The following is a 67,795-nucleotide window of genomic DNA, read 5'->3' on the forward strand; positions in this document are numbered from 1 at the left end:
AGCTTTGTCCTTTAGTGATGCTATGTACTAAAATTTGCTTCAGCTCTGCCCGTGAACTTTGTTTTACAAAGACATATCCAGCTGTAGTTAATAGAACGAAAATAATTTCTCATATACTTTCCCACACATTATAATTAACTGGGGGTGTCAACCTGTACGTTGGCCTTTAAGCAGATGTTAAGAATATAATATAATAATCGAATGTGACAGATATAAAGAGATATTCATTGTATTTTCAAGTACATGTTGGTCGTCCATGAAAACTCCCACGTTTGCCATTTAAGAGTGTCTGCTTTCAAATTCAAGAAAGTGCCTTCTGGTCCCGTATAGTGCAACTAGAACAATATTTATCGACCCTTTATCCATCAGTGTCAATGCAATCTTAATTCATATATGAATAACGGAAATAAAGAGTAAGCCATCTCTATACAATAACGGCAAATGACAAATGCTCCAAGTCCAGAAAAAGAAATGGGAAAACCACACATTTGGGGCAAGAATAGCCGACAGCTATATTTCTAATGAAAATCGACTTTTCTGAAGCACTCCTCGTGCATACCACCGTTACCCTGAGCAGCAACTGTGTCTGCTGGATTTGCTCTTCGAAAAACCACTGCTTGCTATCCCGGAGAGCTAGGGTAGCTGTTTGGGACCAAGTTCTTTGTCTTTATTGAGTATTAATATTGAGTATTAACACAGTTTAAACCCATATTAAATGTAGGTAGAGTTACACAGGGATTCTCAAAGTGGGGGTCACAGGACACTGGTTTGAGGTTCAAACATTATTTCCGGAATGTGAAGAAAATCAAAAAAATTGAAATAGCACATTTTAACCATTATTTGTTCAAGGTTCAAAACATCGTCATAAAAATAGCACAATTCCGATACATAATATTTCAGCTGGCATTTTCTTTGTCCCTACGCACCCTGTGAGGTGATAACGACAGCTGGTGACAGAATCTGTCAATCAAGTCAGATTGAAACACTGAGCGCCACAGGAAACATCGCGACAGCGTCCTTGTAGGTAGGTTAATTATTGCATGTTTGTCTTGCATATTTGACAAACGCAACAGACTTAATAGGACATTGCAAGGTGAAAGCACAGACATCTTGCTGCATGACAAAATCAATGCACATGGAACACATGGAAAATGGAACGTTGGTTGGTGTGCGAGATGGATAAATTCATGGAGGAAAATTAGGAAAACTTAAGACCGTGAAGAAGTCTATCACTAGCCACTTCCAAGCCCTGTGTTGGTGTGTTTGCATGTGTCTATGTGTTTGTGTAAGTCAATATTGGCCTATAGATACTAGTGGTGTGTACCTATATATGTAGTGTGTGCGTGTGTGTGTGTGTGTGTGTGTGTGTGCGTTTGTGTAAAAATGTGGATTAATGCGATATCACACAAACGGAAGGAACATACACACTCACACCCATCCCTAAGATGTGCAGTTTAGCACAAGAGTGCACACTAGACCATCCCTATAGCATACTACTACATGAAGATGTTTTGCAAGATAACTGCTGGGAAGAGGAAAGATTAAGTCTATGCACTTCTATAGCTCTAGGATAAAAAGACATTTGAACTTGCGTAGTAGCTTTACTGCGACTCAATAAGATTACCTGTATTAAAAAACCCGTAAGCAAATCTCAAAGCGACACAATGCAAATAAGGCCCCAGCAACACTGACATACAATAGGACAAACTCTTACAGGGACGAGACACAACCTCATTTGAAATTGAAAGCAAAAAAAACATTACAGTTACTTCCACTATTTAGCCCATGGGGGCAGAAAGCGCTACGTTATCAAACCGTTTGCAATATAAATGCACACAGTGGCAACGGCCCTGAGGCCCGCGTGTCGGCGTCGATGCGCTTGCAATTCATGTAAGCAAGGGCCCTTTGAAGAAGGGCTGTACACCAGGGGTAAAGGAGCACGCGGTTACCGCGTATTGCATGTGAGCGCGTCGTCCATTCAATGCTCACCTGCAGTAACACACAGTCAAACCCTGGGTCTCCCGACTGACTTCCCAAAGCACACCACGTACCCCTGGGATGGATCATGCCTAAAGCCAATGGGCCAGGGGATAACAAATTAGTTCCTGTTTGATTCCACCCCCTGCTTCTCAGCAACCACCGCCCCCCCCCCGCCAACCAAAAATATAAAACACATATTTGACACTTTCTTGAAAAATACATGTGTTGGCTGGTTGTTAATAAATGCTGGCGGTCTGTTCTGAGGTCGTCGCTGAAAGATGAACTGGGTAAATGGGTTACAAGACCACTGAGAGCCATAAAACAGGATTACCTACTAGCCTATGCACTGCTTTTGGGCGCCCAGCATTATGTCGCTGCCGTGGCCACATCTAAGTAAATGCCAAGCAGGCACGTATCTCTCTCAGCTGCAATGAGCTACTTGTTTCATGACAGCCAAGCATGGGTCATTGGGTCACCATGAAGATGGAGAAAAAAAGGCGTGTTTGTGTGTGTGTGTGTGTGCGCGTGTGTGTGTGTGTGTGTGTGTGTGTGTGTGTGTGTGTGTGTGTGTGTGTGTGTGTGTGTGTGTGTGTGTGTGTGTGTGTGTGTGTGTGTGTGTGTGTGTGTGTGTGTGTGTGTGTGTGTGTGTGTGTGTTTGAGAGTGTGTGCTTGGACGCCTGTGTGTGTCTCACAAGAGTGTAATTTAAAGAGCCAAAGAAAAACCCAAAGCAAGCACAATTTATGTAAGAGTGCTGCGGCTGACACACGCACACACACACGCACACACACACACACACACACACACACACACACACACAGATGTACATCCTGGAAGTCAAGTGAAGGAGTCAGAGTAGCCTTGACGTGCTCTTCCGTGGACTGCCTGAAACGACTATTTGTAATTATTATTTCCATTGTTGCCCCCACTCCCGTGATGAAAACCAATCACTGTGAAGGGTTACAATTATAACCCGTAGCAGAACCACAGTAAAGGGGATGCAGGGCTTTTGTCTGCAGCATCACCAGCCAAACAAACATTAATGTCAAATAATCCAACATGAAATCTAATGTATGCATTTATTCATTCATATTCCCAGTGTGAAGACATTCTAGAGATTTGTCATTGGATGTTTGTTTGTGTGCATGCGTGCGTGCGTGCGTGCGTGCGTGCGTGCGTGCGTGCGTGTGTGCGTGTGTGCGTGCGTGCGTGTGTGTGTGTGCGTGCGTGTGCGTGTGTGTGTGTGTGCTGTGTCTGTGTGTTGGGTTAGAGGGAATGAATGAGTTATATTCTTCCTGTGACATGTTGAGTTGAACGTTAAGCACTATTCCTCAACTGAAAGTATCTGACACTTCTCCACTGGCTTTACCATTACACTCCTTCTCTTATGGAGCATGAATTGACAGCACTACTCTGACAAAACTATTTCATGTCATGCAATTATCGCCAATGTTCGATTCTCAATCGTCAATTTTTCCCAAATAAAGCCTGTGAATTGAAATTAATAGTATGAATGGTATGAGATCTCTGGGGTCGGCAGTGCTAAGAAATCCAGAAAATGTGAAATGTCCAAAATTCGAAATGCAAAGTGATAGCTTAGAAGGGAGCGGCGAGTATAGCCGTGTGTCGTATTTGTACATAAATTCACAACATTGTTCAGCATAGCAAAGAAGCCTGTCTTCAACGGCTGATAATTATGTGTGGCAGCAAATAAAGCCTGCTTCTTTTCCCAGGCACTGGTGCCTTGTTAAGTGGCAAACAGACAAAACAGCGTTTAGAAAATGAAAGGTACGGGGGAAACATCCAGCGCACAGCGAGCTTCTCTGCCATTAGAAGCGAACGGTGTCTCAATGCCGCACGTTTGTCCCGTCTGGTTGAGTCGGTGAGTAGGACGACGCACCCTGAACCTGCACTACCGCCACCACAAACAACCCTTTTCTTTTTCATTTACCCTCCTCTGTTCTCTCTCTCTCTCTCTCTCTCTCTCTCTCTCTCTCTCTCTCTCTTCCTCCCCTGTCTCCCCTATCTGTCAATCCCTAAAGTCCACCCCCCTTCTTTTGTTCCTCTAAACTCCACTCTACCTTCATCGCCCCCAGTGCGACAATTCATCTATTTCGCTTTACCCCTTGCACCATAGAAGGTATTCCAATGTTTTGTTAGCTCTCTAATCATCAACATGCTTTTCATCTCTCGCCCCCACCTCTCTCTCTCCCTCTCTCTCTCGCTCCCTCTCTCTCAGTCCCGCTCTCACTGTCCTCTGACTCAGAGATAGCCCTAACAACGGTGGGTTAGTGACACCGTTTGTTTTCGTTCCGGGGGCAATCCAACCACATGCCCACCCGGATTCCTCCGGCAGCCACCTCTGAAACCCTCTGCGCACAAAAGCGAAGACACAACAAGAGAAACATATTTAAGTTCTGCGATGGCGAACTGATACATCTATTAGTGCATTATACAACCCAAAAGAACAAGCTGCCATCGCCACTTTGTGCGGCAACACAAAGGGAACAATGCATGGGATCACACTGTGTGAATCCAATTAAAATCCAGCCCAGTCATATAGCTACCCGTCCCTTCCGAGTCATGTTGTGAATATGCTGCTTTCACACCATTCATGTCAGTGCACCTGTGTCCACTACAATGAATACCAACGACCCCCGCCCCCCCGAACCCCTCCCCCAACGCCACACTCCATTCCCCACCTTTAGATCACCCTCAAGATTTCCCAACGTCAGAGCTCACCCTCTGTTTCTAGAGGCGTCAGGGAGGGGGGCGGGGTGGAGCTATGGCCATGCATAGCCAGTGTAGTGCAGCAGTGTGGGGGGAGGGGGGGGGGGAAGGACCGGTTATCTAGCCATCTGCAATCTAACGTCAGGATATAAAAGAGGTGAATTAGCAATAAAAACATTAGGGCCCCTTGCTTGACGACCCACCCCTGGCCACCGGCGAGGCCATGTTGGCACCACGACGACGCCGGAGCCCGGTACGAGTGGCTCAATAGACCGAAATCGACTTCCCGCGTTAATTCGGAGAGGAGATAAAAACAATCCTGATGCATAACTATCATTATCTGGCCAAGCCTGAACCGTCAGACCCGTTGGAGAGGAATAGGGCTGGAGTGCTAAATCATTTTTTAATGTTTTGGTAATCTATCCTTGGAGGACTCTTGAATCTGGTGCTCTGCTCCTCGATGACCCAATCCCTGGTGGCGCCTGAAAAGCGTTCCCCCCCCCCCCCCCCCCCCCCCCCCCCCGTGTCCAATAACCAGCCAGCTGTCATGTATGGTACCAGCACCCAGGCTGAGCCCACTTTACTTGTGTGGGGGGGGCCGTTATAATTTTTCTTCAAGTTGTCCGAGCCAAAGCAGTTCCAATGTAGAAGCCTGTTTATCAACCCTGTGTGCCAGGCATCACCACCAGCACCCGCTCCCTGTCTGTTTGGCTGCTCCCGGGAAAGGTGGGGCGACGAGGGGGGGGGGGGTAAAGCCTTGCAGAGGGAACATCCCAGCCAATCACACGCGGCCTCCGCTCCACAGCCACAGCCAGCACATTTCACACACCGACTGTTCTGTCAGGGCCCGGCGTCAGCCAATGAGAGGAGGGCTCCCTGATGGCTCCAGGATTGGGCTGTTTTTGCAAGTTTTTGTTTTTTGGTTCCCTTACTTGACTTATTGACACATTTTATCAAAATTGGAACACGATTACAATATTTTGTCTAGACACATTTGTGTCTGTTGGCAGTGCAAATGTAATGTGCCTCTCGACGTGAATACATGTGATTATGATTATGTGAGTGGGTGTGTATGTTTATGTGCGTGTGTGTGTTTGTGCGTGCGTGCATGCATGCGTGCGTGCGTGCGTGTAATATGTCTCTGCACGGGCACTCATGTTCACGTCTTTGCATTTTACGAGTAAAATAGACACCAGTGGCATGAGTGGCTGCACGTCTTCTTCCCAGCAAAGCTCTTCTATTGAGGGCCCTAGCATTGCCATTACAGCACCCAGCCTGGGGTGAGGGGGGGATGGGGTGCATCAGGACACTGCGATTCAATACCCGAAAATAAATGACAGTGTTCCAGGCCCTCATCCCTTAGACCCGAAAGCCCCAACCTCTCTAATTACAGTCGCCCAGCGGCCCCCCAGTGGGGGTCCGTCTCCGCTGGGGCCCGGCCTGGGCCAGCGGGTAGTCGGGTACACACCGTACTGACACAGATCAAGCACGGCTCAACCTACAGCGGGCCCAATAAGGCCCACCAGGCCATGACACACACACACACGCGCACACGCACATACACACACACACACACACACACACACACACACACACACACACACACACACACACAAGTGTGCACACACAAGTGTGCACGCACACACACACAGAAACACACAAACACACACACACACACACACACACACAAGCGCACACACACACACACGCACACACACACAGACAGGGACAGACCCAAGATGGTCCCATCCTGCATGGGGGTTACCATCTGCAGAGAGGCACTCCGCCGGTACACAGAAAGAAGGGAAGAGGGAAGACCCAGGGCTCCATACAGGAACATTAGGCTCTGTGTATTCTCACCCAGATGTAGTAGTATGCTATTAATTATAGTGTTGCATTATTATAGAAAAAAAGGAACCAATTTGATTAGTATGCAGCCGCCTACCAGCACAATAACACAACACATAATCAAAGATGTTAAAAAATAAAATAAAGGAACTTCGTTTATTGTTAATGTAATTACTGTATCATCAGAAGGAGAAATGCTCTGCCAGAGTTAAAAGGCCCTCAGTGAGTGAGCGAGAAAATAAAAGATAAGACCTCCAAGTTAATCCTGACTGTAGCCTCCATGCCTACTCCTGCTGCTCTGGAGTATTACCCTTGGCCACAGCACAAGGATATGTATACAGGAAGCGGATGAGGACATGGATTATCACACTACATACACACACTGACATTAAAAAACAGAAGTGGAATATATTAATGATGGGGGGGGCTCGTTCTGAATGATTAAATGGCCTCTCTTTACGAAGGTTGCAGGGCCGCTGTGTGTAGGGCCTCACTCATTTGCCCGGGGCAGAGGAAGAGGAGAAGCCAGAATACACACGCGCACACACATGGCCGGGGGAAGATAAGGAACCGTGTGTGCACAAGCTGGCTGGCGGGGGCTTATTTGATGGCTGCAACATTACGCTCAAATAGCACGTTCAAACACGCGCCCTGACCTCGCCTCTGTGGGACGGAGAGCCGCCATGCTCGGGGAAAACATTGGATGGGTCTCTCGTCTCTCACCCCCTCGAAGAGCGGGTCGTTTTGAAGCGACTGAAGCGAGGGGGAGGATGCTGAGGAGGGGTGCAGAAGGGAGACACGATGGCACGGGTGGGCTTTAATACGCACTGAACGCGGGCCATCAGCTCTACGCCGCGACACTTAAGGAGATATGACCGGAGCCTTGTTCTTAGTCACCTTTTTTTCCCGAGGCCCTCCGCTGATGTTGAAACAACAAGGGTAGGCGGGCAGGCCCCGGCGTGGCCCCGAACCTCTCTTCTCCTCCTCAGCGCGTCAGCACAGCGCCCTGCCGACGGGCCCCCATAGCACCCTGGGCCATCACACATGATAATGACAACCCCATCACCCTCATGTGTCAACTCAATTGCTAGCCCGAATCCCCCTCCCCCCTCTACTCCCATATAGGCTCCCTCTCTCTTTGATTCAATCAATGCATGGCCTCCCATCTGCTTTCTATTGCTGTCCTCCTCACGAATGGAAACGAGAGGGTTTTTCAATGAGGAGGGACGGCCTCTTAACGGCTACTCCGTGGATTGAGCAGGGTGTTGGTCCTCACCGTTGTACGGGTTGGATGTGTGTCGTTTTTTTGTCATGATTTAGGCACTCTGATGTGTGAAACATGTATGGCATAGCGTGCAAGCAAATGCATGACATGATGCGTTCCACAGACGCCGCAACTTGGGATGGATTCAAATGCTACAATAGCAACTCAACACCTTGATTGTCATTGTGCTTTTTAAATAATACTTACGGCCACATGTCTAAACTCATTCAATTCCAACCCGTTTAAATCGCCTATTCAAAACGTTGTCATCAGCTAATTCTGACACCTTCTAAACACACACGCACACACACACACACACACACACACACACACACACACACACACACACACACACACACACACACACACACACAGCGAGGAACCCATCATTATTGGCCTCAGCTCATTATTTTCCAGCATGGCTTGTCTGGCTGGCTGTGTGGCTGCCTGGGACATTTAATAAACATCTGTCACGAGGCATCCTTTAAGGAGCAAAGACAGACTCAGGCAGCTACTGATCTAGTCACCGCACACAGTAGAGACATCCAGCAAGCCACTGCACCTGTAAGCGCCCCGAGACGAGGTTTAGGCCAATTCAATGTTACGCTGCTATTTTTATAACGTTTATAAATCATTTACCACCATCCCCGCGTCGCGAAGGGGGTTAGTGCATCGGACTAACTGTAAAATGCCTTTCGGTTTCATTTACCTACTCATGAATCATTCATTAGTTTGGGACATAGATTAGGCTATTCTCCTCCTCCCCTCCCCTCCTTCCCTTATTCGTTTTGGGGCCGCACATTTTAGGATGCATTACGTTGATTCAAAATGACGTCCATAGGCCACTGTTTGTCTACAAAACACTCAAATAGGCTGGTAGTAGGCGACGGTCGCTTCAACTCGTAGCGATTTGAACGACCACACGTGGCAAAAAAAAACAGTTTCGGATACATTTATGGTCCCAATGCGAGCAGGTCCGACCCTCGCCTTAGAATAAGTGGGGGTATTTTTCGCAGAGAATATGGTAATCGATGGAGAGGAGACGGATGAATGTAGGCTACGGCAGCTGTCCCGTAGAAATACACCGCTACCAAAAACCCAGAGCATACACTGTGTATTCGGATTACATAAAGCTGACGGTCAATTAAACAGTCAAAGTGCGGGTTATTAGCATGGCATACCGTGGTCGGCTTTCGACTACATAACACAAGACGATATCGCTCCGTATTCAAACAGAGAGATGGTTACGCTAAAAAGCAGCGTAATATGAACGTGCCACTGCCTACCTCCTGAGCGAATGCACCCAGACTGCGTTTTTTTCCCCGTCGCAATGGGCTTCCTTCTTCTCCGTTTCTTTGGACCGTATCAGAGATGCGTCTTCTTCCCCCCGAAATGCAAGCACTTCCCCTGCATGTCTTCGCCCCCCCACCCCCCAAAAAAAAGCACCAGCAGCAGCCGCCGCCAGCCAGGGCCTCCGGTAATAATAGCAGGTGGACGCGCCTCTCAGTGATGGAGACAGCGCGAGGCTCCTCTCCACTGCCGCTCCATTTTTACTTACGGAAGAATTGGTATTCCAGGAAACGCACTGGGGCACTCAGCGTGTCATCATATCCCCCGTTTTCAGCTTTCAAATCCCTCATTTGCGGTTGTCACTTCAGCCGCGTGAGCTACAGCTTTTTTCTTTTACGAGCTGCTTGATGATTGCATTGTCGTAGCTATCTGCCGTATTTTTTTCTTTTTTCTTTTTTTGCAGCTGGACCTCTCCCCCTCCTTGCCGCGCGCAGTCTCGTAGGCGCGCACTTGTCTGCCGCCGCCCCCCCCCCCCCCCCCACCCCCTCACCCTCCCATCCCCTCCCCTCCCCAACCCTTCGATTCTTCTCGTCCCGACCTATGAGCGCGCGCACAGGCAGCCGACGCAAGGACACGCATTGCTTGATGGACGCGCTGAGCAAATCAGGTACCCCACTCCAAATAGGACTGTGCAGGCCAACTGCAATGACATCAATAATGAAAAGGCTACTCATGTATGCCTGTGATGGATTACTGGCCTATCTACACTACTTGTCAAAATATAATCCTTTTTTTGCGAGCTCACAGACAGATATTTCTTCATGTCCCGTCAGTTTCTTTTTTATTTTTATCTCAACTCTACCTTTCTTGTCAAATTAGATAATAAATACAAATAATGGCGTCATCAATCAAATTGTAGATGTAAGCATGCACACACACAGATGTGTGATCACACACACACACACACACACACACACACACACACACACACACACAACGCACACAGATATGCGAATGCAGTAACTTACTTACATTACATTGGAAGAGTGGCAATTATTTAACCAGGACTGCAAGCAGTCACAAAAGGAAATCACAGCCCACGCACCGCTGACCCCAGCGACTACATACACGGGGGCATGAAATTACTCCTAGAGGCAACTATGCCTCCGACCAGGGTAGGTCTTTGTTGTTCAGCGCTGGGTCTGTTTTTAGTCCCAAAACAAACAAACACTGTACACACACATACACAGAAAAGAAACAGACATAATACACATACACATACTCACAAAGATGCACAAACACACACACTCACAGTCACAAAGACAAACACACCGTACACACACACACACACACACACACACACACACACACACACACACACACACACACACACACACACACACACACAGAAACTTGTTTGAAAGTAGATATAGTTTATGTGGAATTTTGGGCCCCCTGCAGGATAAATTGTCCATATGCTTATCTGAGCAATTACTGCAATTGACACTGTCACGTCATCGAATGGGCTATCGTTTCAAAACTTCACACACGTTAAGGGAAGTTCACGTTTTCAGGTCCTGGCACCTTCTGGAGCGGACTCGTAATTGATAGGAAAATGATTGCTAATTACCATATGTGGATTGAGCCATAACTCGTTTATCTTTTATGCAATCAAACATCGATTTTAAATTCAAGAACAGGCACGTATATAGAACATGTGTACCAAATCATGTGTCCATTGATTAAGTGGTTTTTTTGTACAAACATTTTTAGGTTTTCATTCAACTTTCCCTGCAGAAATCCATGGTTGCGGTCCTGATCGTTTGACTGTGACCGAGAATTATAGCGCCCCCAATGGGCAAATTGGTCCCAAACTCGGGACCAATTTGTGACCTGCTTACTGGGAATACAAATGTCCGTGACAAATTTAAAAACGTTTGCGGAATCAGGGGCTGAGCTATAGGCGTTAACAATCCGGAATAATAACAACACCGAAACCCTACAATAACAATTGGTATCCAACGACACTCTGTGAATACCTCATTAGAGTTGTTTTAATTTAGTCTTTGAGGGTCAAACACTTGGGTTATTGATCTCCATAGTAACTGCTATAGCCAAGCAAGCGTCAATTCGTACAGGGACTTCAGGTAAAGACCATGTCGATCCCATCTTGTTGTGACATTTATTGAAGGGAACTAGAGAAACTACATTATGCACGTCAAATCTTCCTTTATTCTTACCTTTATAGTGAAGTAGCTCAGAATATATTCATGTTAAGTACTTGATAATGGCTTCAACAATGCCTTAATACAGCCAATGAGCCAAGTAGTAGCGTGTCTACATTTACAAGTCTCTCTGTGTGTGTGTGTGTGTGTGTGTGTGTGTGTGTGTGTGTGTGTGTGTGTGTGTGTGTGTGTGTGTGTGTGTGTGTGTGTGTGTGTGGCGGGGGGGGGGGTGTTTTCTACAGGGTACTGATTCGTAGTCGTAGCATCCAACTATTATTAAGGTGGTCACTGAGGTATGCTATTATTGCATGCACATTTTCTATAAATAGCACTGTGTAGGACATATACAGTAGCTATTAACTACGTAGCCTAAATGTTGACCTCCTTTAGATTATGAAATATTCCAACACTATTGTCAATATAATGTAATACTATGACTATGACTATAGTTTACCTTTGCATAATTCAATGGCTGCTTGAATGAACACAACTGTAGATTGTAACACTAGCTGAGAAGAGCATTAAAAGTGCTTTGGACGTGTAGAGAGCTTCCCTATTAGTGACTCTAAACCTGCTCTCCTGTGGGTACCCGTCAAAGGTTTGCATGATCTCTACTGTACACATCTTGAAATCTAAATACCACCAGAGCTGCATAAGGTGGCTTGAAAGGGCTGCGTGTGTGTGCGTGCATGTGCACAGATGTGAATATTCATTATTTCCCTTTGACCAGCAGCATTTATTTAGTACACAGGGATTACGCATATACATTTCCGCACCCACACAAAACGGTGGAAATAACTACATCTTCTCTAAGGCATCGATGCATATTTATCATGCTGTAGATACCCCCCACCACCTCCGTCCTGCATCATACCAGTCCCATTCTAATGGGCTTGCAGGGAGTGGGCTGGCAGTCTGCTGCCGAGGGAGTGCCCGGGGTCTTTGGGTATGCTGCCTGTTGTCTTGATGAAAATAATGCTACACGGAGGTCGTCAGCAGGCCGCCGGACGCGCATCTGAGAGTTGGCACGCATAGTGCGTGGCTGAACTCTTTTATCACCTGTCCTCACACTTTTAAATGCTACAGTGGGACCACCGCGCGCGTGCGTGTGTGTGTGAGAAAGCACGTCAGGCTTGTTCAGAGACGCCGGCTGTCCACCTGGGCCTATAAAATCCATTACCGCAATACCATACCACATAGCATGATGTATGATGATTTAGGCAACTATAAGGCATGGACGGGCCGTGGCACATCAACGCATCGCCTAGGAGGGCAGATACGGACTGACTGACAACAGACTGTTGAGTGAACCTCCCCCCTGCTTTAAATACGGGAGATCTGAAGGCTTGTGGTTTGCATTAGGGGCCGGAGTCCTGCTGCAGTCCGTATCGAGGATGTTATTAAAGGGTTTTGTGTGCCGGGCTGCCTTTGCGGCTGTATTATGCTAAACCGGAAGAAAGCTCCCTCATTACATCCTGAAGGAATACAAACAGACCCCACGACAACACTAATAACTCACGCGCATGCACGCGTACGTCAACACACACAAAGAGGCGCACGGGCGGGCAATACAACAATTTTGTTCAGCTGATTTTGTGATCCATTATTGGTTTGCACACACACACACACACACACACACACACAAAGAAGAACAGCGACAGAGACTGAGAGAAACATATATATCCTGTTCAACTTTTACATCAATTGCTGAATAAACTCAAACATAAACCAATTTCCTTACCTGCACAGGTAGTTTCCTATGTTCAAATTAACCAAACGGCAATGTGAACATCATATTGAACTGCAACATAAAATAAAACACAACATATGAAAACAATAATTTAAAAAAGCTCAGTGAATTATACCCTGTGCATAATTAGCAAGATAAGCCGTTAGGGGGAAAGTAGTTGGACATTGTAGCGTCTCACTAATGAATTGACTGGTAATCTCTTCCTAGGTTAGATTAGACCGACGTCATTAACATCAAGTCATCACCCGGGACATGGTGCATGAAAGGACACCCGGTCCAGCCGCTAATCATCCCGTCAGTTTTCTATCAGCCAGAGACCCAACCAAATCCACTTTCATCCGTCACTCCCTCTGGAAGGTGCTGCTGGGGGCGGCTTGACGAAGCCAGCACTGCCTTTGGTCTCATCTGTCCATGTCTTTTGGTTGATGTTGTCCATCTAGGGCTTAATGGCCTGCTGTACACATCGATAACTTGGTATTTCTTTACAATTATAAAAAACACAAACACAACAAAATAATTTAAAACACTTTTTTTATTTAGACACCAGCTCTGATGAATTGCATAATAAAGAGGGAAAATAAAAACTACCGGTTTTGTATTATTGGTTATAATTTTGTTAAATATGACTGATTGTATCGGATGGGAATTCCAAAGCTGTACAACACCAAATGTTTGTTCACACCTGATAAATAAAGCCTCATTAACCAAGGCAATACAATTATTATTAAAATGTACATCTACCTCGGCCCTTACGTGAACACAAGGGTGAACGTTTGTACATTCCAGGAAGTTGTCTTAGAAAAAAAATCGTGACGTCACAACTCTCAGACATCATGACTCGCTGATCCTTACCGTCCCCGTGATATTATACAACACTTTCAATTGGTGCTGTGTTATTGTTGTCTCTAAAAATGGAGCATGCTACTCTCAAAATACTGCGCTGCCATTGCTTGTCTCCAGGCGTCACTTGTATGTGACTGCAGCACATACACTGCCAGCTCCCTTTGGAGACGTTTCACACCTTGATAAATTCCACTTGTTACACATCGTCATAAACCTAAGAACGGCTTCAAATGGATCTGTGGATTTACTGCCAAGAATACCTTTTTTTCTGAAAAACATCTGCCTGTAAACAACAGTGTGTACATTTACTAAGTGTGGAACTGAACAAAATAGTACACCGGCTGGCTGGCTAGCTTGGTGTATTAGTCCACCCCTACCACCCACGCCCCTCAATTTCAGTACATACACATTCTTAAAAAAACAAACAAAAAAAAAACAATCACTTGAAAAAAATATACAAAAAAAAAAGAAAAAGATTTGAGTCAACATGAGCAGTGTGTGTGAAAATAAAGGCATTTATCTCAATAATTACATGTGCTCTCATCTGTTATGATGAGTGGTGTCATCGAACCTGATGGTGACAAAGAATCAAACAAAAAAACCTACCATGTTGACCAACAGATGTCGAGCACCCGTATACGTATTCATATACATAATCTCCTATAGTTGGCTTCCGCTGAGGCAACTGTCACGCCAGCCGCGGCTCTTGGACCTGCGCCCGGGATGGGCCCTGCTTCCCAGGCTTCCTCTCCACGGTGGTGACGGAAGGGTTAAAGAGGAGGGCCAGGGGCCGAGGGATGGATGCAGGGAGGGAGGGAGGGAGGGGTGAGGAGGGAGGGGTAAGGAGCCCCTCCCCCCTTCAGCTGCCGGTAGGAAGGGGTTCTACATTTGCAGGCCATCTGAAGGAAGAGGAGGAGCAGGAGGGTGAGGAGGAGGAGGAGGAGGAGGCGGAGGCAGCAGTGGTGGTGGAAGGGAAAGAGCTGGAGTTCGCTCCATGGGAGCGTTTCAATTCAGGGGAAGCTGAAGTTCCACAAGCCCATTCCAAGACAACGTCTCGCTACTTCCTTGACCAAAAAAGAGTGTTTGTTATTCTAGAATCTCGGGGTTAACCAACAGCAGGGCTTAAATAATAACAGCGGTGAAAAAATCACCAAGATGGCGGCTTGGAACACATTGAAACCCTCCCACGGCTGCTCTCAGCAGGTGCAGTTCCCGCAGCCCTTCACGCTGTTGACGATCTCCTCCTGCAGCTTCTTTCGCTCCTCCTCCTTGGGGTTGATCCGCTCGGCGGGCAGCTCCTCGCCGGCCCCGGCCCCGTTGCTGCTGAGCATCTTGCTGTTCTGCGTGTTCCACAGGTCGGCGTACAGGCCACCCGGCATGGCCACCAGCGCCTGGTGGCTCCCCCGCTCCGCCACCTTACCCTGGAGGAGCAGGTTGAGGAACAATGAGGCAAATGGAGAGGAGCACGACGACGACGGCTAGCATAGGAAGGGTGGAGGTTCGTCCAGAGTGCATTTGAGAATCAAGCTCTCTCTTTCCCTCTTTCTTTCTCTCTTCCGATCTCTCTGTGTGTCATGTAAACAAACAAAACTATGGAAAGATTGATGGTCGTCTGGAGTGCATTTGAGTCTCTCTCTCTCTCTCTCTCTCTCTCTCTCTCTCTCTCTCTCTCTCTCTCTCTCTCTCTCTCTCTCTCTCTCTCTCTCTCTCTCTCTCTCTCTCTCTCTCTCTCTCTCTCTCTCTCTCTCTCTCTCTCTCTCTCTCTCTCTCTCTCTCGTAAACAAACAAAGAGAAAACACCTTAAGGCGTTAATCTAGGTTAGGAGCGAACGGGGCAGTGATGATGAATATTAGAATGCATAGCATGTGGCTGATGGCGACCGCGGAGCATCGCCGCGCTCTGCCTCCCAGAGAGCTCCCCCATCAGCTAGCCCTGCCGCCTCCCCAACAACTGTTCACTTCCCACCGCAAAACAACACACACACAAACACACACACACAGACACACAAACACAGACAGGCCTCCCTCCCACACAGTCAACATGAATAAATCTCCCCACCCCCCTCCGCCCACCCACCCACCCAGGAGCACATGCAGAGGTGTTGGCATGGGCTTGGGCCGGGCGAGTGAGTGAGTGAGCGTGCGTGCTTGTGCGAGGCAGAGAGAGAGGGAGAGAGGGAGAGAGGGAGAGAGAGAGAGGAGCACGTGACCGGCTTCTACTAGTTATTTTAATGAGCAGCACCCCCAGGCAGTCCTCGGCTGATGACACCAGCGAATGCCATGGCGACATCACAAGCAAACATGCCTTCTCGCCGCAACCCCTCTGATCCCCGCCATCTGACGCCGCAGCCACGGGCACGGAGCAAAAGAAGAAGAAGGAAAAAAAAAAAAAAAAAAAAAAAAAAAAAAGAGAAAACAAACAGAAAACACCGCCTCTCGTTCCACGGGAGGAAACCAGCACCTCTCACTTCCCTCCCGTCGCCTCCCGGCGGCCGGCGTGGAGGGCGGACGTCGGTGCGCCTGTATGGCGCCACGACGGCGTTGTCTCTAAATATCCTAGGCTGTCAATGTTGAGGTTCGTCCTCATTACGCACGGCGCTGTTACCCTACCATGTGTGTACAAAGAAAGAAAAGAAAAAACAAAAACGAGCTCAAAACGGTCCACTTGTGCCCTCGCCCTACCTGGCTGTGTTTAGCATCAGAAATCCCCCGGTTAGCCACGGCAGGAAAAACAAGGGTAAAAAAGCAAGCTTGAATGGAGACGTCCATTGAGAGACAAATTTAGCCCAGGACAAGGCCTCCCTCATGTCTGGGAAGCTGGCCCATACATGATTAGTCATGGCGACAAACAAGACTCGGGCCATCTGACAAAAACAACTCGCAAGAGTGCACTAATGAGCACTTATTGAGAAAAAAATAAAAGCGCCATACATTTGTTTCAATGCGCGCGCGTTGCTGCCCCCCTGTTGTCGGCGGTCGAGCTTTAATGAGAAGAGCTTGACGGACCACCTCACACGGACGGACGGGGGGAGGGGGGGAAGGTAGATGAAGGCGATGCGAGCGCTGGGAAAAAAAAACAGCGCTGCCTGTGAGGTCACACCGCCACCGCCGTGCACTGGGGGTCAGCCGGCGTCCGGGTCTCCACGGCGATACAATTTAATTGGGCCTGGTAATTAACACGGCACACTGTTAACACCCTGCGTGGCGGACGATCTCGTAGTTGGCTGCAGGAACCCATTTGAATGAGGGCTTTTTTTTCTGGAAAGGACCAAAATGAACCACGTTTCAACTGAGGGCCGCGGGTCAGATATAGCATGCTCGCTTTCTTACCTGACTGAGTACGATAATCTCATCAGCATCCACGATGGTGGAAAGCCTGTGGGCTATGAACATGGAGGTCCTGTCCTTCACCATCTCCTTCATTGAATTGAGAATGTTCTGCAACAACACACACACACACACACACACACACACACACACACACACACACACACACACACACACACAAGTAAACAAAGAACATTATTATTATCAGCATAGTCAAATATTCCATAGCGTCAAGGAAATATGAATAGCATTAACAAAATTGTTTTACAATTAAGGTTTCTAAAAGTAAATGCGGGTATGACATGAATGACAGTATATATATGAAACCTAATTCCAGACGGCATCAAGTTTCAGCCAATGCTAAGTCAACACAACGTGGCTCAGCAATATCTCACAAGTTTGTTTACCTGCCTTTGCATTGGGAACATTTGAAATGATGCGCATGACATTGCAGAGAAAGCCAACACCGAGGACAGCGCTGGGTATTCATAAATAACCATATATAAATATCCAAATGATATTTGATAGAAAAAAAATGATAGAAATGATAGAAATGATCAACTCATGTCTGCTACTGCCCTTTCTGGACCTACAAAAGGTGGAACTGGCTTTCCTTTTTCCTTGTTCATTGCCAATACTCCTAGAGAGACTTTCAATGTGAAAGGCGAAGTCGACCCAGCAATGGGGTAGGCAGCAGGGACAATGGAGAGACAGTGATCGCGTATGTGTGTGTGGGTGGGTGGGTGAGTGCAGGTTGTGTCCATGCGGAGATGTGACACAAAAACACAGACAATCAACCGACCTCTCTCAGCTCATATCCGACTCCTCCCACCGCTCCTAGCTCGACAAAAGGAGCGCGGCGGTCTGAGCGGAATGATTGCATAGCTACCTGGATAACCTAGTGACAGCTATTGAAGGGCACTCGCGCATGCTAAGTGTGAACATGAGCCCAGTTGATTGAGCTCGCGTGAGCTCGCGTGAGCTCGCGTGGTCGCACGGTGGCCTTGGGCATGCCGTGAGTAGGGGGGGCCTTGTCTACATGGGGGGGGGGGGGGGGATCCGTGTCAGATCGGCTCACCTCTTCTGTGATGGAATCCAAAGAGGACGTGGCCTCGTCGTACAACAGGATGGGAGGCTGCTTGAGGATGGCCCGGGCGATGGCAACCCGCTGCTTCTCCCCTCCTGGAGAAAACAAACGGACGGTCCCACAGAGGATAAACAACATCAACCACAACGTCATCAACACAGAAGCATCCGAGAGACGTGTGTTTGCGTTGCTGTGCGGTTTTCGTGCGTTTGTGTGAATGCATCCCATGGCCCAGTTTAACATTAACCAAGGCAGCCGCACACAAAAAAACATCCTCCCTGCCAGGGGCCTTGGACCGGAAGCACTCACTCAATTGTGAAGGGGAAATTGTAGTGCGGGCACATATGAATTCTGGCTGAGCTCAGACGGGCCTTTATGGCAGGCGGTCCTTTCAAAGCAACTGGTGTTCAGCAGTTATAAATACCACCAGCAGCAGCAGAGAAGGGAGCAGAGGTGAAAGCCTTGGACCACTTGCACCCCCTCCCTCCACCAAACGTTGCCCGATGCACACTCTGGCAGCATTCACACACACAGGCAGCGAAATTAATGAGTCTCTCTCTCTCTCTCTCTCTCTCTCTCTCTCTCTCTCTCTCTCTCTCTCTCTCTCTCTCTCTCTCTCTCTCTCTCTCTCTCTCTCTCTCTCTCTTCTCTCTCTCTCTCTCTCTCTCTCTCTCTCTCTCTCTCTCTCTCTCTCTCTCTCTCTCTCTCATATCATGCTGGCAGTAATTGCGCAGAGTTGAATGTTGACTTGAATGACATTTAGCATTCGGACTAAATAAGTTATGCAAGGGTTGCTATGAGCCAAATTATTAAATGGTCGTGTCTTATCAGTTCAGATTCATTAGGGGTTCATTTTCCCATCAGGCGTCACGGTGGCAGCCCACGCGTCCGAGCGAAGCTGGAGGAAAAACCCAAGGAGGGCCGCTGCCAAATCAGCTTCTGACTATCTTATTCCATTTAAGGAACATCTGTTAACCAGGCACAATAATAATTTGGTCCACTTAAATGAAAAAAAGAATTTAAAAAAATATAAAACTTTTGAAGCCGCCGCAGCCAATAGTCTAATCTAAAATGAATTAATTTTTTTTACTAATGGACACTACACATTCATAAATGTGCATTAAAATTATAGTCCTAAATATGGCGTTTTTGATTAGATGAGTCGTAGTTTTACTGAACCATTAGGGGAACATTAGCGTTGTGTCACAGACTAGGAACGTGATCTAGCTTGAGAAGAGATCTTTCCTTCTATTGAAATGTCCCCACTCTTGCCTTACATACATTTGCACACATTTCTTTGGTGCGCTGCTCCTGCTTGCGTTGTTAAATAGCCACTTTCACAATAACAAGACAATTTCCTTTTTTCGTCACATCAATTTACAGTCACATTTGTTAAAAGCGACTTGGGGGCCATGGAGGAAGCAGTGAAAATACAACTGCGTGTGTGACTGCATGCGTGTGTGACTGCATGTGTGCGTGTCTCCGAGAGCATCAAGTGTGTGGGAGCTTGTGTGTGCATGTGCGTGTGTGTGTGATGCACACTCACACGCTGGGCTCAGTTTAATAAACCCTGTCATATCCCTCCCCTCCCCACCTCCCCCTCCCTCCCTCTCCCCTCCCTCCCCCCGAGGGATCTTCACGAATACGTAGGGAGAGAAGCTTTGAGCGACCGCCATGGCGATGCAGCGTTGTCGTCAGTCGTACCCGATAGCTTGAGTCCCCTCTCGCCGACCTGCGTGTCGTAGCCGTGGGGCATCTTGAGGATGGCGTCGTGCAGGCCCGCCAGCCGCGCCACCTGGTACACGTCCTCCCGTGACGCGTTGATGTTGCCGTACAGCAGGTTGTAGTAGATGGTGTTGTGGAACAGCACGGCGTCCTGACGGCACACCAATCAAAAGAAATGAGGAATACAAATAATGTCAGACAATCGCTTCACTGTGGCGGCCGGCAGCCACGGAGCCGAAACAAACCACACAGTGGGACGGAGATTGGGGAAAACAAAGTGCCACGAGTGGTTCACCAACCATCTGTTGGGATCACGTCGTGGGCTGAGTGCGATGAACGCTTTGCCGAGTGTTGTGACTTCGGCTTTACACTGTTCTATGCTGCCTCCTAGTCGCTTATATTTTTTGGTGCCCAGCCCTTATGGGTTAACAAGACACCAGATGTACATTTGCAGTGTCAGACCTTTCATTACATTCAATGTCATTACAATTCAATAAAAAATATATTTTACAGCTCGGCCTTCAACTGAATATTCTGCCGTCCCTCAAAAGCTTGTCAAATCAAATCTGCTACAAAAAAAGATTCCCATCCCAAAGCATAACTCAAGTAGTAATCATCATAATCTCAGCCAAATTGAATCAATATAAATAAAGTTGATGCATGTAAAAGTTACTTTCCTCCTTCTATTTTATTGTAATACAACTACAGTGACATATACATTTCATATTGCGGGTGGAGACACAGCTGCCAGCAGCAAACTTCTATATTAACATATACACATCCCAACCCAAACACATAAATTAAATCTCTAGCCCCGGTTGATGCAGTAAGCCTCCTCGACATACCTGTGGCACGACCCCCAGAACCCTCCGCAGGCTGTCCAGGCTGACGTCGCGGATGTTCTGGCCCCCGATGTAGATGTTCCCCTGCTGGGGCTCGTAGAAGCGGAACAGCAGTCGCATGATGGTGCTCTTCCTGCAAGAAGAGAGACAAAACGTTGGCCTTGGTGATCGACCTGTGTAAGGGAGTGGTCTAGGATACCGGTAAGAGAGTGGACTATTGATGATAATAATAATAATAATACATTTGATTTCAGGGCGCCTTTCAAAACTCTCAAGGTCGCCTTACAGATAAGACGAGCAAATACAATTTAAAAACAGGCAAATACAGTTAAAACAAACATATTTAAAAAATAAACAATGCAACGTATTCATTAAATTTGCTGGGGAGTGGAGTTAAGTTGGACGCACCAATCGGAACAGGTGAGTTTTGATGGAGGTTTTAAAAGGTGGGGAGAGACTCTATAGTTCGGATAGATAGTGGGAGAGAGTTCCAGAGGCGTGGGGACTAGTGAGACACGAAACAACCACCACCACCACCACCACCACCACCACCACCACCACCACAACACTTGTGGGAGAACCGGCTCTCCAGGGTATCCACATCACCTACCCTGACCCGCTGCCACCGACGATGGCCACCTTCTTCCCCGCGGGCACGTCGAAGGACACGCCCGTCAGCACCTTCTGGCCGTCCATGTATTCGAAGTACACGTCCTCGAAGCGGATGGTGGCGTCCTGCGGTTCGACCGCCAGCACCGGGGCCAGATCACGCTCCTTCACAGGGGGGGAAGAGGGGTGGGTTAGGTTGGGGGAGGGGGTCACACACAGAGAAGAGGTCAGTTCACTGTTGCGATGGGATCCCTTTCACCTCTGCTGTGCATTAGCCCCTCCCCTCTGAACCGACCAGAGTGTGATGCAATGTATGTGCAAACGAAACACACACCGCATAAGATTTAAATACGCTCCCCCCCCCCCCCCCCCCAACCATTCCGCCACTCTACTCAACACCCTCCATGACAATTGTGAACAGACCATTTAAAGGGACCACGGTCCTGATTGGGAGTCATCGCTCCTTTGTTGTCGTACCTAAAAAGGATTGCTGTTTTTTTTCAGATCGCCGACGAGAGAGACGCTGACCTTGCCTGAGAGTCGCCCTGCGTCTATACTAATAGCACCATAATCACCCACTATGCCTCCCCTCCCCCACAGGCAATGAATATAGATGATAACACTTGGTTCATTTGTATAAACAGATGTTAATACCACACAACAAAATGGAAAAGAGGAGGGATGGGGGGAGGGGGGCTGGGGGGGAGAGTTGGGAAGTGCGGGAGGAAGGTGTGTGACGGTGGCAAAATCAAATAACATTTTCACAGAGCGGTTTTAATGGAGGAGGGGTGGGGTGGGTGGGTTGCATCTGCATAAAAAGGGCGAGTTGGTGGGGGGAGGGAAAGAAAGGATAAGAAGACACGAGAGAGAGAGAGAGAGAGCGAGAGAGACCGTTAAACTGTGTTCAAGCAGTAATGGGTTGCCAGGCAGTGCCATCCCACAGGGAGAGACAATGGAGAGGAGCATTAGTGATGAGTGAAAATAACTGGGCAGATTCATTTTCCTACTGTAATTACAGGCTAGGGATAGGAGTGGCATCCATATTGTTAAGCGGGCAGGCCGACATTTGCTCTTAAGTGCGCTTGTGTGACGCAAAATGCACTGTTTTGCATTGTAAAAAATGGCCTACATTTTCAGTAGTTTAGGTTTGCAGGCAAAAACATGTGTAGTATTGAAGAGATACAAATACAAGTAGATCTGTCTCTTATCTTCCCTAAAAACAAACAGAAAACTATGAGCTTGTTTATACGGGGACAACTATTCATCAGTCCCATCCCAAAGCCCTCCTTATTTCCTTTTCAAAGCAATCCAGATTGAATACTGGGGGGGCATGCTGTCGGATCCCTAAGGTAACAGCACACCGCATCGCCCCAAAAGCCTGAGCAAAACACTTTTTTTGTGGATCGCTTTCTAGCAGTGCCAAATACACCCTGAAAAAAAAAACTAAATATTGTGCCTAATTATCTACATTTACAAAAGAGACTAATAACAGGCACTGATAAAATGCAGATCCAAAATGATATTTGTACAATCAAAATTATATTAAAAAGGGAGTGCACAGCTGTAGCCAGCACACAGGGAGGACGAGATGTCCTCACTAATTTCCTTTTGCTACCATCACATAAAGGGCATCTTGCATTCCCAAATGATGAACGCAGTTTGAATATCCCTGCATTACTAACATTTCAAACTCCAACACCAAACACAGTTTCCAATAACCTACAAGCCTTCATAATCTTGATCGTGACAATGTGTTGGACGCCAGGGCTCAAGTGATATTAATTGCCAGGTGGACTAGGGAATCTCACACCCAAGACACGGCACCCGCTTCTCCCTTCCCCTCAGTCAAACCTGTACATTTTCCTCACACTCCTTAAGTGGCAGCAGTCATCTCCACAGCGCTCGCTGTCCTCATTAAGAGACCATTTAGTCACAGGCTTCATTAACACGAATGAACGAGGCGAGACGGAAAAAAGAACGTTAAGGACTCTCTGAGCGAGGGGCAAGAGCATCAGATATGCCGCTTTCAAGTTTTCTACACTCAATAGTTCTTGCGGTCCATAAACCCGAATCCTGGCCAATGAGTGAATGTATAAAAGCTTCTGGGTAAATGTTTGAAAAGCATGGCAGGTGTTTATAAAAGGGGGGCCAGGTTCAAGCTTCGGCGAGGATATTACCTTGATCTTGGGGTCGACGCTGAGCAGGGTGAACAGCGTGTGCATGTCTATGAGTGCCTGTCTGGTCTCTCGGTACACGGTGCCCAGGAAATTGAGGGGAAGCGAGAGCTGGAACAGCAGGCCGTTGACCATGACCAGGTCTCCCACCGTCATCGTACCTGACACAAAAACACCACGGATGAATCGGTGAGACCTGGGTTACAAAGAGGCAGGGAGCTCGGTTCGTGGAACTGTTCGCACGTTGGAGTTGGAGCAAATCAATAGTGACGTGCATGAGACAGGCTGAATCTAATCGGGGTACACCTCCGTTTAATGTTTTCTGCAAAGGACTCATTTACATGTCGTCCATGTTAGTTCGTTATTTCGGCAAAACAAAATACATTTACCCAAAACGCAGTACTTTGCCTTCTTTCTTCCAACCATATTTTAGCTGTAACACCATGCAAATATATTCAGGGTTTGTTTTTAAAAGCTCTCATCAATTACCATGCTACCGTGCTCCCATTTCCAAAACCTCACCTGCCATGATGCCCTTGCTTGCTAGCACCATGATGCCAGTCAGGCCCACGCTGAAGATGGCGCTCTGGCCAAAGTTGAGCAGTGCCAGCGTGCTGGTGGTCTTCAGCGACGACGACTCGTAGGTCTTCAGGTAGTTGTCGTATCGTTCTGCCTCGTACTTTTCATTGTTGAAGTACTGGGAGACGGAGGTCGAAAGATAGAGAAGAGACGGGTTTGATTGGGTAGAAGGGTAGGTAGGGAGAGATGGGGAGAGAGGGAGAGACAGATGTCAGGAGTGTGGCGAAGGTGAAATGATGGCGGGATCAAAGCTCTGCATCAAGGCAGTCTCCTTAACACAACCTGCCTCAGAGCTATATTACCGTTCTGAAACTTAACAATCCTATGAAGCTCTTGTTTAGTACTGATCTATAAAAGAAGATCCCTTGATAGCTCTGCCAGACTAAACTTTGTAAAGGAAACATTAGATTGATCTGTAATTATCGTACAGCTGGACTAGCAGTATATAACTATATACAGAAGAAAAATATTAGTGTGTGCGAGCACAAGAAAGCGTGTGTTTAATGATAACCGAATCCCTGCAAAGCCGCTTATATCCGTGTTCTTCATCTGCAGGGCTTGCATCCCTAAGTGAATGAGCATGGGCTTGCTTAAATAAATCCAAAATAGGCTTTCAATGTGGAAACGAGGCAGAAATATGTATTTATTCATAAGCAAATGTGTTAGTTTGAGTAACTTGGTACTAAAAACCAGTTAAAATGCCTCGACAGACTGAAAGAAAGTGCCCTTGCTGAAATCTCTTGGCAATAAGTGGGCGGGAACAGGGAAATTAAGTAAAAACATTGCAGCCTTGCATTTCATATAAAACAACGGGCCCTGTGACAAACAAAATACGCAAAAAAAACCTCCCAAGTTTAAGGCTAAATCCACAAAAAACGTAGCGCGACGAAGATGGCACTTAACCTTTGCCTGCTCGTTATCCAATAGCTTTTTGTTTAGCGTGTGTGATGTTGTTTCTCTTCCTCCAACTAAGTGGGCACTCGATCCTGCTGGCCAATGAGGGCAGCCGTTGAGGTTTCTGTTGTCATCTATGCACGGAAACATATGGAAGAAGTAGAGGTGTGTGTGTGTGTGTGTGTGTGTGTGTGGCTCCATCGTGCTCAGAATGTCAGCCAGGGCCTTTTGTGGAAGTGGAACGGATTTCGGAGTGGGCGGGGACCTAATTACATATGCACACTCAGTGCTCACAGTGATGCTAAATCCAGCCGCATTGACACAGATGACAAAGAATACCACAAAAACAAAACATTAAGGGAAGAGCAGGACACAAAAAAAAGCGGAATGCGGCAGAGGAAATAACGTGGCTACCAAAATATATCCAGGAACCACTAAAGGGATGAAAAGCTCAGGCAGGGATGGGGATAGGGAAGGGTTCTGTGCACAACCGGGCTGCATGGAACATGGCTTGACAAAAAAAGACAAGGAGGATCCCACTCAGAAGGTGTGTGTGTCACCATCTCGCACAGCACGTCCCATGGAACGACTCCGGATCAGCAGGTACCTCCAGTCAAAATTTAAAAATCTCCACACGGTCAAATTTGACACAGAGTGTCGAACTAGAAGCACAATCAAGAAATTGAATAAATGCTGATGACAATAACACCCGATAATAAGGCCAAAGACCAGGTAGAAAACGGCCTTCATTTGAATAATAAACACAGCAGAAGTAGGGATTTTCTCAAGGAGTGAGACGGTGGGAGAAGAAAAACAAAGAAGGGGCTTTTTTTAATCAAATTAATTAAAAGACAAATTTTGCCAGTGGGTAATCACAGCACTATCGGAGAGCGAATCTGCGTGTAAATATTTGTTCACATCATTGTGCCGTGGCTTATATGTTGAGAGGACAAAAAAACACTAGGGTGAGACAAAAAAAGAAGGGGTGACGAAACAGGGGTGAGAAAGAAGAGGGGCTTATAGGAGGGGGGATGGTAGTTTAAGGCAGGGTGATAATGAAAAGACTTTGCCATTGCGTTTCATTGCATAATGTGACTGCACATGTGACTGCAAAGGTTCCTTTGCAATGCCTTATACATCCACTAGATGCCAAACGCATATGTCATGTTTCTTATCAATTTGAAACAACAGATTACATATGCGTTCTTTCAGGTTGCCCATTGACCCAGTGGTGTGATAGAGTTAAACCCATAAGAGTCCGATTCTACGGTCACCCCATGATATGAACGCATCCTATCAAAAAGGGCTACATGAGCCAACCTTGACGCATACGATTGCTTCGGCATAAAATCAACCACAATACCTACTTTAAAATAACCACAGCTCCCCGAATGTGTCTCAAAACATCCGAACAATAGGATTCCCTGCGAGTGCCACCCAGCACTTGGCAGGGAAATGTAACAGAAGCAAAAATACACCCAGATGCATCCAAATTGGCCTCAATGGTAATGGTGCATAGATGTGCTGGCTGTGCGCATTTCTTCCTTAAACGTCAGTGATGGAGGGGTGTGCTCGCTCGGGGGGGGGGGGGAGCTGTTCTCACCTTGACAGTCTCGTAGTTGAGCAGAGAGTCGATGGCGGCGTTGCCTGCCTCGTTGTCTGCCTTGTTCATCTCTATCCGGAAGCGGGTCCTGGGAACAGAGACGGTGGGGGCTGTTAACAACACACCCCATCCATAGCATCCACAACCGAGACCCCAGAGGAGGTCCCTTGATGTGCAATTAAGACAGAGCAACGATGCAGTGGCGGGGGAAGAATGGGTGGGGGGTAAACAATGGGTCGAGAACGCCGTGATGGCCGGCGCAAATCTAACAAGCAGGGAAAAAGCATGTGGTGCGACAGCAGAACAATTGCCGGTGAGTCAGCGAGGAGAAAGGACGCTGTTTTACCTCCATTGAGTGACCAGAATGGTGAAGGCCGCGTACGTCGATAAGGTGCCCACCGCCACGGCCGCAAAGTGCCCGCCGCACTTGTAATACTGTGTGGGGGGGAGAGAGAGAGAGAGAGAGAGAGAGAGAGAGAGAGAGAGAGAGAGAGAGAGAGAGAGAGAGAGAGAGAGAGAGAGAGAGAGAGAGAGAGAGAGAGAGAGAGAGAGAGAGAGAGAGAGAGAGAGAGAGAGAGAGAGAGATGACACACAGCGTCTGAGGGAAAATTTGAATACGGCTCACTAATATCTGCCGACGTACTCTTTTTGGCCATTCTACTATGAAATTGATTGTTACAAATGGAGGGGAAAATACAAAAACTAATCGTGCTAATGCTTTAGCCATTAGGGCAATGGAGTCTGCCCTCATTACAGACGAGCTGACATTAGGGGCCCCGAGTGGGATAATAGCACGGAGCCATAAAGGGGCCATTCTTTGGTGCCCGCCAAGGATGGGGGGGGGGGACATTCACCACAGGAAGACATTAGGGACACGGAAAAGACCCTACAAAGCTGTGGGATTCATCACTGGATCTAATGGGCTCCGTGTCCCTACGAAAGAAGGTACTCTGGGATTTGAATTTGCTCAAGAACAAAAACGCTGCCTTGGTTCCATGACTCATTTCCAGGCCATCAGCTGTTGAGGGAGGGGGGGGAGGGGGAATAATAATGTTAAGGTGATAAAACGTCATGGGCCGTCACGGGAGATAAACTACAGCGTAATGTCCTCTTATTTCACTGTCCTACGAGAATGACCGCCAGCCACTAATTGCCGCCGTCCGTGTTTCATACTAGGTACAGCGACAACACGCGGTTGGCTTCCTCCATAGAACTGAACCCCACCAGGAGGCCATAGCCCTGTAACGCCACGGCCTCCTGACCCATCGACCGCCGTGCAGCCGCGCCCTCTCACCAGGATGGTGCTGACCAGGCCCATCTCGAAGATGGTGGGGCCCAGGTTGAACACCAGGGCGCTGAGCACGAAGGAGATGCCCCGTGTGCCGCGGTCGATGGCCTTGGAGAGCGCGCCCGTCTGGCGGCTGAGGTGGAAGCCCAGGTCTAGGTTGTGCAGGTGCAGGAAGACATTCTTGGCGATGCGGCGGATGGAGCTCTGGGCCACCTTGCCGAACACGGCGTTCCGCAGCTCGTTGAAGAGGGAGGCACAGGCCCGCGAGGCGCCGTCTGCGAGGGACAAGAGAGAGAGAGAGAGAGAGAGAGAGAGAGAAAGAAATTGAGGGGAGATGGTCGGAGACACGAGTGGGTTTGGAGAGGAGGACGTGTGCTCCTCGAATAGCCAGAATCCGACGTCGATTCTGGCCGGAAATTCTGACCAGGGCAACAGAGATTTATAAAGGACGCGGTGGTGGGGCAGTGACCACCAGGGTCGTACCTAAGATGGTACATTATCAGGCAGGCCAGGGGATGGATAGGGAGCAATAGATTGAATGCTTGCACAAAAGAAGAAGGCAGGACCGTCTTAGCCGGTGTGCAAACCTTTCTATGCAGCAGCAGCCCCAGCCCCCCACCCCCCTTTAGGCTCTCTAATTACAGAGCAGGATGCCGACTGAAGTCTCACTACTGGTGGGAGGCAGGGCAGCGCTCTGCAGACAGGGGGAGGGTGGGGGGGAGGGTGGGAGGAAGGAAGGGTGTGCCTGCGTGTGTGTGTTTGGTGAGGAGGGGGATGCATGTGTGAGCAGAATACCAGAAGAGGGGGAGGAGGTTTTTAATAAGTGTACCGGGGAAAAGAAATTATTTGTCCGTGAACAAGCTCGAATTTCTCCACCGCCTGGGCTGATGCAGCGCTGTCGATAGTGGGGAGGGGTTTGCCGAAAACATTTTTTTAGATTTTGCGTTGGTCGTTTGTTTTCTTTGTAGAGCATTTTTGTGGAGCGTGAGGTTCCAATTAAAAATAATAGCAAGCTCCTGCATTAGCCCATGCTAAATTAAGCATCCAATAATACAACGCAACCCACTATTCCATTCTGCCAGATCCTCCCGTAACATCATACACGTGGATCGCATGTATGACTTGCGCGTTGCTCGATTTAACAGACTGTGAACACTCTAGAACTGCCTGCAGAAACCAAAGGCGGGGGCAATAAAGGCTTGGCTCTGCTCGGTCTTCATGGGCTGTAATGTGGCGTTAAACGGGAATACTCGTTTAATGAACGCGTCTCCGTGTGACAAGGTGGAATGAACAGTGAACACAGAGCAACCTTTTCAGCCGAATTTCACTGGCTCGCTGCAGCAAGCATCTCAAATTGGGAACAGGGAATCTAATTTCCATTGTCCACGAGAAAAAGCCTTTCATTCTTGCTCTTATTCTAATGCTCCCCAGTCTGCAGTTGTGTTCCTGTGCCCCAATTATTCCACAGACAGCATTAGTGTGCAGCACCTAAGTGGGCTTATTAAAATAAGTGGCTACAGGGGTAAGTGCAGAGTACATCCAATCTGATCTCACACCAGGCCAGAGTGACTTGTGCCGAGTGCTCGGTTGACGCTATTCATTTGATTTTTCCTTTTTCCCCCCACATCACAGCCTCAGCAGGATTCCTCTAATCAGGAAAGGGACTCTCGGATTCGCCTTGCGAACGACCCTTGACCCGCGTTGTTTAACAACGTCCACTTGGACGAGGGAGTGAGAGAAACCGTGAAGTGCCAAACAGAAATAATTATAAATCCTTGTTAAAAGCCTCTTGCTGTTGATGACCAATTACACTTTCTGATGCTATTTACAAAACAACTGTGTCCAGGGTTTTTACAAAGGCCAACAAGACTTCCTGCTATTCTGGACACTTTCTGTTCCGTCATTCGTGGGAGCACACAGCTGAGGTTAAAAACACGCACACACACACACACACACACACACACACACACACACACACACACACACACACACTAAAGTTATCGGGAGACGCGAGGGAACCATGTGGATTAACTGGAAGAGAACTCCACCAGACGAGGACGACCATAAAGTAAATAATAGGACGGAAAAGTGCAGGTTGCGCAGCTCCATCGATATGAATGTGTTGGGAAAGGTCAGCCCGGAGATAATAGGCGGTCCCATAGTCCCCTCTGATGAGCCCGGCACCTGGCAGCAGCTGAAGAAAAGAAAAAAGCATAAAAACAAGTCTGGGACTCACAGCCAATCAGCACCGCCGTTGCCATGGTAGCCACAGTGCTTGGCGCGTCACTCAGGTTCAGCATGTGTCCCGACATCTGGTTGAGTTCGTCCACCGCATACTTAAACATGAACGGCACCGTCACATTAGTCATCTGCAGGAGAGGAGAGGGAGGGAAGAAGAGCAGAATTCAGGGGAGAAAAAGAGAGAGAGAGCTGACAACAAGAGAGGGGGAAGCCTTTTCATAGCCCAGAGCATTTAGGCATACCGTGTCTGTGTGTGTGAGATCCTGTTTTGCTCTTAAGACTGGGTATAATTTGACAATCTATGTCAGGCCCATTATTCATGCAAACAAAACGCAATAAATAAAAAGAAAAGAAGAATCTTTCGCAGTCGGCTGCCAATGACTTCAAGGGTCCTCTGGCCAATGAAAATCAATTGGAATATACATATACGATTGAACACGCAAAATGTACACACATGCATGTACATCTGTGTGTGGTGTGCGTGTGTGTGTGTGTGTGCGTGTGTGCCTCAGTTGGCTGCGCTGGCGCTCTGGTGGTGGCTGATGCATGCCACTAATGGAATTGAGATGGTTATTAGGTCTAATTAAAAGCACAGGGACAGCTGTGTGACTCAGGCTGGGTGAACCGCAGCACATTAGGCCAGCGAAAAAACACGGCAGGGATCTGCACTTATATTTGGAGCACATTTGATGCGAAACCTTTCAATCCCATAACACCATGGGGTGTGCAATATATATATATATATATATATATATATATATATATATATATATATATATATATATATATATATATATATATATATTATATGTGCATATGTATGTTTTCTCTACATTCATTAAGCAGCAGAGTAGTGCCGCCACTGGTTACTAGCTCCACCGCAATAAGCCGTGCAATTTAATTTATTATTTTGAGCACCCCAAATGCTTTTATTATGAACATCGTTAACATGTATATTTTAGGTGGCCCCTACTGCATTCCTCTCACTTGTTGTGTTCATTGAATGGATATGTTAGAATAATACTGACAGTCCAATAGAAGTATAATAATTAAAAAATTATAATAATTTTAATTAACCAAGAAAACTCCTTCAAGAGGTCGACTGATAGTGGATCTTTAGTGGCCGACATAGTAATGTGTTTTGAGAGGGAAAGCAGATGGCTGATTAATCGGTCGATATCCACCCCCTCCCACCCCAAAGAAACAGTATAACCCACACGATAGAATGACTACAAATGCACTGGAGACTGTATATGCGCCAACAGTTCTCTCACATGCTAATTCCTGTTATGTTAAGATTGCTATACCATTGTATGAGAGCATTTCTGTTGGAACACACACACACACAAAGAAAAACCACAGGGGAAACACTGTATATTATACGAGATTCCTCATGTTCCATCCATCTTCCCAGTTGTGTGATACCTTTTCCTTACACAAGGAAAACACAAAAAATAAAGAAAAATAAACTTCACAAAAGAAAGTGACACAAAATGGCCACTTGTCTATATAGTATGGCTTTGCAGCCCTGGGGGGGGGGGGGGGGGGGGGGGAAGTGACACAGAGTCCCACCTAATAGCGCACCATTTACACCACAGACTCCAGGGTTAGCTCTGTATACCCTTCAGCATTATGCCTGGACAATAGAAGTACTCTGAGTCCCTTGGGGAGCACCACAATGTCAGCCACTTTGCTGCCAAGACAACAGCACATGACACATAAATAGCCCGAGCACCATTATCACGGACCCAAACACGGCCTCAATGCCGCTGATGCGAACCCTGCGCCGCGGAAGATGACGTGGTTGTTAGCTCATCCATTTACATCCAACGGCAGCGCGCCGGTGCGACGCCGTGTCAATCTGCACCTGGAGACATGACATCTCATGTAGGGATCCAGTCAATTTCTCACGTAGGGCCTTTGGGGGCCATAGGGAATTAGCCTCTGTTTACAATGTGAAACTCAGCCATCACTCAGACCAGCGGGAAGACCAGAGAGCCCCCTTCATTCCCCAGGGCAAAAGGGGCCGTGTTCCAGACCAACTCAAAACACGGGGATCATTATTATCAGTGGTGTGAAATGAAAATGTCACTGGTAATGTGAAGTGCAGAGGGGTGATGCATTGTAACAGCGTAATTATTCAGCTGGTTTAACAATCGTCTCGACACAGCTGGTGGTTTAGGTGGATACTGACAAACTGGCAGAAATCTAGGCTAGCTCCAACCAAGCAGGAAACGAGAAGAAGAAGATTGGTTTTCGTCTGTGTGTGTGTTCTTTCCCCCTTTTGTACACACTAGAGGGAGCCATGCTGTGTGGCAGCAGGATATACTTATTTGGGAGCCGAGATTCCCTGATTGGTTTTCCAGGGTGTAAATTAGGGACCACCAACAAAGAGAGGAAATGGGGCACGATGCATACTGATTGATGTTTGCAATCAATTATTTTTTTTCCTAAAGAATAGGTCATTAAGAAGTTATACTGTTTTGATTATTGAAGAACAGAGGAAAATGACACTGTATAATTGTGTTGAAAGGCTAATAGATACACAACGCCATGTGTATAGACCTAGTTGTTGCGCGCACACACACACACACCTTGATCTGTATATCATCACATGGATAGTAATCTGAATTTTAACATTTGAGATGATTTTAACACTGCATAATGATAGGCATTCGGATAAGTTTGCAAAGAAGCCTCTGCAAAAACAGGTGGAAGTTTAAGAGGGAAACACCACGACGATGATAAGGATCCTTATATCCAGAGCAAAATGTTGTCGATTATATAAAAAGGTCAAAGGAAGGTCCTGCATGCATATCAACTAATCAATTAGTATTTTGGCACATCATGAAGGCATTTAAGTACTTAATTAATTCAGTACCTGTAACTATCTCCCCATTTTCAATGATTTATCACCTAGGCATTTTCTCAAAAGTATGTTGCCGATTTTTAGTATGGTTTTGAGAGAAGCATCTTTCTAGCATTCACACAATGCTCTCAGGATCAGTGACTACCAGGATTTAAATGTTAACTGGCCATTCTTCATTCAACCTTCAACAACTGAAGAATATTATTAGCATAGATGCAGGTCTTGTGTAACACGACAAGTAAATAACAAGTAAATAAATGGCTAACAATGTAGGCCAAGTTAATTAAATAGGAAGCTATCATCATCATTCGATTATATATTGAAAGGTAGATATAAAAGATATAATGAGAATGAATCAGCTTTGCTTGCAGTGTTAAACGATATCACCAGACAAGGAAATCAATGGGTGGTTAACAGCCATTAAAATCCAAGTATTGCTTTCACTCTTACCTTTGCTCCAGCAAGGAGCCCAAGAGAGAGGACCACTCTGGCCCGGAGGTCTGGTCGGTCCTTGGGCCACACGTAGGACAGCATTGCAGATAGGATCTGGGTAGAGTTGACCTCCTTCAGCTGTTGAGAAGAAACATGAAAAGACGAAACTTCCGTGAGAAAACAACACAAACTTGCGTAACACACAAACCATACATAATCCAACAACGTTCAAGTTGGATAGGTAAAAATACCAAAACCAACTTGACTTTCAAACCAATGGGGCTTTGCCAATATCGGCAGCTACGTTTACACTTTGCATTGCCGTGGAGATTGACGGTAGGCCAGGCCGGGCAGGCCTGCTGGACACACACACGAAACATCAAATGTCAATCAGGCTCCCATGGGGGCCCCCAGGAGCAGCGGCAGAAGCCCAGTATCCAGGTGGACCCGGGGCCCCAGCCTGACACCGTGCGTCCCAGGGGACCCGGGGACTGTCATCACGGCTGGGGTTGGGAGCCCGCCCGTGCCAACGTGGCTGTTTGCTCACGCTCCACCACACAGCTGCCACTGGGACCGTCCATAGGCCAGGGAACATGTGGTAATTCCTCTAATCCAGTCAATATGGCGGCGCTATGGTTTTGACGCTATCACCGCGGCAACCCCCCCCCCCCCCCCATAAGCAAATGAAAGGGAAATTTGTGCCCAACACCTGCCTTTAATAAGAATGAATCTGGCAGCAACTGTCACAGGTGAAAAGGTTGGGAATTAACTTGAAACAGTTGGATGCACTTCTGAAGGTCAGTCGAGCGCAACATCTAATTCAAAACCTGAGTCTAAAAGATGTTTTTCAATTGGTAGCCACGATGAATAGACTGAGCAGCGCACATTTTAACATTTTCACAACCACATAAGAAGAACTCAAATCCCTAAAGCAAAGAAAGAGTATGAGTAAAATAGTCTGCCTGACAAAATCGTATATTTCCCTTTGCTATCATGTACAGGACGATGGAAAGTTAAGCCCAAATAACATCAAATATAGTTAACTGAATCACACAAAATCAAGTGTGAATGATTGATAATGAAAATCACAATAATGATAATAACATCAGCAATGGCAGTTCCAATAACCAAAAAAACAACAAGCAATAAGCTGAATACATTGCCAACTCACCACATTTTTGGGATCCGCATTTAGACGGCCACCTGCACTTCCATGCCAACATGTTCTCGTGTGGTTGACCTGCAAATGCTGTGGAAAAAAGAATAACATTATGAAATGCCTTAGCCTATAATACACTACCAGAAAACGTGTGTGTGAGCTGTTAATACAATATTAATTTGAGTAACCTAATCCACCAATGAGGGCAATACACAATTATATGCCATATTTAAAATGATTATACACTGTGAAATGACAATAGGCTAGCCAGTGCTTTTGGCTAGTATACAGATCTGCATTTTCACCTTGACTTGAATGTTAACTGTAGGTTGAAGTGGTGTTCAGAGAGTTCCTGTTTCAACTTAAAATGATTGCTAGTAAGGTCTGTTGTTTCCCTTCTTTTTATTCAATATGTTATGTAACGGTGCTAGTGGAGGTACTTGACGCATTGTGGTGGAGCCCACAGTCTACTCACGCATCATGTGCATGAATCCAACAGAGGCAGGCTGACAACAACAACAACAAAGAAACGATTGCCCGCCCCTCACTTTATTTGAATCCATTATGAAAATAAAACAGGAGAGATGGGTGAGGGTGGCAGGTTTCTACATTGTATATTCACAGCTCTGTGGATGACCTCATGCGCTTCATGAGGTCACATTTAAAAAAGACCAGCCAGCGAGTTTACTTTTAACATCTCCTGAAGAACAACAGTAGCCTTCATCACTGTATTATTATTTTAAAAAGGAGAGCTGTGATCCTGTTAGATAAACATGTTGACAAGCCTCCATGAAAACCCATAGCATGCCATACTCACTTTGGCTGCTTCCAATATCTGCCGACTGTTTTCGCTCCTGCCGACGTGCCATGATGCTGTTCTGAGATTTGAAGGTGAATTTAACTGAAAAGATTAAGTGAAGAAACGATTAGTACACAGTCATTTTAATTGTATTGCAATATATTTTCCGGAGGTAGGCGATACAAAAATGCGTAAGTCCAAATAAAATAAAAGTCGTAAATATGATCACCCTGTGCTCAGAATATGTATCGGTAGTGTGGTTATCATTGGTATACAACGGCTACATTTGTTAGGGCAGACTGGATATATAATTACTGAATTGTAAGATAATCACTTCTGTAGATCAACAAACACATACCTTGGTTATGGGAGGAGGTCAGTAATAACACAAAATCTCTCACTGAGAATGAATAAAGACGGACACATTCCAGCTGTGATGGTCTAGTTTATTCATCTTGTCAATAGAGAAAGAGGGTTGCCTAAACTAGAACACGGCGCCTACTGCCTACATAGATGGTGGCTACAGTACAACTTTAAATGAAGGCAGATAAGAAAAGGCCAGGAGGGACATTGGAGGATCATGGTTTTTTGAAGAGATTTGTGAAGACTAGGGCATTTCATATGTGTGTTCATTCTGTTCGTATAGGAGAGCTTTTGGGAACCTTGCTATATGCAGCTACTTATTAACTAACATCTTTGTACGTTTTACTGTAAGTGGAATGGCTGTTGCGGCTGCAGCATGGCTGATTGCCCAATCCAAATGTTTCACTTTGTGTGAAAATAAAGTGAATCCTGAATCTTGAGTCCTATTTCACGTTCAAGACACCAGAAAGGTGTAATAAAAAAAAAAAACAGACGCATCATGATGAGTCAAAACAAAACTAAATGCGACGACAATTATGACGTGCAGGGGGTGGGAGGACCCTTGTTAACCCAATGATAATAAGGGGACAGTGGCCTTATCTAATGTGACCATAGGACATGCGATAACGTTTTTTAAGTATTGAGGCCCTTTAACCCAAGGCTAAAACATTAGCATTGGTGTAATAGGTGGATAGATACATCTTCAACAAAGTTGGCCATAACACTCAACGAATGGCATCTTCCAAATAAAGATCCTTCCCTTCCTATATTAACAAAGTTTACTTTAGGAGTTCACTATAAAAGATATCGGCTACAGGGCGGCCTAACAAGTGTTTTATGTAGTCAACGTTATCCAAGGTTACATGATAGCCACTGATCTTGGAACATGAAAAACCACATATCCCATGACGTACTAGCTTATATTCCTGAAAGAAAGTGAATTTAGTTAGGACGTATGCATTGTGACAGACCGACATAAGTTAGATATGTGTCCTTGCGGTGACTGTCTCTAAAAGTAGTGTCCTTTTCCCAAAGCCACAGGCGTCACCTTACCAGATATGTTCTCTGATGTTTAGGATCCAATCTGCTGGGTTTCTCACTTTTGTTCCACGCGTGATACGAACTCGTTTGGCGAAACAGAACAGCTAATCTCCGTCTTTGGTAATAAAATCCACATTTCAGCGAGACCAACATCGGCGCCATGTTGCCTGGTTATGACGCAATACACTCGTCACCAAATCACCTCCGTCACTTCCGCTTTCAAGGTAATTTTTTTTCACTGTCCATGCGAGCGCTAGCACCGGAGCTACTGGATGTATCGCTGTCATCAAGCCTTTACTGTTATGGTATCGAGCCATCTCGATTGAACCGTAGTTCGAGTTGTGAATGAGGAGGCTGTTATTAATTATAGGACGCAGTTGTACCGTCCGCACAGCCTGACAAGACGCCCAAGCAACCGAGTGGAATCAAGCTAAGTAAGGACACGTTGTGTGTGGCTGTCTCCATAAGGCAGCAGGTCAGTGGATCTAACGGCAGTGAAATAAAATTAGCCTCAGACCGACACGTTGTTCCCAAATCTTGGGGAAAGGGCTTTATCTTTCCCCTCTCCCTCCCACCCCCCCCCCCCCCCCACCCCACCCCCCCCCCCACACACACATCGTTTTCAGGATGCCATGCCACAATCAGCAGATGAACAATGTCAACAGTGGCCAAGAGCACCCCATGAAGCAAGTGCGGTTTGCGAACAATAGTGACAGCAGTGTTCCTGACTTGGTGTCCAACTCTGGATCAGAGAATGTCAGTATACAGGCAGAGAGTCAGGAGTCCTTAGGACCCCAGCTTAAACTGCTTCCCTTGAACGACCAGATCCGTGAACTACAAACTATAATTAGAGACAAGTGAGTCAATTTCGTTTGTTCTGTGTAACATATTATTATCATATAATTATGTGTAAAGATGATGCACTTTGTGGTGCTCATTGAAATCGCAGACTTTTCCATAATGAATCTCGGACGATAACTCAAACCTGACCTCATAAAGACTTTATGGACCATTTCAGATCAACCAGCAGAGGGGACTTTGTGTTTTGTGCTGATCGACTGGTAAGTTGTCGAGTTGGTTGTTGTTGTGTTGTTTCAGTTATTTTAAACCACACTTTAATTCAACATCTCTTCCCTGACAGATCAGACTAGTGGTTGAGGAGGGACTTAATCAGCTTCCCTACTCAGAGTGTACTGTCATTACTCCAACAGGTGAGTGTCTTTCCTAGCCTTGAAATAGGGTGTTGCACGTCGAAGTAATGTTAGGATCCTGTGCAACAGCAACCTTACAGAGTTACATGTTTGCAATATGGTCTATGTACTCAAGGCTAGTGTATTCCCTGCCATGTAACATGTGACCATGACCAAAGCTATATACAGACTGTATTTATGCTCCCTAAATGTACAACTTACCTTCTCATGCCAGGCTTAGGTTGAAAAACAAATCCCAATCAAAAGCCATTTCTGATATGAAAGAGTTATGCTGTATATTTTCTGTTGTCTTTCGACAGTAGGTCTTAACAAGAACTCCACATTGTTTAATAGCCCATAGATGATAGCCAAACTCTGTAATATGTTCTTTATTTGCCATAGTCCATAACACAAGCTGGACATTAAGGTGCTGATTTGTAAAGAGAGAGAGAACAGAAAAGAGGAGAAAGTATCAATATTTTGAAACTAAACAACCCTTCCCTTCCCTCTTTACTCCCTCCTGCTTCATATTTGTGTCTATTGGGAAGTGTTGCGTTTAGCTCCACCTGTGATTGACAGGCAAGATGTAATCCCTGAATCAATCATGGAAGAGATGCCCTGATTGGTCAGAATGAGTAACGCCCTACTTACGCTTAAATTAAATAGGCAATAATAAATCATACATACAGTACCTTTTTAAGATTATTATCCACAGTAGAACAAATGGAAATTATTGTGAGCATGTTGGTCAAATCAAGTTATGATGTTTCAAATGATGCAATGTTCAATCAATTAAATTATTGATTTCAAGTCTATTGGATTTCATGTTTTCAATATATGTCTTGATTGGTAGGGCATAACAGGGGAAACAGATCAGCAGATGAGTGTATAAACTCGACAAACACACTGATCCGTATTATGGGACATTGCAAAAGCAAAGAAATTCTGGAGAAAATAAAATTCGGGAAAAAAAGTGGAATTACCCAAGCCTAATAAGCCTGTGTATCAATGCAGCATTAGCAGACCGTAGGTGTCACATATTGCATTGGTAATGAGTCAGTCTGACTCATCATTAATGTATCATTGCACCACAGCTAACTGTAGGTTAGCTGTGGTGCTAATGGTCATACACTGTTGTAGGGGAATGAAGCTAGCTGTTGGATAAAGACATTTTGAGAGCAGGCAGGGAGGCACTCCCTTATATATTTCAGAGTGAGGTTGTTCCAAATGTTCTAAATAAGGTATTCAAAGTCACTCCCCCCCACCCCTTCAAACTGTAAAAGGGCCACTAACACAATTTCTTCCCCCTTAAGCACCTATACCCATCCAGAATATTCTCTATCTCTTCTTTATTTTCCTCCCCAAGGGTACAAGTATGACGGTGTCAAGTTTGAAAGAGGGAACTGCGGAGTCAGCATTATGAGAAGTGGTAAGTCAGGGGATAAGAGTCTTGAATATCTCATACCTGCTGAATTAGACTCCTATTTAAATTCCATTGCTAGGTCGGCCATGTGGGTACTTTGCACACCCAAGACACTTTTTTCAAGACCCAACAGCCCTATTCTAACCCCTTTACTTGGATGCTGTTTGTGCGGTTGTTCTGTATTGTACTGATAAGTCAATTTAATAGTGTCACCAACAAACTATCTGAGGAGAATATCTCAAGTGAAAACTCTGTGTTTTTTTCCCTTTTTGTCCTCTCTTCGTTATATGACATTGTAATATGATATTGAATCATCTATTTTGACGGTATGGGGAGGAAGAGAGTAAGATGAGATAACATAAGATGTACTTTTATTAATCCCAGCAGGGAAACATCTGGGATCCATAGACGTAATTTAGTCATGTCCCAGGACAGGATGATGGAAGTGCAGAGATTTATGCGATACAGTATCGTATCATCACATACAAGAGCACAGGCCCCGACGTGTTCGTCTAGTTTACCCACAGCGTTTCGCTTTTCTCCTTGCAGGCGAGGCCATGGAGCAGGGCCTACGAGACTGCTGCCGGTCCATTCGCATCGGGAAGATTCTGATCCAAAGCGACGAGGAGACGCAGAAAGCCAAGGTGTACTACGCCAAGTTTCCCCCGGATATCTACAGGAGAAAGGTCCTGCTCATGTATCCTATCCTCAGTAAGTGGTGGGAGGTGCAGGCTGTGCACACAGCCTGTGGCCTTTAGCTTGTGTGGATGATGATTCAAAAGTGGTTGACTACCCACTCTGGCAGAACTTTAAATAATCCCATATAATGTCATGGAATTGTTGCACGTTTGTTTCTTCGTTGGAAGGAAAAAAAAACTTGTTCAAATTGTATTATAAAATGTGTTGACCATCTCTGCATGTTGTTCATTTCTCCATCATACATTGGCATTCCCTTCCGTTAATAATTACAGCTCTCATGGGGAAAATTAGACACTGCCTCTGAGATGGCCGGCAAGCTGCTGAATAGCGTAATGAATGTCTCCAGGAATAGATTCCTAATAAGCATGGCCTCTCGCTTTCACAACGAAGCAGCGTTTTCTCCACCACTCCTCCCTAATTGAAGACTCGTGTGGATCTAAGAAGAATGTTTCATTTAACCTATCAGAGCAGGACCCTGGCTGCAAGACGATAACAATAACAGATCACGGGGGCAACCAGTGTGCCCTCCTGGCAGGGGGTTGTGTTGTTCCAGCCATCGCTGAAAGACTTCTCTCCCCCCAGGCACGGGGAACACCGTGATAGAAGCAGTGAGGGTGTTGATAGAGCACGGCGTTCAGCCCAGACACATCATCCTCCTCAGCCTCTTCTCCACCCCTCATGGTATGACCGCTGATCCCAACACACTGGCTACCCCTCATCTCCTGTTCACCGTTCAGGCTCTAGGCCCTACCACTATCTACGTGTATGATATGTTCACACCACTAGTGTACACATCACTGACTGAGTAATCTGATCAGGAACTATTGATGAACTCAATGGTTTTATTTTGTATATTTGAAAAGTTGGTTTCTTTGTATTCAGTCTTTTTTCGAAAATGTCTAAACCGTTTCAAGAACTTACAAAACATACTCTAAAACTATGCTCTGTACCCCAAGGTGCTAAATCCATTATCCAGGAGTTCCCAGACATAACGATCCTGACAACTGAAGTGCATCCCGTGGCGCCTACACATTTTGGACAACGGTACTTCGGTACCGACTGACCGCTGAACTCAGGGACAACCAGAGGAATGCTTTGGCATGGCAGCGGTTTGAGGTGTTTGTTTTATGCATCTTGTTCTTTGCTTTGTCTGCTTTCAACACTTTTTTCCCTTCTCACTGGGCCTCCTCATTAAAAGATTGAATCCGTACATTCACAACCGCCAACTACAAAGTGACCATTTCCAATTGGTTGCCCAGCAACACATGGCAACAGTGGGGTGTGCGGTGTCACAGCTAACTACAAGGTTGAGCAGACAGTTGCATTATGCAGATTTTCAGTGTTGTAGGTTGTTGACACCTAATCAGGTACACTACTAGGTGCCTGACTAGGTAAAGTTTTCTTTACTTTTAGACTCAGCCTAAAGTTTGTTTGGCGGTGTGAATGTATGGTTATGCTTTCCTCCTCGCTATGCCAAATATGCTTACTGGATCTCCAAAGGACTCTCCAAATATTGTACTAATTTAGTTTTTTGTTTGTCGTGCGTGTGAAATCTTGGTTATAAAGACTACAACACTGACTAGAGCACTTGTAGACTGAATTTATTTTAACAGGTTACATCCAGATAAATCAAACAATTGATTGATATGTTCTCAACTGAACAGCAAGTCAAGCAGTATCAGTATTAGATGTTCCGGGGGTGTTATCAAAAGGGAGGGTCCCACGATCATTACTTGAGTAAAAAACTGCTAAAAGGGATCATATGAACTGCTAGCAATACTGCTATCCGCAAACACCTAAATACTAGATTACAAGAAACTGGTGTGATGTTTACCTGTGAAAATTAAATCTCCTAATATTTCATAATCAACATGGTTGCAGTATTTCATGAGTCAATAATTTCTTTATGGGGGGAAGAAGCACAATTCCTCTAACAATACCATATTATATCAATAAATAGATAACATAAAAACATCCATGTAATACCTCTACACAGGTTCTCAAACACCACAGCTAAAAATAAAAACACGTGATAAGATCACATGATCTTCATGCAGTTTGATCACATGGTTTGGCTTGCCGAAAACAGAAACAAAGGGCACTCTGGAAGTAAATCGCAATGTAGTAGATTTAGTGTACAGTGAGCAGGGAACAAATCATTGAGGTTGGAAACGATTTAAGCAGTTCAAAAAGACCTATACCCACCAGTGGACATGGATCATCAACCGTCATCTTAAAAATTATAAACGAGACGAAAAAAACTATAAACAAGCTGTAAGGTCGAAAGACGGTGAACTGAATGTTACCAGTCTGATCCTCATAAATATTAGTTTGTGTTTCAAAGCTGCAGAAAAGCAATGTTAATGAGTAGAGGTTCCCTTACAGATATTCATGTACCGCCTTCACTTTATAAAAGCTATGCTGCCTACTCCGGGGACTCACCCAAATATACAGTGTTTCATTGGACCTGTACTAGAACTTTCCTAGAATTTCAAGGTTTTGCTCCATGTGATCCACAGATGTGTCAGACTACTCCAATCTGACTGCTCCAACCTCTCAGAGCAATGTGATAGAGGTCTTATACAATAACCTAAAGAGTGCATCATTTGGGAATCATTTATACATTACATTATTTGAGGCACAGATAAAGCTCAGCTCTAGTAAGGTATGATATGCCGTGGTTTTTCCTTTAAAAAATAAATCCCACTTGTAATTGCTGTGAGACCAACTGGATAACATTAAATCTCTTGAGTCTTCACACATCAATACTGCATGTTAAAATAAATAAATACCCTGCACCAGCTAGGTGCAACATTATGCATCTAATTAGAAAAGAACACAGTGCTGTACTTCCCCAGAACCTTTTCCAGTTAACAATCGATGAAGGTCCTAAAACAAGCGGACAACGGGTGAGACGGGAAAGTTAATAATGCATGTGCCTAAAGAACACCAGTAGATTTCTTCCATCTGTCCTTCCAGTAGAATAAAGGTGTTACTGTAGTGGTTGCATCTATGCATGAAGAGTAATGCCGTGGTTGACCACATGGTCCCCTCTCCATGATTCAATTAGAATACCTGGGTAAACACTTCTTTATGAGGAACTGCTGGAGCCATCCACACTTTTGGCTCCTTTTGAGAAGGAAATGTCCAGCTGGTCTGTCGAAGGTCCACAGGATTGGGAATGCATTTGCCTTTATAAAACATGACTGACGGATGGTATCCTATGTCCTCTTCTGTATCTAGTGCTGTAACACTTGAGGGCAGACTTCTCTAGTGCTCCATTTCAATGGTAACCGAGGGGTCACCATCTGGAAACAAACATAAAAATGTTATAGATACGCCATCCTGAGGAACATTAATGGACCGGGGGTCCTATTGAACGCCCAACAAAGTTTACGCCTAAAAAAGGGACCTTCTGAGAATAAGGCTCCATCAGTGTTGTAAACCAGATTAAATCTGCTTTTTTGAGAGTGCTTTAAAGTACTCAAAGCTAGCCTGGGTTGGTTGTTTTTTTACATGTATTGCTGGTCAGACGATGTATTGCAACGGACCACCAGATGGTAGTAGGGAACCGAAGATAGAACCAAACAGTCACAAACATTTTGAGGACGGTTTCTACAGGAGACAGGAGACAAAAAAATGCTCACCAATGCTGCCCTCATCTGACCCCTCATCAGACTCCTCCCACATCTCATCATTAGCCAGTAATGGGTTATGGGATTCATTTAGACACTTCAGAGGGAAGTAGTGGCCATTTCCTTGGCTGTTAAATACAAATAACAACAACAACAAGGTGTAAGGTCTTGTGAACAATTCCCAAATCCCCATTTGTTCCCAGCTTCTTTGTTCTAGTTTAAAAACGACAGGCGCAGATTCCTTCCAGAAATAGAAACAACTCAATGTGAAGCTATCATGTAATACATCTTGTTGACAGAACAATTACCCTGTGAAAATGGGAAGAAGCCACAGTCTCCTGTTCTCTCCGAACACCTGCTCCAAGTTTCGATGCATGCCCACGTTGAAACCGTTCCTGTCTGGCCCACCAACAAACACCGGAGCCGAGAAAGCCTCTGGTAGAGCACAAGGGACACTAGTGTGAGGAATACTTCACCTTGTTTTCCTCCTCCATAACTATCAGAGCATGCGAGATGTGTTACGTGGGGGACATTTGAGGAAAGGGAAACTTAAATATGTAAAAAGCCATACCCAGGGTGGATCTGTTCTTGGACACTAGCCAGCAGTGGTAACTGAAGAGGAACATTAGACTGACAAAGAACATGAGTGCTACAAACATGAGGAAGAGCACATGGAACTTTGCAGGCCCATTTTTAAGATCCCCCTGTGGATAAGAGTGAGAGAAATGCATTAACTAGAATACACAATGCAAAATAGCCTCTGCTTAGTACACACCCACACATTTCACTTCAACCGTGCGGCATCATTGATTGGCAAGGCTTCTAATCACTTCAAAAGTAGAAAATAGAAGACACTCACCCCCCAGAACTTCAGGAAATACTGAAATACTGTGGCGGCTATGAACACACAGTACACCATGGAGTAGGAGAGGAAGAGTAGGAAGAACTTGTAGTTGGAAAAACCCACACAATTGTTGACCCTTTAAGGAAAGAAGATGCTATCATAAAACCTTTTTTTTTCCATCAAAAAGATTTTGAAAAATGGCATAAAAGTTAAAGCAAATGATTGTTGCCACTCACCAAGGGCAGTGGTGGTCCATTTTTAAAACACACCTGAAAAAATAGAATGAAAATATTAGTATGCATCATAGTGACTAGTTAAAAAATATATATGTATTTATATATTAAAAAATCCCTATGATTATCCACCCAGTGATTGTTTTTCATCTGACTTTCAACATCACTGCCTTCATTAAACCTTATTGGCCTTTTCTTTCCAGCACCGCGATAACCAACCTTCTAATTATAGCAACAGTCCCTAGCCAGTAAATATCAGCTTGCCCGAGGCAATATCTCGAGACAAATGAATTGGAGGGGGAAAAGCAGACTTACGTTTCACAAACAGAGCAGTGGTGGCAGCGGTCAGGCTTCAGCACCTGGCATCGGTCACAGAACCTGATAGCTAGAGGCAAGAAGATGGCCAGTTGAAAGAGGGGACATTTGAGCTGAGCTTACCCTTCACCCACTTCCTGCAGCCCTATAACTTTGTAGGAGCCATCAGTACTAATGAAAGAACAACATTGGCTGATTACCCTCAAGAGGGGACAGCACGCAACCAAACATGCACACACGCACACACACAAACACCTAATCGCCTTGCTTCTGAGTTTTCAACATAGTGTGGCTGTGTAGTGGTATGACCAGGTGTACAAGAAGGGGCTTGTAGTTGTAGATCTAAACCATGACACCCAATAATAGTTCTGCATTTCACATGAAGGTGAAATGGAGGTCCCCTGCCTTTTCATCCAGTTCATAGTAAACTACTACTCAGTCAAATTAAAGACTCACCTACTGCACAATACATTTATTGTACCATCGTTGAATCTTTATAATTATGTTGCATGACTTAATCTTAAAGAAAACTAGTAATTTACCTCCAGATTGTGCCCGGCTGAAAATAGGTAATTTCTTTGCGATCTCAGCCAGTATTTGTTTCTGAGCATCTGGCCGCTCTTCCATTTCATATCTTTCTTTGTCAGAGTAAGACAGTTGGAACTGGGGGAACAACCATAAACACATTGTAAACCAACCCCAATGAGTCCCTATGAATGACATACAATATGGCTTGCAAGTAAGGCTATCAACACTATTGGAGAATAAAATTATCCGAGGGAGAACATCAGCGCTACCTTTTTGCATGGTGATGCAGGTGGAGTAAAGATTGACTTCCAGTATGTCCAGGAAAACATCACAAAACAAACATGGAACACCAGAAGGTAGGCCACTGCAAGCACAACACAACGCAATATAATTTAGGTTGAACATAACTGTTGTGCTTTTGAATAAAATGGCATTGTGGGGGACTATGTTCACCAATGCAGAACTCACCCTTTTCAAACGTGTTGGTGATTGTAACTGTAAAAGATAATAAATTCAGCCGTACAATAAGTACAATAATACAATCTAATGCAACGAGAGAAAAACTTGAGACAGTGCATCACTGATGAGGGGGCTAAACTAGGTCGACTGCATCAACAATAGACCCTTTGTCTTGTATCAAAGGCGATATCAAATAATGACATATCATTCTAAAATATATATATAATTTGTTTAAAGCCGATTAAGGGGAGTTAGCTCCCAGAAAGAACACCGCATCCAATACTTCCGCTTTAGGAGCTGCTAGCTTCTGCGGATCTTCGGCGTTATTTAGTCAACACAGGTATTCAGCATTAACACACATACAATGAAAACGGCATACTTACACAAGCATAGTTCAAACACATATGCATAATACGACCAAAGCACCACGGAGGTTATTATAAGTACTGGTATCCAGGAGAAAACCCTTTGACAGAATCTCAAACCTCTGGAGAGAGCCATAGTCCATCTAAACCTCTAGCGTCATCTGCACTCGACTACCATTCCTGGGAAATACAATCTATCGCATAAGGCTGTCTGGGAGCGATTAACAGGATTTCCAGGTAGAACTACAATGCACAAATAAGACATACAGATGGTGGGAAGTACCGAACTACAAGTACTTCGTTACTGTACTTAAGTACAGTTATCAGGTATCTGTACTTTACTTAGGTATTTCTTTTTCTGGCAACTTTTAACTTTACTCCCTACATTTTAACACAAATTACTGTGTACTTTTATTGCATTTGAGGCGAATTGTCAATTACTTTTTTATGTTTGCATCATTGCGCACCTTTCCAACATCAAAACCGATTTGACTCTAAATGGAAGCGACAATAACACCTAGAAAAGACGATCTCTCGTTGTATCCATCAGTGCATGCGTAACAGACATAACAAGAACGCAACTATGTGCGTTCTTTTTAGAGAAACTGCAGGTAGAAATGTCACAGGGCTTATTTTTGCTTTTATTACGTCAGTACATTTCAGAGCCTGTAGTTTTCCACTTTTATTTAAGTAAATAAGATGGAACAGTATTTCTTCTTTTACCAGTCTGTATCTGTACTTCTAGTTTCAGTAAATAATATATTTATTTTCGCCACCACTATATATAGCCTATATATATTTTGGAAAAATAGTTTCACCGTTGTCCATTCACTAATATGCTATTTAGCAGGTACAGATCATGCTCTGTAGCCATAGACATTTCCTATAAACACCAAGAGGAGGCACTGTTACACCACTCCTTCAAACCATACAGGCCTCCCTGGAAACCACCGCCACCTGATGACAGACATACAAAAATACACCTTAAACTTTCAGGAAGAACACCTGTGCATCTGCTTGCATCAAGGGGATCAAGTTCAGATGATAGTCATACACATGGTTTTCACTGGATTTCATGCTGTGATCATAAAACTGTGCTTTAACGGTTTAACCTAAAGCCATTCTCAATGTTAGGGGGGCCTTTCCCCTCAACAAAGTTTAATGTCTACATCATGGAAGGAGTAGACCTCCATGACAATGGCTCAGCTTTGTGGAGCTTCTCAGATGGTCATCATTGAAACATTTATGAGACATAGCGAGAGCGCTCCACGGAAAAAAAACTGGGGATGGGCCCTATTCCTGAAAGACCCACATTGTTGATGTCACCAGGAATGGAAGAGATGATAAGCATCCCCTTCTTTGTTTATCCATGTGCAAGTCCCCGCATTAACGTAGCCTACAAATTCCTCTTTCCTCCATAGAGATGCTTCCTTATTTTTTTTTCTCCCCCTGTTCTCCTTTTCCACCTACAATTTATGGCGTTCCGTCATCCTCTGACGTTGCCGCGCTCGGCCTACACTGCGCAGCGACGGGCGCGCTAACCTCCTCATTACTGAACGCTGTGAAACTTTTCATCATGGCGCCTGGGGACCCCTGAGTTACTGGACTGTTGTACCCAGACGCCAGCCGGCCGCCAGAACTGTTGATCACAGGTTTGATGTGGAGGCCGAGGGGCCCGCCATGGAACCACCTGCTCTCTCCCCCACCCCCAAACCCCCACCCCCACACAAACCCTTCCCCTTTTACGCAATACAAAAAACTCCCACCCTGCTCTGGCCTTATGGGACAGGGGTGTGAGGTAGGTAGCGCCCACCACCGCTGACCTTTCATCATTCTTACGACTCACGGCAGCGATTTGTTGCTCCACTGTTGTTCTTCAACTCCCCTCACTCCCACCCTTCCTCTCTCTCTCTCTCTGTCTGTCTGTCTGTCTCTCTCTCCATCAACCTCTCTCTACCTCTCTCTGTTCCTTCCTCTCTGTCTCTGTCCCACGGTCCCTCTCTTTCTTCCTTCCTTCCCTTCCCCTCTCTCTCTCTCTCTCTCCCTCTCTCTCTCCCACCAGGCTATGGTGACTGCAGTGGGGTGTTGACAGCTCCTCTCTCACTCCACCGCTCACTGGAGGCAGGGAGCGGCCGCCCGTCCATCAACGCGGCAGCGAGAAACCCTTCCACTACAAAGCCACCGTGACCAGCCAAATAGTAACAGCCTTTTAATCAAAACATTTACACTGTGAAAAAATAAAACTGTTCAACACAAACACCTCACATCAGCAGGTCGAGGCAGACCTCTCTCACGAGTGTGTGCGTGTATGTGAGTGTTTGTGTGCGTGTGTGTGTGTGTGTGTGTGTGTGTGGGTTCGCGCATGTGTGTGCGTGCGTGTTCAGGTTTGTTTGTTTGTGTTATGCATCGTGTGGATGGTAGTGCAGCAATGGCCATGTGGGAGAATGTACCACGGAAAAATGCAAAAAGACAAGATGAATAATTTGAACACATACACCCTTGGTAATGGTGAGGGAAGCACAATATAGACCAACCCAACAATTCCTCTAGTCTGCCTTTTGGATGACTGCCTCATGTAATGCACAGAAGAGATGCTGGCTCTTTGAGTTTCCTCGGACTACAGAAACGGTGTTGTGTCTCATTTAGATGAAATGCTGATAACATTCCCGTTTGGTTCCTAAGGCTTTGTATTCTACTACTGTGATATGGAGTGCATAGTTTGATAAGATACCCAGTTCATTCCTGTCATGCTTTAGCATCTGTACATAAGGCTATGGATTATGCAATGAATTATGTAATGCAATACAATGCAATGGTTGCACCTGTTTGAGGTGACCATGAGGCGCATATAGAAAATATGTCATATGCATATCTTTGTCACTGCATGTAAAATACTTATAGATGTAATGTAAAGGGTAAACATGCAGACTTTAAAATTAAATTAAATCAATAGAGAAGAAATTACAGAGATGAACCAGTGCAAGAACAAGGCTATGACTTTATAAAGCCTGGTAGAAACGACGTATTACCTTTGATAAAATACAGAAAAATTGTTGACCTATTAACCTATTAACTTGGAAAAGGAAATTCATAACTAGAGTGGGCGATTGAATGCTCCTTCAATGAAAACGTTGATAACAATGCAAACTTCACTTTCCTAATGCTCAAGAAAGACACCTTTCATGGAATGCATGAACCATTTCTGCATTCCGACTCTATGTGTTCTATATCCAAACATTCTCCACTGACGGCAATTGCGTTGGACCAAACTCTGGCCGCGTGTCAAACTTCCTCCGTTCAACAGAAGGCCGGAGAATTCTTGAAAGCCGTTGAGTCGGTGACGAGGGAGAGAGAGAGCGAAAGAGAGGGAGAGAGAGAGAGAGAGAGAGAGAGAGAGAGAGAGAAAGAGGGGGATAGAGTGAGAAAGAGAGGGCTAGAGGGAGAGAGAGAGAGAGAGAGAGAGAGAAAAAGAGAAAGGCCCTCATAACATCAGCACTACGTTTCTACCCCTGCTCACATTCACACTTAACAGCAGAACAAACAATGACAGGGCGGGGAGGAATTGCAGACACCTCACCCAGCATGTGTGAAAATAAATCTGCGGCAGGGTGGAGCCCTGTGTGTCTTCAATAATCATGGAAATGTCAATGGCGGCGCCACAAGGAGGGCAACACACAGCATAATGAAAGCATTTCATTTGGCCGTGTGTGCGTGTCATGGGTGACGTGTGCCTACTGGTATTTTGGACTATTGCTACCTTGAGAAACTGCACTGAATTGTAATTAGTTGCAATTACAAACACAGACATCATGTCCCATGTTGGATATGTTTCCCTTTTTTTCAAACGGGATGTCAGTTCTAGCAGGTTTCTGTAAAAGTTGTGTATGTTGATTAGCAGGTCGGACTGAAAGGAAACATACCATTCATGTGACCTCAGTATGGAATTAAACATGGATTGGAATGTCTTATATGATTAATAGTAAATTCCAGTAAATAATTGTTAATGCCAGTTCTGGCTAGTTCTTTGAAATATGTAGTCCTACATTTAGTGCTCTTTGACCTAATCCAGATGTAGGTAAATGTCATTGCATTTGTTAAATCAGTGTACTGGTCCAAACTCACATTTTACAAAACAATAATTTGGTAGCTGTAGAGATGAAGAGTTTGTGTATTTTCAAAATGAAACATAAAACTACACAAACAAAGGATGTTTGTGCAGAAATTTGCCAAATATGCAAAAATATGGTTGAATATTTATTGGTTGGGATCATTATGTATTGTCCACTGAGTGACAAGAAATTTTTCACTGTTATATTATCTTTTTGGGGGGTGATGCACCAGTTTTTTGGAGACATGCAGCAGCTGGAAAGTCATCATCCCTTCAGTTGCAGATGCTGTTTGCTCCTCATTGTGCTCCAGCCTTCAGTTTCTCCTGTGGGCGCAATGTGTGTTTGTGTGGTCTTTCCATGCAAACACACAATCACACAACCACACAAAGAGACACACAAAAGACAAAGAAAATCACGCACCCACACATGCACACAACACACGCACACACGCACGCACGTACGCACACACACACACACACACACACACAATAAACCACAAGGAGGCATTTGATCACATGCATATCCCGACCCACTCACACTCTGAAATACACACACATACACGCGCACTAACGCACACAAAGTGCAAACGACTCTGTGTCCTAAGGGATAACCCCAACCTCTGGATGATCAGCTGCACAGGATGGAGCCAGATTGCTAATGGAAAAACAAATACATTTTCCTTCACCTCCTCACTTATCTCCTCGGCTGTCTGAGCTTCAAGCACAGCAAGGTGGCTAATCACAGAATGGGCAGCACAAAGACAACTGGCAAACAAAATGTAAACACATGTCTTTGTACAGTTCAGCTGTACTGCACTCTAAAAAAGAGAAAGGCAGCATTGGAGCGTATTACTCACTGATGGTGCAGCGGGGAATAGAGCGAGACAGAGAGCTGAAGGCCTCATTTGGTTCTGATGATCCCGTGCATGCTGATGTTACCAACGCAGGCTTGGGTGACGGGCCGCTCTGGACCTCACCTGGGATTCAATCAGTCTTCTTCTACAGCCAATGTCTGCTAGCCCTAGACAAGTGCACCACACACACACACAGACACACACATACACGCACACAGACATCATTGGTTCAATGACCTGGACATAACCGTCTATGGAATAAATGATGCTGAAATATCTTAGCATAAATAACATTTGTAGACGTATTGGATACTGCAACTAATGGCCTGGTTGCCTTACAAAGCTGTTAAATGCAAAAGGCAGGTGGCAGTCTGCCCCACATAGCAGTATAATGCTTTTTCGGAAAAGTAGCTGTCTTCTGGTGGCATGGTACCTGGGTAATGACACTGTGATGAACCCAAAGGGCAGGTCCATGTCCTCTACCACCGCAACCACAAGCAAAGAGCTGTGCCAGATATGCCAAGCACCAGCCCGCGACCATCGACATTTTGTGAGTTCCCCCCCGATTCCATCCTTTTGTCATTTTAACAAAAAGGTGAAAGTCTTCCAAAATGAAACATTCATAAATATTCAGACCGATTCCTCAAACAAGCGACTGCGTCAGCGTCAATTATTTACTTTCAAAAGGCCAAATGGCGTTATGGCATGGATCTCTTCAGCCCTGTGAAAACAAAGTGGGTTTCTGGGTGTCTCTCCCTCTCTTCTCCCTCCGGTTGTCATTATGGAAATGGCCTGGAGTTATCATTGCGACACACTCACATGGCAGTGGAATTTCAGCACAGTCACTTAGGGGAATCTCTTTCCACGCTCCATCGCAATGCGCCGGAGTCAGGAGAGGGGAACAGCAGGAGTGGAATAACCGGAGCGCCTGTGAGGGGACAGAGAGTTGGAATCCTTGGAGATGGAGCGTGTTTGAGGAGGAGAAGGAGGAGGAGGAGGAGGAGGAGGAGGAGGAAGAGGAGGACAGGCAAGGCAATGGACGGGAAACCGTTTTTGAGACAGGAGGATCGAGAAAGTTCAGCTAAAGTGAGATTAAGAAGATGAGTGGCTGTGCTGGGAGCAACATAGGAGCATGGATCCAGGTAGATGTTGTAGTTCTGAAGGAAGAGGGGGAGGGGGGTTGTATGTGAATTTATATAAAAGTGTGAAGGGGGTTTATCCGACTAGGCCAACCAAGTCTCAGAAACAGCATCCAAAGATGTTGCTTACATTTATAAATCCTAACCCAATTTGATACATTATATATCTATAAACTGTGTAATGTAAGTGGCTTAGGACACTTTTGTCCAAAGCCACTTACATTGAAGGCATGCATACATTCTCAGCATAGGTGGCCCCAGTGCAGACTCCAACCCTTGACCCTGATTCATGTCATGTCTACCCATCGAGCTCCAAAGAAGCAACAGATCATGCTATGACGGGTCAGCCAAACAAATGAGGTCATGCGATTCTTGTTTTGTTTTTCTCCCTCTTCTTGCTCTTGTCTCTCGGAGGAATTTGACAGGCGCATGGCCGGCTGGTCGGCAGGAGGCTAGTTTGTAGTCAAAGCACACGCGGTTTGACCTTGTCTGCCCCGCAACACATCCCTGGCCCCTCCCCCGCTTCCCTCCACATCCGCTTTGATTGGTCTCTCAGTCTGAGGAGCGCCTTTGATGTGGAGACCGGGATACAGGGCAGACAGGCTAGATTAGCACACAGGTACACAGACACCAAGATCAAATTAAAGTATATTTGAAGAAAGAGCCTTTATTTGCTGACACAACAGTAGATGTATAGTGTCCATGTACACACACACACACACACACACACACACACACACACACACACACACAAGCTGTAACCCATACCCTGCATCTAATCTATGCCATAATGGATAGTGTATTTAAAGATCAGAGTGCTGCATAACAGCACTCATCCAATTAGTTGTTATAATGCATAACTAATGCCCAAGAAAATGAAACCCATGTAGACACACAGTAACCTTCATTGTGGGTTTGTTTCGATTTAAATGAAGGTGTTTTGAAGCAAAGAAAGTAAAAGAAGAGATTAGGCATAAACCATACTAGATGAAAAGGTTGAACCGCTGTTGGTTCAGGGATATTCTGCTAAATCCCTTATCTCCAGTTTACATAGTGATCGTTTCTGTTTACAATGCACTGCTACAGAGCTCTATGAAATATGTGATCTATATCTATACATCCATCTGGCTCTCCAAATATATATATATATATATATATATATATATATATATATATATATATATATATATATATATATATATATATATATATATATGTCTTCATCTATGTATCCATATATCTCTCTCTCTATATATATATATATATATATATATATATATATATGCAAAAGACCAGGTATATAATTTGTTATAAAAAAAAGGCTTAACCGCACAGATCAATATAGAAACAAAGGCGGGGGTCGTCACAGTTCTTTCCACTGATGTATTTAGAAAAGTTTTTCCATATAGGCTGTATGTTGGAAACACTGGCAGCGGCCCCTGTGTCCCCCCTGTGCTCTGATCTAGCGATACCATTCTGTCATTGTCATGGACCGCAAACGTCTGCCAGGAAAAAAAAGAATCCCTCTTGTGGGTCCAATACAGGACCTTTGCTGGGCCCCCGGGGGCCTCTCCTCAGTGACCTGTTAAACCCTGCACAGCACCACTATAGCAATGGCCCCGCTCTGCATGTCAACAAACTGCATCTATATTCAATTACAGCAACAGTAATCCCACATGTGTAATTCAAAGTGTATGGTAATCTAAGGATTGTGAAAACTATGCGAGCAGAAATAACTTATAACCTGTGTGTGTGGATAGAGACAGCATATGAGGGCTGTTTGATTGGTTAAAAAAATGCATCTGTAAAAATAAATAATTGGATAAATTGATTAAAACAAATCGATCCAGCCGATTACTGTGCTGCGTTAGACAGCGAGATCGCTTTCTTTTTCATCACAGGCAGGATCCTGCATCCTGAATTCTTCTCACAAAGAGTCCCTCTCATAGCACTACTGCAAATCCACACTTCTAGTCCATAGTGCCAGACAGATATGCACTGTATATACAGCAATGTTTCTGTCTCTATGACGACTAATGCAAAGTGTCCAAATGTCACCCAATGCATCAGATAATGGGCATGTCTTGTTATCATGATGTCACCACGTGTATTTTAAACCACTAAGTAGTCTGTGGAAGAGACTTCTCCTTTGCTCTGGTCTTCTTTGTTGAGCAAAGGATTAAAGGGGTATTAGTGAGCCGGTGTCACCTACAAACAGCGCCCCCATCTTTTAAAGTCACATGCAAAAAGCTAAAGTGATGCACTTGGACAGAAATTAGTACTTTGTTACATTGTATTTTCCATCTGGACACAATGGCCAAGAAAAATAGCACATTACCAGCAGTGCTACATCAAAGTCAGGAATAGAAGAGAAGGGGGGTAAGCAAGGGAGGGAGAGAGAGTAGTGTGTGTGTTGGGGGGGGGGGGGGGGGTGAGGCAAAGAGAGAACGAGAGGAAGGGAGAGAGAAAGAGAGGGCGAACGAGGGAGAGAGAGAAAGGGAGAGGGAGGGAAAAAAAGATTGAGAGAGAGAGAGAGGTGTGGGGACTAGGGTGGAGGGGCCCGGTGCTTACCAGGTCTGCGTACCCCAATCCCTCTTCCAAAGCTTCTGGCAGAGAACCCAGGCACACACTGCCGCGGTGCCCTGGGGCCAATGCTAAAGCAGTAAGCTTGGACTGTAGCCTAAACCTTTAGCCTGCGTCGCCATTCACCCTTCATGCTTGACACCCCCTCCACTCCCTCAATAGATTAGCATAGCAAACTTTCCACTTGGGTTAGTTCTCTCACATTGTGTTCTGGCCTAAAAGGTCTTTGTACATATTATGAGCATGCTGTGATGTCACTATTGTGATATCAAGTGGAGGGACGTTGCACAGAAGAAGTGATGGTCTTGATTTTAACACAGACTTTGCAGACTGCAGGAAAGGTTGTTCAAATGATGGACAGATGGATGGTTGGATGGATGGATGAAAGAAAGATAGATATTAAATAGATAGATAGATAGATAGATAGATAGATAGATAGATAGATAGATAGATAGATAGATAGATAGATAGATGGGCGGACGGACGGACGGAGGGACGGACGGACAGACAGACAGACACACACATATATACATTGACATATAGTCAGACAGAGACAGTAACAAAAAAAGGTTAAATTAATTTATTATTGGCATGTAGGCTTTGGATGCAAGCGCCACAAAGATGGCCGACATGCTCTACTTCCCCGAGGACGGTGGGGGGGTCAAGTTATCGCAGAGCTAATCCCCCTCCGTCCTCATCCCCCACGCCTCTCACACGTCTGTGTTCGGTGCCCTAATAGAATGCAGACAACCCGCTAATAGTCGATTCCTGCGTGTGATTAATGATATTGATTCAGTTTCCCCAGCCCCGTTCTGTTTCTCTCGCTACCTCTGAAATGTTTCATCAGCGTTGCCACGGCCAATTAGTCTGACGGCTCTCCGCTGGCATCAAAGGGCAACGGGGAGAGTTCGAGACTCGCTTCTGGGGCCGCTGTGTTCGACATGCACCGGGCGGAAAACGAGTGTGATGTCTCTCGTTAACGTTGTCGTCTAATCAATGGAGACTGGAGGGAAAGTGGCCGCGGTTTGGGCTATGCTTTACGTTGTCCGTCTGCATAAGCGAGTGCTTGGATTGAAGCCTGCTCCAGGCCGGGCACTAGTGTAGGGGAACCAGGTCCTAGCTCTTACTGCAGTAGGCCTATACCTCTTACTGCAGTAGGCCTATACCTCTTGATGTAGTAGGCCTATACCTCTGCCTCTAGTAGGCCTATACCTCTGCCTCTAGTAGGCCTATACCTCTGCCTGTAGGAGGCCTATACCACTGCCTGTAGGAGGCCTACCTCTGCCTCTAGTAGGCCTATACCTCTGCCTGTAGGAGGCCTATACCTTTGCCTGTAGGAGGCCTATACCTCTTACTGCAGTAGGCCTATACCTCTTACTGTAGTAGGCCTATACCTCTGCCTGTAGGAGGCCTATACCTCTGCCTGTAGGAGGCCTATGCCTCTGCCTGTAGGAGGCCTATACCACTGCCTGTAGGAGGCCTACCTCTGCCTCTAGTAGGCCTATACCTCTGCCTGTAGGAGGCCTATACCTTTGCCTGTAGGAGGCCTATACCTCTTACTGCAGTAGGCCTATACCTCTTACTGCAGTAGGCCTATACCTCTTAATGCAGTAGGCCTATACCTCTTACTGCAGTAGGCCTATACCTCTTAATGCAGTAGGCCTATACCTCTGCCTGCAGGAGGCCTATACCTCTGCCTGTAGGAGGCCTATACCTCTGCCTGTAGGCCTCCTATACCTCTGCCTGTAGGAGGCCTATACCTCTGCCTGTAGGCCTCCTATACCTCTGCCTGTAGGCCTATACCTCTGCCTGTAGGAGGCCTATACCTCTGCCTGTGGTAGGCCTATACCTCTGCCTGTAGGAGGCCTATACCACTGCCTGTAGGAGGCCTATACCTCTGCCTGTGGTAGGCCTATACCACTGCCTGTAGGAGGCCTATTGCAGTACAGTGTGTGCAGGAGGCTGTGTAGACTGTGGCAAACCGATAGAGTGTACCTTCACTAATGAAAGTCCTCTCTCAAAGATACAGCTGTTATTTGACTGGAGGGGATGTTTGAGGATGAACTCAACGAACTCTATGACATTACGAAAGGCAGGATTCTTTTATCGCGTTACATTTTCTCACACAAAAGTAGAGAGGTACACATATATAACAGTATCTTCATCAGCCTATATATGTTCATATGTATTAACAGGAGCCTGTCTGTCTGTCTGTCTGTCTGTCTGTCTGTCTGTCTGTCTGTCTGTCTGTCTGTCTGACTCTTTCTCGTTCACTCCCTCACTCTCTCTCCAGCTCGTGCTTGTCTCTCCTACTCTCTCTCTCTCCCACTCACTTTCTCTCTGTCCATCTCTCTCTTCCTCTCTCTCTCTCTCTCTCTCTCTCTCTCACTGTCTCTCCCACTCTCTCCCTCCCATCCACTCTCTCTCTCTCTCCCCTCTCTCTCTCTATCTCTCTTTCTCTCTATCGCTCTCTCTCTCGCTGTCTCTCCCACTCTCTCTCTCCCATCCACTCTCTCTCTCTCCCTCTCTCTCTTTCTCTCTCTCTCTCTCTCTCTCTCTCTCTCTCACTGTCTCTCCCCCTGGCTCTCTACCATCCCCTCTCTCTCTCTCTCTCCCTCTCTGTGCTGCTCTTGTTTACTGACCTTTACCTAATAATACCATGCCGTGGCTGTTGTGATCAAAGCTGTGCTTTCCCGTAATGTGTAACTAATTAAACCCACTGGTTCCCTGCACATGAGCAGCAGCAGCAGCAGATGATGGCCCTGGGGGCTTTTCTATTGGTTACGAGAAGGTAGGAAGACAGTTATGAGAAACGCTTTGGCTAGTGGGTGTGAACTTGACTGAGGGAAAGATTTAAGATGGATGCAAGAGAAAGAATCTGTGTCTTTCTCTTTGCAAGAGAAAGAAAGAATGAAACAGTGAAACATTAACCAAAGTGAACGAATGCAAGAATGAAGGAAAGAAGGAATGAAAGAACGAACATAAAGGAGAATGATAGAGAAAACGTAAATACAGAGAGATATCAACAACACAGACGATCAGACACCTGAAGCCGCAGACATGTGGAGGGGCAGACTCATCCTGGAGTTTAATCCATAGTATCTGGACCCTCCATGCAGGCAGCAGTCTGCTGCTGTTGTTTAAAGGCCCTCCGAACAGAGACAACGGGACCTCCTGCTTCCCCACAGAACGATCTGCGCTCCGCGTACCGGCGTGAGGCAACAGAGAGAGAGCGCTTTTAATGGTGCGGAAATCTGGAAAAGAAACGTGTGGTTCACAAGTTCCATAGCAGGAGGTCCCCGGGGGAGGGAGGGGGGGAGGGGAGGGGGGCGGCAACAGGAGCAGAGGTCAGCACAATGTGAACCATACACCGCACTCCCAATATGGTTCATTATCACAGTCAACCCCCCCCCCCACAGCCCACCACACCCATCAACACCCCCACCCCGACACAAACGCACACAACACCTCGAACCCCCCGAGGATCAGAAGCACAGCCAGAGCTCCCAGGAGCGAGGCTTTATCGATTCAGGTCCCTGATACGACGTCCTCTATGACACTCTGGTCCGCTCCGTCGCCACAGTGCGCCCCGCCCTAACGCGAACCAGATGAGCCCCCGCCACCACCACCACCACCACCACCACCACCACCACCTCCACCTCCACCACCACCACCTCCTCCACTCTCTCCTCCTCCTCCTCCTCCACCAGCACCACGACGTCATACTTGGAAGGGTACCAATCTGACATGACAGAAGTGGGTGGGTTATTTCTCTGCGTCTGATAAAACCAGAGCGAGAGAGTGGGAAAACATTTCTAAGGGGACACTCTATTAAAGAACAGGCGTGAGGCCCCCTCCACAGCTGTTTTGCACATTTATCCTGAGGAGTGGAGGAGCTGTAGTGGCCTAGCAGGAGCCGGCAGTCGACTCTCAGAGACAACGTCCTCACTGCTTGCTGAGGAGTATTTCACTCTTTGCGGGGGGGGGGGGGGGGGGGGCGCTGAAGAAGTACATTATATAGTGTACATCATTATAGTACAGTACATCATTATAGGACCGCACACACACATTCACACACACACCCTCCTATGGATGCTCTCTGTTTCCTTCTCTCTCTCACACACACGTACACAGACACACACACACACACACACCCTCCTACGTATGGTCTCTGCTTCCTTCTCTCTCTCACACGCACACACACACACACACACACACAAACAGACACACACACACACACACATGCATTTGTTCTATGGTTTCAGGCACTGTCCCAAAACCCAAAGACAGATTAAGAGAAAAACATCTGCAATGGAGACGATAACCGCTTGTCAATATTGTGGGAACATACTTATTTATTTCCGGCTTTCTAAAGTCCTGATTGAAACCTATGTTTTTCATGTTGGAGGGGGACCAACATGACCCTATATAACAATCTGTGAGCTATGAGAATGAACATGTCCACAAAGTCAGCGCTGGTGGTTTCCATCAGTTAAAAAGCAGACAATGACAAACACAGGTTGCCCAGGAAACAACCTGTTTTGAATTGTCATCACGATCCGAGGGCTTTTCGGTGACACACATGTCATCCCCCCCCCCCCCCCCCCCCCCCCCCCCACACACACACACACCCCCACACACTCACACACTCCTCTTGTGATGCAGAGTCTCTGGACTCTCTTGATCCCTCGATATGATAGGCCGAGCTCTGTCTGCTTTTTTAAAACAAAAAGAAGTTTTTTTTACTCTTTAGCGCTGGGGCAGGCGATTCATTTTAGAAAAGAAAAAAATCCAGTGTTTTCAATTCTCTCCACATCCCAACAGCAATCTTTAAACCAAATGCTTGGAGGAAAAAAGAGTACAATCCGGTATCAGTGGCTGTCGCAGAGCTGAGATAAGCCCGTTCAATCATTTTATTCGACCCGAATGAAATGATTGGATGGCCTAACCTTCTACCTACATACTTGGCTACCTGCTTGTTGTAAATGGCCGGAGTCCTCAACAGGGCTCGGCAGACCTATTGATAAAGCTAGCGAGCTAGTCATATGTTTGGGGTAGTGGCTGTGTGAGGCCTGAAGGGAGGGGTGGGACTTTTTCGGTTGGATACTAAAATCAAGCTTACTCTGGCTGATCTCTCCGAATTGCCATCGCCAGCTTTAACTGCCTGGCCTGTGAGAAAAGCTATTACAGAGTTTGTTTTGCACTTGAAAGTCTATTCTGGGTATATGCCTCCACTGCCCGCTCTGATTGCCTCACTTACCGTCGTGTGTCATGCTGAAACAGCCAGTAAAAAAACAATGGTGGCCGTAATGTTTGATGCATTTCTTCTTCTTTTCTGAGACCTAGATCAAGACCAAGACCTAAGGTTTCCTTCCATTAACAAGCTGTATTTACAGGGACCAGCTGTGGGCTGCCATGATTGCTCTGCATTTAAGGTTGCTGGCAACCAGTGGATTTGTCAAATGTTGTAAGGTGATGTAGATTAGGCAACAATGGCAGATGTAACCGAAGAAGAGATAAAAACAAAAACGCAAGATCGAGACGATTGGAAAACATGACGAAAGGCCTCAGTTACCATGGCTGCAAATTATATAGTTTTTGAGCCAAACTGCTCTTTCAAAATAGCTTTTTGCACTTGAAGACATTAGTGTGATACTGCTTCAATATCATCACATCTGGGAAAAAAGACAAGTCTGCTTTCCATTAGCAAATAGAAAGCAGAATACAGATGTGTGTGAGGTGTAAAGCGTGGACAGGGATTAGGGATTAGGTTGACCCTGCACTGTCCCTCAGATGACCATGTGTATGTATCGGCCAATTAATATATCTCTATCTCTCTGTCTCTCTGTCTCTCTCACTCTATCTATCGATCGATCTATCTATCTATCTGTCTGTCTGTCTGTCTGTCTGTCTGTCTGTCTGTCTGTCTGTCTGTCTGTCTGTCTGTCTGTCTGTCTGTCTGTCTGTCTGTCTGTCTATCTATCTTTCTATATATATATATATATATATATATATCTTTGCATCTATCTATCTATCTATCTATCTATCTATCTATCTATCTATCTATCTATCTATCTATCTATCTATCTATCTATCTATCTATCTATCTATCCATCCATCCATCCATCCATCCATCTATCCATCTATCCATCTATCTATCTATCTATCTATCTATCTATCTATCTATCTATCTATCTATCTATCTATCTATCTATCTATCTATCTATCTATCAGTCTGCCACTCTGTCTATCCTTAAGGCACATGCACTGACCATTATACCACCATTATGTCGTCAACTATAGAATCCCTCTCTTGAAAATAGCCAAACTGAGAGACAAACAGGGCTGGCGGTGCTTGAATTTCACAGGGTATCACGGACCGCTCCTCATCGGGCGGACTTGAGGAGAGAATAAGTAAGAGAGTGATAGCACGGGCTGACCCTGCGAAGCGAGGCATCAGGGACCCTGTTATATTGCAACAGTGAAACACATGACGTCTTTATTACGGCGTCGAGATAAGGTCATGTCTCCCTGTCACAGATGTGCTCTGTTCTCATACGAGGTGATGATTCATGCAGCCCGCCCCCACGTCCGCAGCCTCCAGTCCAAAGGCGGCTCCAGGCAGCCCACCGTGACTAAAAACAACCACGCACCCACCTGCACACGCAGCGCCCCGGACCCCCGGCCCAGCCCCGCTGCTCCTCCTCTGGCCTCAGACGGTACGCAACCTCGGAGACACACACACACACACACACACACACACACACACACACACACACACACACACACACTCACATAGATGCAGACACACACCCAGTCACAGATCAGGACACGCACACACATACACACAGAAAACGATGCAATCACACACACAGACACAGATGAGGACACACACACACACATACACGCAGAGGCAGACACAGACACAGATGAGGACACACACACAGAGACAGATGAGGACACACATACACGCAGAAGCAGACACACACACAGACAGAGATGCAGACACACACACAGACACAGATGAGGACACTGACACAAATACACGCAGAGGCAGACACACACACACAGACACAGACTAGGACACACATACATACACAGAGAGGCAGACACACACACACACACACACAAACACAGATGAGGACAACACACAGGCACAGATCAGGATACACACACACACAGAGGCAGACAAACACACAAAGACACAGATGCAGACATACACACACACACACGCAGATGCACACACAAACACACACACAAACACGCAGACGCAGACACAGCCACACACACAAACGCAGACGAAGACACAGACACACACACGCACGCAGATGCAGACACAAATGCATTCAAACATAAACAAATACACACATACATACACACATCAAACATGATATATACGCAAACACTTGCATGCACTTATTTCAGAATGAATACTCACAGAGACTGTGGGTGTAAAAACAAACTGTTAGAAACAACAGGAAACTAGCTTAAAGTGTCTTTGTGGTGGTTTGTAATTATGCACCTTATGTCGTTAACTCACAGCTTGGGCCATTCGCTTTGGACTTAACAGCACCTAGAGGAACACTTAAGTCAATTAATATGTTTAACAATAAACAGCTTCACACGGGCGTTACAGACAGCGACTAGGCCAATGGTCTTCGGCAGTTCTAAAGCCTTCGCTGCCTTAATAGAGTCTCATAAACCACTAAATACCAGCAGCTTGCCTTCTGTCAAAAGCGCAGGCAGAAATAACAGGGGAAGAGGCACTTGTATCACAAGCCTAGGGCTCGATCAGAGATACCGCGAGACAGTGAGCGTCTCTCTGAGCTACTCCTCTATACCTCAATGAAGCATGCCTGTGCTAGTTTTACAGCTCTTGGCCTGCACCGCTGTGTATCCAACATTGACCAGTAAAAGCCGAACAGAGCACAATGGAAAGTCAAGGTAGTGGGGCTGGTCGGTGCAATCAGACCAAGACAGTTGGGACAGTTGGAGGAGATACGGACCTTCACAGCCCCACCAAGAAAGCACTGAACTGTCAGGGAGCGGGGAAATTAATCCATGGAAAAGACACATAATGCTCATTGCAATGGGTTTTTGGCACCTCTTAATGTGACACTATGACTTAAGGACGATTATCCCCCCTCCTTATCGTTCCTTCCTTCCTGATGAAAAGGGAGACAAACTTATGTCCCTCCTTTACACACTCATTTGTCTTCATTAGATTAACATCAAACCGCCCTTGCAATTATAATATTAAACACTAAACACACAGCCAGCCCGAGCCCTTGACAGGAAAATGAACTGTGAGTTAATTTTTGTCCGTGGGACTGTTTCCCTTAGTAGTACAGGCGGGGGAGGAAAGGCTTAGGACCGGTCTTCTGCTGTGATTTGTGGGTTTCTATTGCCTTGGTTCATTAGACATGTTAAATGTGTCATTTATTGTTAGGCTACTCTATGTAAGAGGGAGTGTAAGAGAGAGATGTAACATTAATGTGTGGATAAGTGTGTGTGTGTGTGTGTGTGTGTGTGTGTGTGTGTGTGTGTGTGTGTGTGTGTGCGTGAGAGATATGTCTAAGTGTGTGTTTCGAAGTGTGTGTGTGTGTGTGTGTGTGTGTGTGTGTGTTAGTGTGGTGCTTCGGAGAGAGATGGCAAGAGAGAGAGAGAGAGAGAGAGCGAGAGGAGAGTGAGCGAGCGAGAGAGATGGCGAGAGAGAGAGAGAGAGAGAGAGAGAGAGAGAGGGCGAGAGAGAGAGAGAGGGCGAGAGAGAGAGAGAGAGAGAGAGAGAGAGAGAGAGAGAGGGCGAGAGAGATGGCGAGAGAGAGAGCGAGAGAGAGAGCGAGAGCGAGCAGTTCTTTGAGTATGGGGTCTGCTGTTTGACCCCCGGTCCCAGGCGGCTCTAGCAGCCCGTGGCGTTAGAGGTTCCTTCCGCGGTCTCCCTCCTCCAGACTGCCGTCCAGCCACAGGAATACAGAACCCCCGGGAGCCATTCGCCCGCGCCCGCAAACCCTGCGCCGACTGTGCGTCAGAAACTCCCCTTTGACACTTTCATTGCTGCTTTTTATGTCTTATTTTTTCACGTCTCTCTCTCTCTCTCTCTCTCTCTCTCTCTCCCTCTCTCTCTCTCTCTCTCTCGTTCCCTCTCTCTCCATCGCTCTCTTTTTCTCACTCGCTCGCTCTCTCTCTCTCTCGTTTCCTCTCTCTCTCTCGTTTCCTCTCTCTCTCGCTCCCTCTCTCTCTCACTCTCGTTCCCTCTCTCTCTCGCTCCCTCTCTCTTTTGCTCCCCCTCTCTCTCCCTCTCTCTCTCTCTCTCTCTCTCGTTTCCTCTCTCTTTCTTGTTTCCTCTCTCTCTCGTTCCCTCTCTCTCTCACTCCCCCTCTCTCTCCCAGCTCTACCTTTCTTTAACCAGCGCTTTGACCTTTGGAGCTTTCTCACCATTGTCCCTCTCCCATACTCCGCCCGGCCCACGTGCCTCCCCTGTCTCTCTCGTCCATATTTCCCCCCCTATTACATTTCCAGGGGTTATATTCCTCTTGTTTTGTTTTGCTGTTTCTCCCCCTTGATTTCTATGGTGACAGTGCAGTTCCCAGGACTAATGGAGGCCGGGGGATTAGGAGGCGTGAAGGCAGACGGATGGCTTTCTCATGAATAGGTAGGGGACTCCTGCACCCGGCTGGATGGGATCAGCAGATGTATGACATGAGCTCAGTCCCTAATTGGAGTCCCTTTCTATCTGCTCACAAGGTATGGGGACCGAGGGAGCGTTTAGACCTACGGCCCCGGGGAAGTACGGACACCATTTTGTACTGGCGGCCTTCCTCTTATGGGCTCAGCCCTTTTGAACTACTGGGCCGCTCTAAAACACCTCCTTAATCCTGGCTATAACTTACAACACGGAGGGACAAGCAGAGCACACCCACTTGCGCGCATGAACCATGCACATGCACACGCACACGCACATGCACATGCACACGCACACGCACCCCACGCACCCCACGGGTACGTGCACGGAGACACGAGGACGAGCGCGGTTGCACAATAACACTTGCACTTACTCACATGAGCGGACACACGCTCACACGGAATCATGTGCACACACACACACACAGTCACTTTAGTGATCACACACACACACACACACACACACAAAGAGTTACAAGCATGACAGATGTACACACAGATGTACCCACAGAAGACCCTAACCCATGCATATACAGCTCTGCAGGTGATGACATCATCACATCCTACAAGGTGTATCCCCCCCCCCCCCCCCCTTTTTCTTTCTTTCAATCCCCCCCCTCCACAGCATGACTACCCCCCCATGAAAGGCCTCCAATCAGCATACATCAAAACCGCTGGGAGGACACACACACACACACACACACACACAGCCGGCCCCACGGGTGGCCCCGACTGAAACAAGTGGCATGTGTTTACGCTGCGACAGGACATGTTTGGAGTGGACGCGTACACACGCGCACACCATCGGCCAGGATCACAGGGGCCTCTCCCTCGTACAGTGCAGCACAGTGCGAGGCTCAGAGAGCGTGGGGGGGGCGTGTGGTTCCAACAAGTGGTTTTGTTAACCAGCCGCCAAACAACGGCGGTATGTGCTCACTGAGCGAGAGAGAGAGAGAGAGAGAGAGGGAGAGAGAGAGAGAGAGAGAAGAGAGAGGGAGAGAGAGAGAGAGCACTAACATACACGGAGAGAAGGACTTAGACAGACACTGTAAGGTGGAAGGAGACTAGAGTACAGAGTGTGTGTGTGTGTGTGTGTGTGGGGGGGGGGTGTGTGTGTGTTTGCGCGTGTGCGTGTGTGTGTGTGTGTGTGTGAAGGGCCGACGAGCATTCAAATCCCCCCCTGAAACATCCAGTCCCCCCCCCCCACCCACCCCCCATCCCGACCACAGGCCTTGCAACAGCTAAACCCCCAAAGCCAATTAAAATGTTATGAACTAGTGCTCCCTTTATTTATTCCTTCACCGCACTGGGCCGCCGCGGTTTGTGGTAACCGGCCGGGCCAGCTGTGAGCATCTGGTGTGAGCCTGTGGGAAAAAACCTGCATGCTGTGGTTGTCCCGCGGCCCTGGCAGGCCAGACGTCCACAGGCTTCACTCTGACTGACTGGCTGGCTGGCTGACTGGAGGGAAGGAGGGCCGATGGCTGCAACAGGCCACAGGAATGGTGCACTGAGGCAGAGCCTACACACACACACACACACACACGCATACCAACCGTATTCCACAGCGAGCTGCGAGGCACGTAGGCCCAATGCCGTCACTCACGGCCCCCGGTCCATATGCACCTGTGGGTATAGGGCCATACGTCTACAGAATGTGTGTGTGTGTGCGTGTGTGCGTGTGCGTGTGCGTGTGTGTGTGTGTTTGTGTCTGTGTGCGTGCGTGCGTGCGTGTGTGTGCATGTGTGTGCCTATGTGTGTGTGCACATGTTTGTGTGTGTGTGTGTGTGTGTGTGTTTTTGTGTTTCTGTTTGTGTGTGTGTGTTTTTGTGTTTCTGTGTGTGTGTTCGTTGGCGGGCATGTGTGTGTGTGTATGTGTGTGTGTGTGTGTGTGTTTGTGTGTGTGTGTATTTGCGTGTGTGTGCATGTGTGTGACTATGTGTGTGTGTGTGTGTGTGTATGTGTATGTGTGTTTTTGTGTTTCTGTGTGTGTGTGTGTGTGTTGGCGGGCATGTGTGCGTGTGTGTGTGTCTGTGTGGGTGAGTGCGTGCGTGTGCTCGTGTGTGTGCCTGTATGTGTGCCTGTATGTGTGCACACGCGCATGTGTGTGTATGTATATATGTGTGTTTTTGTGTGTGCGTGTGTGTTGGCGGGCGTGCGGGCGTGTGTGTGTGTGTGTATGTGTGTTTTTGTGTTTCTGTGTGTGTGTGTGTGTGTTGGCGGGCATGTGTGCATGTGTGTGTTTGTGTGTCTGTGTGGGTGAGTGCGTGCGTGTGCTCGTGTGTGTGCCTGTATGTGTGCACACGCGCATGTGTGTGTGTGTATATATGTGTGTTTTTGTGTGTGCGTGTGTGTTGGCGGGCGCGTGTGTGTGTGTGTGTGTGTGTGTGTGTGTGTGTGTGTGTGTGTGTGTGTGCGTGCGTGTGTCAGAGGGAACGCCTGTCTTCTAAAAACATCCTGTGATTCCAGCTGAACACACACACTGGGGCCGGCACCAGGACCTCTAGCTTGGCAAACTGCAGAACTGCGGCGGGAACCGCAAGTACACACACACGACCCACATGAAACACACACGAAACACACACACACAAACATGTAACACACACGAAACACACACACGCTAAACACACACACACACACACAGACAAACCCACACACATGTAACACACGCACACAAAACACACACACAGGCGACACACACCAAAAAATACCGAAAATCCCCCCCCCCCCCCCCATGGGAGCAACAGCCGTGGTGAGCTGCAGCCCCGTTCCCAGGCTCGGCT

General features: G+C 46.3%; 3 protein-coding genes across 4 annotated transcripts; 1 reads left to right on the plus strand and 2 right to left on the minus strand.

Moving 5' to 3' along the window:
• Window positions 1–13,608: 13,608 nt before the first annotated feature.
• On the minus strand, window positions 13,609–37,121 carry abcb7 (ATP-binding cassette, sub-family B (MDR/TAP), member 7; the record flags this gene model as incomplete). The annotated part of the gene is made up of 16 exons (XM_079745509.1): window positions 13,609–15,349; window positions 17,258–17,365; window positions 18,333–18,436; window positions 20,046–20,217; window positions 20,912–21,041; window positions 21,519–21,682; window positions 23,695–23,852; window positions 24,214–24,388; window positions 26,768–26,855; window positions 27,114–27,202; window positions 28,062–28,330; window positions 30,292–30,424; window positions 33,616–33,735; window positions 34,769–34,846; window positions 35,574–35,657; window positions 36,972–37,121. The coding sequence occupies 16 exons, from the start codon at window positions 37,119–37,121 to the stop codon at window positions 15,125–15,127; spliced, it is 2,247 nt and encodes a 748-aa protein (XP_079601635.1). The 3' UTR covers window positions 13,609–15,124.
• An 88-nt stretch (window positions 37,122–37,209) lies between these two features.
• Window positions 37,210–43,516, plus strand: uprt (uracil phosphoribosyltransferase (FUR1) homolog). Of its 2 annotated transcripts, none has more exons than XM_079744247.1 (8): window positions 37,210–37,434; window positions 37,586–37,816; window positions 37,978–38,020; window positions 38,101–38,170; window positions 39,516–39,578; window positions 40,122–40,283; window positions 40,854–40,952; window positions 41,228–43,516. In XM_079744247.1, the coding sequence occupies exons 2-8, from the start codon at window positions 37,587–37,589 to the stop codon at window positions 41,332–41,334; spliced, it is 774 nt and encodes a 257-aa protein (XP_079600373.1). In that variant the 5' UTR covers window positions 37,210–37,434; window position 37,586; the 3' UTR covers window positions 41,335–43,516. The 2 variants fall into 2 exon arrangements, with proteins under 2 accessions (XP_079600373.1, XP_079600374.1); XM_079744248.1 differs by having other exon boundaries at window positions 37,210–37,393.
• Window positions 43,439–46,809, minus strand: zdhhc15b (zDHHC palmitoyltransferase 15b). The gene is made up of 11 exons (XM_079745180.1): window positions 46,669–46,809; window positions 46,295–46,321; window positions 46,096–46,190; window positions 45,841–45,961; window positions 45,299–45,368; window positions 44,987–45,019; window positions 44,766–44,886; window positions 44,478–44,610; window positions 44,215–44,341; window positions 43,919–44,034; window positions 43,439–43,579 (listed from the first exon to the last, which is right to left on the minus strand). The coding sequence occupies exons 1-11, from the start codon at window positions 46,784–46,786 to the stop codon at window positions 43,542–43,544; spliced, it is 999 nt and encodes a 332-aa protein (XP_079601306.1). The 5' UTR covers window positions 46,787–46,809; the 3' UTR covers window positions 43,439–43,541.
• Window positions 46,810–67,795: the final 20,986 nt, after the last annotated feature.

Source organism: Pollachius pollachius (genome assembly GCF_949987615.1).
Source record: "Pollachius pollachius genome assembly, chromosome: 10".
In the NCBI taxonomy this organism is placed as follows: domain Eukaryota; kingdom Metazoa; phylum Chordata; class Actinopteri; order Gadiformes; family Gadidae; genus Pollachius; species Pollachius pollachius.

Coding starts and splice junctions, on each gene's coding strand:
- uprt (XM_079744247.1), top strand. CDS start 37,587: ATGCCATGCCACAATCAGCAGATGAACAATGTCAACAGTGGCCAAGAG. Junction 38,171..39,515: donor TACTGTCATTACTCCAACAG/GTGAGTGTCTTT, acceptor TTCCTCCCCAAG/GGTACAAGTATGACGGTGTC. Junction 40,284..40,853: donor GCTCATGTATCCTATCCTCA/GTAAGTGGTGGG, acceptor CTCTCCCCCCAG/GCACGGGGAACACCGTGATA.
- zdhhc15b (XM_079745180.1), bottom strand. CDS start 46,786: ATGGCTCTCTCCAGAGGTTTGAGATTCTGTCAAAGGGTTTTCTCCTGG. Junction 46,322..46,668: donor TGTGTTTGAACTATGCTTGT/GTAAGTATGCCG, acceptor TATCTTTTACAG/TTACAATCACCAACACGTTT. Junction 44,611..44,765: donor ATTTCCTGAAGTTCTGGGGG/GTGAGTGTCTTC, acceptor TCTTATCCACAG/GGGGATCTTAAAAATGGGCC.